We start from the raw sequence: 69359 nt of genomic DNA on the forward strand, positions 1-69359 counted from the left end.
CTCCATGCCAAAATTTTTGAGATTTGAAATATCTTATGAGAGTTGGTTTTTGGTGTTTGGTGTGTCAAATGCTAAAGGCATTTGACACACCTAATGGTAATGCTCTAACAAGTGTTTTATTGAGATTTTTTTTTCCTTTTTTTAATTTTTTTTTATTTAAGAAAAGTGCTATCATGGGATTGATATTGCCAAAATAGAGGGGTGATTTGTTAACGTTGTTCTAGTAATGTTGTTTGTATTTTTTAGAAATACATGTGAGTGAAAAAATGTGTAGAAATACGTGTAATGTTGTTTAAAAACTGAAAATTGTTGCTTAAAATGTCGTACCAGACGGCTCCAAAATTTGCTGCATACAATGCTAACAAGAACACGAGGTCAAAATGGTCGTTAAGAGAGAGAGAGAGAGAGAGAGAGAGAGAGAGAGAGAGAGAGAGAGAGAGAGAGAGAGAGAGAGAGAGAGAGAGAGAGAGAGAGAGAGAGAGAGAGATAAATAATTATCATTGATAGATAACTATCTATGCATACCCTAAATATATGGCTATTGGGCCTAACCTCTACTTGGGCTCACAATCTATTTGTTTTGTGGGCTTTTGGGTTTCCTACTGTGGGTGGTTCTATGCTTGGCAAACCCAAATGCACTCTTATCTCCCCAAGTCTTTCTCTCTTCCTCACATAATCGCTCCTTTGCTCTCTCTGAGTGTTTTCTCTCTTCTCTCAGTACTCTCTCCAGAATTACCAACCCCCTCTTTCTCATTGCATTCTCTTATTTATAGCCAAAGATCAGTAGAGACGTCATGATTAATCCTAATTATTAGTGGGAATGGGGGTCCAATTCTATAGTTTCTAAGTGGGCATTCCATAGATAGAAGCAATAGTGGCATTGGAACTGGTTCCCACTCCTATAGGTTGCTCGACGGAGACTTTAGCCAAAGCGACACTAGGCAGCCGAGATATGTACCCCCGAGTGACCGCATATTCCTCCAAGCTACATTTGGTCTAAAGAGGCCCACATTGGGCCTCAGAACGTGTTCGGGCCAATGCTATAGGTACACTAGGCGTTAGGCCAGTTACTAAGGCGTGAGGCTAGGGCCCATGGCCCAGCGAGCTTAAGGACCCAGCCTCATACGTGGGGGGCGAGGTTATGGGCCATATCACAGGGTAAAGGCCCAAGGCCCAAAGGGCTCGAGGTCCCAGCACCATACAATAGTCCCCCCATGATTTGTGTTTGGTACCCGAGAACGAATCATGGACGACAAATAGGGTGGACACTCTTCGGGAAGCTCAATAGTCAGTCACTGATTGGATGGGACGTTCATTAATGCGTTCTTGATAGGTGCGTCACATCAGACTGTCAGGTGTAATCGTCATTATGACCTGTTGGTTCGTGAACCGAGGCAGCGCGTGTGGCAATTACCAAAAGAATTCGAAAAGTTTTTCCCGCCTCCCACTTTCATTTAATGTTCTCAACCCCTTTGGGCCTTATAAATAGTTCCCATTGATTTCTTAGACTACTCTTTGCATCCTCTCTACCTTAAATTTCCTCTTTGCCGAGTATTACTCTTCCGTGCACATATCTTTTAGCTTAGATCATTACTTCCTAGAGCTTGCTGTAAGTTTTCTTTACACCTTCCTCTTCTTTCAATTTTCCTTCAATCTTAAAGTTTAGGAATGGGCTATTCTCATCTTCTTTCTTCTGAGGCAGCCTTGGCTAGCTTTAGAGTGGCCTATGGCGTTCCTAGGGATGTCGATATCGCCTATTGTCATGAGGGTGATATCGCTCTCCACAGGCGTTCTAACCCCAATGTGGCATTTTTTTCCTTTAATGTCTATTCTTGAGGGTGGGGTTAGATTCCCCATGGACCCTCTTATCATAGGTACCCTTAGGTTTTACGGTTTAAGTCCCAACCAACTCCTCCCAAATTTTTACTGAGTCGTGAGTTACATAAGTAGATTGAACCAAATATACGGGCTCCAATTAAACCATCATGACATTAATTTTATGTATAGCTTATGTGGTAATGTTAGGTCAGATTACTACCTATAAGTTAGGGATGTTTGGGTGTGGCTCATATCATGCCTCCCCGATTCCAATAGAAACTTCGCGGGAGAGTTTTTCCGAGTGAGCGGCAACTGGCTTGCCGATGAGCTCCCCTGTCTGCTGTCGCCGCGTGAAGTTGGTCAGTACTACGTACCTTTATCTGCTTCAATTTTGACGTGTTTAACTGTTTTGCTTATGTACTAATTGGTCTTCTTTTTGGTTTGTTGCAGAAGGGAAACGATTCAAGCCGGACATTAGGGTCATGCACGTGCAAGACCTCAACTTCGTGCTTAGGTTAGAAATATTTGTGCACACAGATGGGCAGCTCCGAGCATCACATTTGATACTCGGGTGTAACCCCGTGTACTCTACCTGGCAGTCGTTTGGCCAAGCGCTGGTGGTGGATAGCCCCCTCCTCTCGTACATCGATGTCCGGCACGCACACTTCTTCCCGCCCTCCTTGACAGTTGGTGAAGCTCGGAACCTCGGCCCTAGATATACCACTGCTGAGGATCTCGCACCCATGAGGGACAAGTTGGCTAAACGGGTGTCCCAAAGCCGGAGAGTTCATATTCCCGTTAAAGAACCAGCGGCGGCCAAGTCAGTCAACTCCTCAGAAGCTGAATCTGACCCTAGTGAGGATGAAATGGTGACAAGATGGGCGTTGACCATTGGCCGTTTCATGCCCGATGCCCGGCCAGCCTCACAGCAGTTAAAACCCTGTGGAACAGACCCAACTCCCCTTCCTTCTCCTCCTGGCCACTCTCAGAAGAGGCAGCGTTCCGCCGATCAACCACATGCAGGCCCCGGGGACGTGCCCTCAAGAACTCCCCCCTAAGCATCCATAATCGTCATCCAAGAGCCATCGGCCCAGGTCGGGACGAATGTGGCATCCTCTTCCCGATCTGAGGCAAACTGGCTACAACCTTTACACTCGGTGGCCAACCCCTTCTCGCATCCGCCAGTGTAAAGGTATGGGCTCAAGGCGAAGGAGGCCGGGTTGTTCAGAGTTTGGTGCACAACCTCCTCATGCCAAAGACATTCATGTTTTCGTGGATGCCACCGAGGAGTCACTGGCCAGGAGGTTGACATGGCACACAATGGCGGTAATTTCTTATCCTTTTCATACTTATCCCTTCTTATTTGTTTTAGTGAATGCGCGTTCCCTTCGTTTTCATACTAATCATTATTGCTTTATCAGGCTGCGCAACTGTCCCATGTCATTGACGGGAGGCTGAAGGAGCTCTCGGAGGATGCTGACCGGGAGAAGGCACTAAAGGAGGTCACTGCTGCTACCGCGAAGGAGAAGGTGAAGGCTGCCGAGGTCACGGAGAAGAAAGCTGTCGCGTCCGAGAAGGCCAGGGTGCTAGTGGAGAAGAGGTCCACGAAGCTAGAATTGAAACTGGGAGGGACCGAGCGTAAGTTAGCGGAGGCTGAGAGTCTAAACCTTACACAAGCCAATGAATTAGCTGACCTAAAGGCAGCTTTGGAGGCTTGTGAAAACAAATGGTACAACGAGGGTTTTGCCGACACAGAGAACTCCGTGGAGGCAGTCATTCGTGAAGCTCGTAAGCTCGGATTCGAGGAGGGGTGGTTGGCCGCCCTGCAAACCATGAGGGTCCCCAAAGACTCTCCTCTGAGAAACCCCATCCAGATTCCATTCCTAGACCCTTCTCCCATCGTACAAAACCTTCCGGATGTTGTTGATGAGGAAGATACTCCTAGCATAAGGGAGTTGGTGTGGGCGATTGACTCCCATGTGTTGTCAGTTAACCTGGAAGTCACCAGTAACCCCCGTGTCGGTGATCAGCTTGACGAAAACATTCTTCATCCACCTTCAACTTAGCTAACCGAGAATGTGGTAGAACAATCATCCAAGGAAGTCGCCGGACAACAACATATCGACCCTTAAGCTTAATTCCCATATTTACTTATTATTCTTTTTCTTTTTCCTTGCTTTTTCCTGGATTACCTACAGTCACCGGGTTGTGGTGATGAGACAATGGTTTGATGCATATATATATTTTTTGAATCCTATTTTCCTAGGGTTACCGGGCTATGGTGACTGAACAATTGCTTAATTTTGGTTTGTTTGCTCTCTGACTGATCATCTAGATACATTGACCAAACATTTACTATGATCTTTTCTATGAATAAATTGTTGCTACTAAGTTTCTCTGTCATGTTTTCTATTTGTTCTTGTTATTATTATCCTTTTGTACACATGCATACACTCTTTATTCCTCATGTCTGGGGGACTTAGTCATGGTCTGTTTCTGAACAATGATTAGGACCACTTCCTCTCTCACCTTTAGGACATGCCATACCTTTACATGGATAGTGACCGAGCTTGGCCTGAAAGTAGCCGTCTATGCCGAGGTGTTGGTTCCTCGGCAATAGGAACTGGATTTGCCTAGAGAAACTGGGGTTAGGTGATTACTTTTCCATCGATCCAGATCAAACCTAAGAGATTGGTTCCCGTGAATCAGATAACCCATAGTAGGTCCCTCTCCTATGCCTAATGACTGGAATAAAGCCAGTGGGATAGCCTATAGTGAGGTTTCTTCCTGTCCGGTGATTTAGATTGGACCGAGGATAAGCTTCAGTTGAAATTTAAGACCAGGTTCCCACCTGCCCGATGATGAAAATCGAACTGGGGACAGGTTTTTGTCCTTGATTGGAATTTGAGGTTTAGGTTTCCACCTGTCCGATGATGAAAATTGACCCAGGGACGGGTTTCTGTCCTTAATTGAAATTTGAGATTAGGTTTCCACTTGTCCAGTGATGAAAATTGAACCGGGGATAGGTTTCTGTCCTTAATTGAAATTTGAGATTAGGTTTCCACCTGTTCGGTGATGAAAATCGAACCGAGGACAGGTTTTTGTCCTTGATTGGAATTTAAGGTTTAGGTTTCCACCTATCCAGTGATGAAAATCGAACCAGGGACAGGTTTCTGTCCTTAATTGAAATTTGAGTTTAGGTTTCACCTGCCCGGTGATGAAAATCGAATTGGGGACAGGTTTCTGTCCTTAATTGAAATTTGAGATTAGGTTCCCACCTGTCCGGTGATCAAAATCAAACCGGGAATAGGTTTCTGTCATTAATTGAAATTTGATAGTTCTTCGCGCATTTGTCAATCGTGGCTAATGAATTAATAATGATGGAATTATAAGTACGAATATACCTGCATGAATAGACATCACTGCTGTATTAATTAATAATATGTACATAATGTATTACATTTAATCCGTACCCTCGTGTATTGGTGGTCAGTGGTAGAATTTCTTCAGATAGTGGGCATTTCATGGCCGGGGAAATGGTCTTTCATCCAAATCCTCTAAATAATATGCCCTTGCACTGCCAATGGCAGTAACTCTATATGGTCTCTCCCAGGTTGGTGCTAACTTCCCCGCGTTGACATCCCATGTATTTCCCACTACCTTCTGGAGTACCAGATCTCCCGCTCCAAACTCTCTCTTTCTCACGTCCCTATTGTATCTCCAGGCAAGGTTTTGCTGATATTCTGCCAATCGTATAGCTGCTGATTCCCGGCGTTCTTCCAATAGGTTTAACTGTTTCAGCATTAACTTTGAATTCTCGGTGGGACTGAATCCGAAAACCCGGGCACTGCACAAGTTCACTTCTGCTGGAATGACTGCTTCCGCTTCATATGTTAGGGAGAACGAAGTTTCTCCCATGGACCTTCTCGGGGTGGTTCGGTACACCCATAGAACACTGGGCAATTCCTCTGCCCACCTGCCCTTAGCACCTTCTAGTCTCCTCTTCAACCCATTCACAATAGCCTTGTTGGTGGGCTACGCTTGGTCGTTGCTCTGTGGATATGCAGGGGTGGAGTTTCGATTTATGATGCCAAGGCTGCTACAAAACTCACGGAAAGCATTGCTGTCAAATTGTAATCTGTTATCTGACACTAGGGACTCCAGTACCCCAAACCTCATCATTATATTCCTCCATACAAACTTCTTAATGTCCACGTCCCGGATGTTCGCCAACGCCTCTGCCTCTGCCCATTTTGTGAAGTAATCCACGGCCACTAGGACAAACCTCCAACTTCTGGTCGCCCGGGGAAATGGACTAATGATATCTAGCCCCTATTGTGCAAAGGGCCAGGGGCTACTAATGGGATTCAAGTTCCCTGCTGGTTGGTGGATCACAAGGGCGTGCCTTTGACATTGTTCATATTTCCATGCATACTCGTTAGCATCCTTTTGCATTCATAGCTACCAAAATCCTTGGGTCATTGCTCAGTGAGCTAACGATCGTCCCCCTACGTGACTGCCGCACAGTTCGTCATGTAGCTCTGCAAGGAGTTCCTCGATCTTACTGGGGTGCAAGCATTGTAAGTAAGGCCCTTCAAAAGATCTTCGATACAGCTTGTAGTCGACAGACAACAAATATCGAGCAGCTGTCCAGCGTACTTTCTCCGCTTCCTTCTCATCAACTGGCACACGATCCTCGGCTAAGAAGTTGATGATCGGATCCATCCAAAATGGCTCAACCGTTGCCACTAGTGAGACTCCTACTCCTATACTGATACTCGGCTCTGCTACCAGCTCCACTTTTATTAATTGAGGAATTCTCTTTGTTGATGATGACGCCAATGTGGCCAAGGAGTCAGCGTGCCGGTTCTACCCCCTTACCACCTAAACCACTTTGATGCTCGAAAAGCGGTCCATTATTTGCTTTACCAACTGTAAGTATTCCATCATCCAAGGATCCTTGGCCTCAAAGCTTTCTTGTACTTGATTGACCACTAACCAAGAATCTGAATAGACCACTGCCTCCTTTGCACCCAGATCTGATACAACTCTCAACCTGGCCAGCAAGGCCTCATACTCGACTTCGTTGTTGGAGGCCCTAAAGCCTAACCTAAAGGAATGTTCCAATTTTACTCCTTCAAGGGTGATGACTACGATCCCAACCCCGGCTCTTAATGCGTTGGAAGCACCGCCCACAAATACCCTCAACGGGACTACTTTTATAGGGCAAACCATCTCCTTTCCCCCTCTCGGGGAGAACTTTGCAACAAAATCAGCGAGGATCTGACCCTTCACCGAGCTCCTTGGCCTATACCTAATATCAAAAGAACCTAGCCGAGTTCCCCACTTAGCTATTCTTCCCATGAAATCCGATCTCTTCAATAGTGACTGCAAAGGATACTTGGTTAATACATAAACGGTGTGAGCTTGAAAGTAATGGGGTAGCTTCCGCGTGGCGTGCAGTAGTGCCAACACCAACTTTTCCAAGGGCAAGTACCTTGTCTCAGCATCAACTAGAGTTTTACTAATGTAATACATTGGCTATTGCACCCCTTGGTCCCTCAGAAGCATGGCATTCATGGCATGCTTTGATACTGAGAGATACATGAATAAATCCTCCCTGGGTTTTGGGGCTGTCAGCATTGGTGCCTACACCAAATATTCTTTCAACTCCTGAAAAGCCTTTTCACACTCCTCACTCCACTGGAACCCCTTCCACTTTTTCAAAAGCTGGTAAAATGGTCGGCAGTAATCGGCGAACTTTGAAATAAACCGATTAAGAGCGGCTAGCATGCCGGTTAGCACTTGGACTTCCTTAGGATTGCTCGGCGGTTTCAAGCGTTTCACTGCTTCGATCTGGTTGAGATTGACTTCTATTCCCCGGTTAGTGATTAGATACCCTAGGAACTTGCCAGCCCCCACTCCGAAAGCACACTTTTCGGCATTGAGGCACAGCCTATACTGCCGAAGTACTTCGAACACCCCTTTGAGATCATCGATGTGTTGTGCTTCCTGTTTGCTCTTTATAACCATATCATCAGTGTACACCTCAACTGTACGCCCTATCTTGTTTCTAAACATTCTCATCATCATGCGTTGATATGTAGCCCTTGCGTTCTTTAACCCAAGCGGCATTACGATGTAGTGATAGTTGGCATCAAAGGTTATAAATGCTGTCTTCTCTTGGTCCTTGGCAGCTAAGGTGATTTGATGATAACGCTGAAAAGCGTCGAGAAAGCTCATCCTCGGGTGCCCATATGTGGCATCTACCAGCTGATCAATCTTTAGCGTAGGAAACGGGTCCTTCGGACATGCACGGTTCAAGTTGGTAGAGTTGACATAGACCCTTCATTTGCCATTCTTTTTTTTTACCACTACAGTATTTGCAAGCCACCTCGGGAAAATTATCTCCTTTATAGCTTCGGCTTCCTTCAGTTTCTTAACCTTTTGCCTGACGGCTTCAACGTGCTCTTTAGCTAATCTAACTTTTGCTTTTTGGAAGGGTACAACGAATCCATATTAAGCTTATGAACTCTAAACTCAGGCTCCACCCTGGGCACCTCATACGGGTTTTAAGCAAACACATTTATATTCTGTACAAGAAACAGCAGCATCTCTACCCTCTCTTCCTTGGCTACACTTGACCCTATCAAAAAATTCCTGTCATCATCCGATAATATCCTTACTTTCACTAAATCCTTGGCACAGCTAGCCCCTACCTCCTCTTAGGGCTCCTGTAATTGCTACAAGGGAGTCTCCTTAGTTAACTCCTTTGGCTTAGCTCCCTAGTCAACCGTGGCTACCAAGCACTGCCTGGCCACTTGCTGATTACCTCTTACCACGACAATACCTTGCTCGGTGCGGAACTTGACCTTCACATGCAGGGTGGATGGTACCACCCCTATTGCGTGAATCCATGGCCTTCCAAGAATCGTCGTGTACGGAGAAAACGAGGCGACCACTATGAATGTTACCGTCATCTCCTTACACTCTATGTTCATGGGAAGCGAAATCTACCCTTTTGAGATCACCATTTGGCCATCAAACCCCATCAAGGGCGTGCCATACCTGGATATGTCTTCCTTCTTCAAACTAAGCCCCCTATACAAGTCGGGATACATCACTTTGGCGCCACTCCCCTGATCTACCAGTACCCTCTTTACTATGAAACTATTTATCCGGGCCGTTACTATCAAAGCATCATCGTGCGGTTGAATTGTGCCTTCTAGATCATTATCGTTAAAAGGGATGGGCTCCCGAGTATACTTCAACTTCTTCTTGGAGGGTTGCTTGCCTATGCCACTCCCTCTCGGTGCTATGGTTAGTACAACCCTTCTCCTTGACTCTTGGGTGCCTCTTAGAGCTACATGGATGACTTCTATTACTCCCAATGGGGGTGGGAAAGGATTCCCTCGTGGCCGTGCACCTTGCCCGACTTCTTGATTCTTCGGATCCGTCACAAATTCCTTTAGGTACCCCACCTTTGCCAACTACTCCTTACACTGCTCAATTGTGTGCCCCCTATCTTTATGGTAAGTGCAATACAAGTTTTGGTTTCTCCTGGACGGGTCTCCTCCTATCTTGTTCGGCCACCGAAAATATGGTTCATTCTTGATTCGATCCACAATCCTGTGTAACGGTTCCTTGAAGGCCACATTCACCTCTCCCATCTGTGGCCCCGACTCTTGAATCCTCAAATCCTTCCGGGGCCTGGATTGGAAGCCGATATGCCGATGATGATTTATGATCGGGGCCTTGCCCTTATTCTGTAACCGATCATCTTTCAACCATTTATATTCCTCGATACGCCTCATCAATTGCCTATATCCTCGGGAGGCCTCCTCATCAACGATTCCCGTAGTCTGGAATCCTCAGACAACCCCATCCGAAAAGTGCTCGCCGTGATCTTTTCATTATCTCCACCAATCTCGTTGTACAATTCCCAGTATTGGCTAGCATAGCTGCGAAGGGTTTCCCCAGCCCCCATTTTCATTGAAAGCAACGCGTCCATGGGCTGTGGAGCTTAGCTACAAGTCATGAACCGTACACCAAACTCTTGAATCAATTTGGAAAAACTGTGAATCTAGCCTTTCCTTAACTCATTAAACCATCTTAAAGTAGTGGGGCCGAGGCTCGAGGGAAACACTTTACACATTAGTGCATCGTTATGAGTGTGCAACGACATCATTTGAATATAATGGCTTATGTGTTCTACCAGGTCCGTCTTTCCATCGTAAGAATTGAACGGTGGTCGTGTAAATCTGCTCGGCATGGATGCCTTCTTAATGTCCCTCGAGAATAGTGATTGGGCAGCTCGGCGTAATGCACGGCTTATAGCGTCCATGGCTGCATTTCGAGGTAGTCTCTCCTTTGGGAAATCAAGTCCCGGTCTGCATATTCCCGTGAGTGGTCCCAGTGCTGATGAGACCCAGATTGATGAAACCCTGCTCCATGGTGATCCCCAACACTAGCCGACCTTTCCCTTTGCTCCCCGTGGTCCCTTCTCTGACACCTGCCTCTAGCTTGCAACTCCAAATCCCTGACCAACCTTCGGAGGTGCTCTAGTTCCTTATCCCTTTGCTCAAGCTCTTCATCTCTTCTGTCAAAACGGTTACGCCCCGAAGCGCTGAACATTGTCCGGTACGTTTGAAATGACCCTTCTCCGAGGCCGGACTGCCCTTCCTTCTCATGCTCTCTATCTTCGCGCCTTTTCTACCTCCTTTCCCGCCACGTAGATCCCCACGAAGACCTCCTAGAGCCATTTTTAGCATAACTCCCTGGTTGACCCTCAGACATTTTCCCCGTTTTGATGGAACCATAACTACGTAGGAGATTCCCACAAACGGCACCAATTGTGCGTACCCAAAATATATGGCTATTGGGCCTAACCTGGGATCACAATCTATTTGTTTTGTGGGCTTTTGGGTTTCCTACTGTGGGTGGTTTTATGCTCGGCAGACCCAAATGCACTTTTATCTCCCCAAGTCTTTCTCTCTTCCTCGCAGAATCACTTATTTGCTCTCTCTGAGTGTTTTCTCTCTTCTCTCAGTACTCTTTCCAGAATTACCAACCCCCTCTTTCTCATTGCATTCTCTTATTTATAGCCAAAGATCAGTGGAGAGGTCATGATTAATCTTGATTATTAGTGGGAATGAGGGTCCAATTCTATAGTTTCTAAGTGGGCGTTCCATAGATAGAAGCAATAGTGGCATTGGAATTGGTTCCCATTCCTATAGGTTGCTCGGTGGAGACTTTAGCCAAAGTGACACCGTGTAGCCGAGATACCTACCCCCAAGCAACCGCATATTCCTCTAAGCTGCATCTTATCTAAAGAGGCTCACATTGGGCCTCAGAACGTGTCTGGGCCAATGCTATAGGTATGTTGGGCGTTAGGCCAGTTGCTGAGGCGTGAGGCTAGGGCCCATGGCCCAAAGGGCTTAGGGACCCAGCCCCGTCCGTGGGGGGCGAGGTTATGGGCCATATCATAGGGTAGAGGCCCAAGGCCCAAAAAGCTCAGGGTCCCGGCACCATACACTATCACTGATAGATTGTTCACCAAAATGCTTAAATCTCACATGATCATACTTTTTTTTTTTAAAGAAAGAAATCTCATGATCATACTTAAACTTAAACGGATTGATAGAGATATATTAGCCCATTAGCATAAGCCTAAGTTTAATTATACTTTGTGTGTAAGCCAAGTCTTCAACTTGTACTAGAAATCTATTAGTCTTGGGTTTAGTCTACTATATATACCCATGTTATGGTTCATTGTAACACAAGTTTTTGTACTATACTCTTATATAATAAAAATATAGTCCTTAAGGTTTCCTCTGTGGATGTAGGCCGTAAGGCTGAACTACGTAACCCTCGTGTGTTTAGTGTTCTTATTTTATGCTTCCGTCTTCTATATCCATTCAAGCGTATTGAACATGGAATATATCATAACTAATATTTGACATTAACTAAAATTGCCCAAAATGAAGTAATTGCACCGCACCGCACCACATGTGGTGGTGTGAAAACTGCACTGCACCTGTAATATATATTTTATGAGGTAATACTATTATAAAATATGAGCATTTTCATACCTAAAATTTTGTTGGGCTACTTCTAATCAACCTAAATAAAAGAAAAATTAGCCAAACATTTAAAAAATTGGCCCAACACAAAAGAAGAACTAGGTTTGGGCTAGGTCAATCTAGCCCAAAATTTTGAAAAATGTCCCAACCCAAAACCGACCAAACTACATCGTAATACACTGCACTGCATAGGTTATCACAAAATTGAAGAGCACTGTAGTTATAGTTTTGGCTAAACTACAAGCACAATGATAAAAATGAAGCAAAACCACATTAAATTGTACCATGAACACCTGTACTAACATCACTTCAATTAGCTATAATTTTTAGTGTGTATAGAAAACTTTTACATGTTGGCAGTGGCAGAGTCAGGATTTAATCTTATAAGACAAAAATTTATAAATAAAGGCACACATGCATGCACTTGCACATCAGCAAGGCTGACTTACAATTTTTTTAAAAAATTTAAAATATGTATTTCTTGTTTTTTGAGATGCAAATTTATTAATTAAGTTTTTGCATTCAAGTTCACTTAACATGATTTATAATAGAAAATATTTACAAATAAATGAAACATGATTTATAATAGAAAAATATAATTTAACTAAAATAAAAGTTAATGTATAGAACAATAGAACTATCAAAAACAATATTTTAATTTTACTAATTGATTTAATCACCTTATACTCTAAACAATTATATATTTTGTTCTAAATTAATACATTTATTAATCATACAAGTCAATAAATTAAATACTAATACTAAATAATTATTCTAAATTCATATTTTCAATATAGTAACTTTAACACAAATATTTAAATTTGATTAAAAAATATATTATATATAAGAAAAGTAGGATAGCTTCTTAAAACATATAAAAAAAATACAAAATAAATAACAAAGAACCTATTCTATCTTGTTTAAAAAAAAAAAAAAAAAAAAGCAGTAGGAATGGGAATTTAGAAAAGTAATATTAGAGACACACTCATTGCCACATTTAAATCCACACATTTCTTGTGTGCCAAGTCTTAATTGGATTTTAGGCACTTGTATGTGGGTCCACCACATGTACTTGAAGATAATGAAATCCAATCAAGACTTGACACATGCAGGATGTGAATTTGGGTGTGAGAATGATAGAGTTTGGCTATTGTGTTGTTATCGGTTAAAGTATTGAGTTGGAAGCTAGAGTTTGGCTGCTGCATTGATGGGTGGAACTTGTGACAGTTGTATTGTTGATTGGTTAGTTAGTTAGTTAGTTAGAAATGACTAAAACTGTTTGTGTAACAGAATGTACCAATTGTGCTCCTATAAGTAAGTGATAAGGATTGTAACTAGGATATAGATGAAATAACACGATACTTCTACTTTGTTTCTCTAATTCTCTTCTTTCTCTATCTCTATCTCTAATCTTCTCTAGGAGGCCTAGTTCCCTCAAAGAACTACTATAGCTAATCTAGTGTCTTGATAGAACTATTGGGTTCTTATTAGAGATTGAGTGTGCCTCTAGCATTATTCATTGAGAAAAGTAAAAAAAAAAATTTAAATTACAAAAAAAAAAATTGTATAACAAAATAACATAGGAAATGGGTGGTGTGGATTGATGATTTGATGTGATAAGATTTAAAAAAGAAAAAAAAGATATGTAGTGTGACTATTAGGTCTATAAAACTTTTATATATACAAGCCTTATCACATGTGCTTCACATGTGCGATGATTTTTTTTTTTTGGTTTAGTGTTATAATTTTACATTTATCTCAATTTGAACACATTTGCTCACTCAGAAGTGTCAAGAGGCTAGATTAAATAAATGAACAAATTAAGATGAGAGAAATCTGTAACATAAGAGATTTAAAGATGTAGTGACCACCTTTATGAAGGCGGTGGAGCAATTAGAGAAAGAGAGATAAAGAGAAAGACAAATGGAAAGATAAAGCAATATAATGAAATTTATTAAAAACAAATGGCATGTTCGTACCTTCTTAATTGAGTTTTGAGTGATTGTCTTTGAAATTATTGGGAATGTGAGAATAGATGTGCATGATTTGATTTATTTTTTTAGAATTTTAAGAAGAAATAGAAAACATGATAAAGATGGTGAGACATGTAGAATGAAGTAATTGCTTGTTATTGGAAGTATAAACTTAGTGGGAACGTGGGGGTAGATATCTTTAGGAGAACAAAGGAAAAAAAAAATGTACATGATTTAAACAAAAAAATATCTGTTTATTGGTAAAGTGCTTTTTTAAATTGATCTAAAATTTAGAAATTTAGAAATTTTTAATTTTATATGTCTAATTCTATTATATGAACTTTCTAAATAGGTGAATTTAAAAGTATTTTAGGTATTAAAAACTAGGAATCCAAATAAGGGAAGCCCCTTAAATAGTAGTGTTTATATATATAAAGGTACATATAAGCAGATGTAAACATGTAGATGTGAAGAAAAAAAGATGGTACTAATAAGATAAAAAGTGAAAATAAAGAGATAAGGTTAAGTGTGTTGATCTGTAAAAATGATGTGTTAAATGCATTCTATTGGTCAATAGAAGGGGCCTTATCTTTATTTTTTGTAAAACATCCTTAAATAAAAATTAAAATAGATAAATTAATATTATATTAATCAACAGAGAGGGTCTTCTTTTATCTTGGGCCTTAGCCATTGCCTAACTTGCCTATACGGTTGAGCTGGCCTTGCAGATTAGCATTTGATACAATTTTTTTATTTTTTATTTATTTTATAGATATGATAATATTTTAACAAATTTGGACAATAAAAATTCATTAATATAAGTACAAATCGATATTTTAAAACAAGAAAATCCATAGAAAAATAACATATTTGTTATCCAATTTATATTTGTTAGGGGTTTGTTTATGCATGAATAATTTTTTTTTTTAATTCAAAATTCTATTTACGATTCACATGAAAATATTTATAGCAACTAGACAAAACCTTAAACTTGATATTTTTTTAACTTATTATCCTTATATTTTATTACTTTATACACGAATTTTCTTAAAGAATAATTAATTATTGCATTAGGAATTTGAGCTTAACTCATGCTTTTTTATAATTTTTTTAAAGCCTTTTATTTTACTTTTATAGGCTTTGACATTTTAATTGGCATTGATAAAAGAAATAATAAAAGAAAGAATACTAAGAAAATAATAGGGAAAATCTCAAATTTTGAATGGGAAGAGGGAGGACAAAACAAATTAATTATGAAACATTGATCTTAATTATTTTTAGGCAGCCAAGGGCGCAATCCCCCCAACCCCCACGGCCCGCTTGACTTCGCCTATGTTGCCAAGGTAAGCAGCCTCAACATATTGCATATATGGACAACCATGAGCAGTTGCCAGCATGCTATGCTTGCACTAAGCAACCTTGACTTGCAACATGTGTGACTCAATCGTATTCATAACCACATTAGATCTTCAAAGTGAACAACTTTTGATTGATGGAATAATGTAGGAAGGAGAAGTTAATTGATTTTGAAGGTTGGATATTGAGATTCAAATCCTGAATCTAGGGATGGCAGTGGGGCGGGGTGGGGCGGGGTTGAAGGATTGGGTTTTTGCCCTTGTCTCACATAGTTTTGTCTTGCCCCATCATCACTCCCCTGCACGACAGGAAAAATTTTCTTGCCCCATTCCCGCCCCTTGGGGCCCCTTGAAACCCCACCCCAACTTGTAAAACTCTACTTCTTGTTAATTTGCCTACAACTATTACAATTTTTTTTAATAAAACTTATTTCATTAATAAAAATATACTTGAAATTACAAATAAATTTATCTAATTAAAATTGATACCTTATTTCCAATCTTGCTAAAGAGAAAAAAGAGGCAGAGAGTTACGTTGGACAGAATAAAATAAATTGATAATATGTTTGTTTAAATAGTTGAGTTTTAGGGTATGAAAAATTTACAATTTAACCTTTATTAACTTGGGCGGGTGGGGATGGAGCAGGGTTTAAAAAGTTTAAATCCATTCCTGCCCTGCCCCGTCTCGTCCTATGGTGCGGGACTAAAATCTCGCCACCTTTGCAGGGTGGGAAAAACCTGCATGGGACGAAGCGGAAAGGTGCAGATCAAGCGAGGCAGGATAAAATTGTCATCATGGGCCGCATCCATTGATTATAGGTGGAATGCTCTATTTTCATGGAAAAGTCATAAATTTCTATATAAGGCAATAGCACCTAGGAAAAATGAAATCCAAGGCAAAGAAAGCAAGTCAAACCGTTACCATATGTATCTTTTCTTGACAAAAAAACGTCCATTCCCATATCTAGACTATTATGCCTTTTTCCATAGAGTAGTTATAAGTTCTAATTTTGCTGTCCAAATTCCAAAAGGCAACAAAACCCAAAGAACAAAGATAATTTCCCTTAAGACATCATAACTAGCATTCCAAAAACAGAAAAATAAAGAAACCACCTTTTAAAGTCAAAGATTAAAACAGCAAAAAGAAAAAAAAAATAGTAATTACAGGAAAATCACCTTATAAATGTTAGTAAATGTTTGTAGAAGTGGGACATTAAAAGCGGTAGTCCAACCCTTTTTTTACTGCTGGTAGAAATTGTAGATAGCGAAATTATCTGCTCCACCTGAAATCTCTCTTTCTACTCACAATACAATACACAAACACAAGTAGTAAATACTAAATACACAAACAAAAGGTCTCTCTTATTTTCTCTTTCTTCGAAACAGGAATAAGAGAGAGAGAGAGAGTTTAGACAAGAAAAGGGACCGAGATCTAAAACCCATTGTTGTTTTTGCCAAAACTCTGAACTGGGTCTGTCTGTCTGGGGGCCCTTTGACTGAAAAAAAAAGGGTCTTGTTCTTCTTCACAAATCTCTCTCTTCTTTCTGTTTCAGGTAAATTTTTCATCTTTTTATTTTGTTCTATCTAGACCTCTTACCGTTTTCAATTTGGGTTTCTTTTATTTTTGGGTGGATCCGTATTGATCTTGATAATTTAATTGCATTTAGATCATTTTTGTTGTTGATTTTGCTTAATTTCATTCGTGGGTCTGCATGCGTGTTTCGTTTTGTGCAAGGACTTGATCTAAAAGCCCACTTGTTTTTATTTCTTTTTTGTTGCTGTCAATGTCTGAAATGGGGATGGGTGCTTTTAGATTTTGTTGTTACTTAATTATGTCATTAATGAATAATTTGGTAATTGATTGATTGGGAATGTATCAAATGCATGTGTGTATTATGTTTCACTTTTGGCGCTCTTCTCTTTGGATAGTTATTGAAGATTTTGGTTGCACATGCACTGTATAAAGGTGCTGGCTTTGGATCTGTTTTTGGTTCAAAGATCTCTGTTGAAAATTTGAAAATTGCAGATCTATGTTGTTGTTGTATTATTATGATTGCCTCAAATGGGATTTATTTTAGGCATATGATGGTTGACCCTTTTGATCAATTCAACAAAAAACCTGCAAAATATGTAAATTTGGATTGCTCTGATTTTTTTTAGAGAATGGGTTTTCCTATCTTTGTTCACAGGGTTTGTTTTTGCTTTTTACATCAGGTTTTTTGGTGTTTTGAGCCTTTTTTTTTTGGTGGTGAACCATGGCTGTTGAGGTTGTGGGGTTTGAGATGATCCAAGCACCAGTGGAGATTGTAGCTGAAGAAGACACAGTCGCTACTGTTTTGCATGGGAAGGAAAATGGAATGCTGGATCAAGGGCCAGGGCTTGAGGAGCCCATAAAATTTGGTTCACATGGAGATGAACCAGTTAAAGTAGAAGGAAATGATGTCTCAGACGCCAACTTCCCTAAGGATGCAGTTGATGAGTGGCCTGCACCTAAGCAGATCCATTCATTTTATTTTGTTAGGTACCGTCCATTCGATGACCCGAAAATAAAAGCCAAAATTGATCAGGCTGATAAAGAGATTCACAGGAAAAATCAAGCCCGATTTCAGATCACTGAAGCACTAAAGGCAAAAAGGGTACGCTAAAGTTCTCCATAAAGATGGTTTGATATTCCAGTCTTATTAGTAAATTTGAGCAGTAGATATATTCTGTTAGTATTAGATTTCATTTCTTGAGGCACTAATTCTGGTTAGAGTAGCTTTCTTCAAATTGCTCTTCTTATTGTAGGTTAGGGTAGAGCCCCTAATTGAGGCCCTAAAAAAAGACACATCCCTGCTACAAAGAAGAAGATATTTAATTCTTTCTCCAAACTTGTTAACTAATTCATATAGATCTCTCTCTCTCTCTCCCCCCCAAAAAAATGTCATGTGTGTGAAAGAATAGGAATTACATGATCACATACATAATCACAAGTTGAAATAGTCTCTGGTTGGAATATCTTTGTTCAAATGGTCTACTTAGTCCTTAACAAAATCAAATGCTCTGCTTAGACCTCTACAAAATCAAATGCCAGTTTTTACATTAGGGTAGAGCCCCGTAGTTGAGTTCTACAAAAGATACATCCCTGCTACAAGAGAAAATATTTCATTCTATCTCCAAACTTGTTAACTAATTCATATAGATATAATTTTTTATTATTCAAAACTGTCATGTATGTGAAAGAATAGGAATTACATGATCACATACATAATCAAAAGTCGAAATAGTCTGGAAGACCACTTGAAAACCTGTTAAAGGTTTCCCTTTCACAAAGAAAATACATTTGTATCTGAATGGATTTTATTAATATGTTAGGAGTAGTGGAGTGTCAATTAGATTTTAAGGAAAAAACTGATAGGAAAGAGTTATTAAGTTCTATCATTAGTGGGTCCTCATAAGTGGATTTTTATAGCGGTTGTAGCTATTATAGTATATCAACTTTGAAATATGCATTGAATGAGTAGGCATGGTAGTAGATCTTAGCTATTTACCCACAGGTTGTGGCTATAAAAATGGATGTGATCAAAGAAAGATTACATTCTATAATAGTTATTTAATTATCAATGTTAAACCACCTGATAGCTTTTTTACTTATCAAAAAAAAAAAAAAAAAAAAAAAACCCACCTAATAGCTTTTTACTTTTGACAAATACAATGTTGGATTGTCTTCTTATACCCTCCATGCTTGCAAAATATCAAAATGATTAATAAATATTTTACTTATAAAATATAAATTGTTTAAATTTCATGTTTTTGTTTTTTTGGGTTTTGTTTTGTTTTGTATTTTAAATGTAGATAGAAATGTGAATTTATGGATGAATAGCATAAAATGTCCAATTGCTATGAAATTTGGTGTGTGTTAAGATAAATAGAATTTGTAATCCAAAAAAGTTACTAAGCAATGATTTTACTTAGATAAAAAAAGTTACTAAGTGGTGGTGTAACATTAACAAAGAGTTACATCAGCTTTAACTTGAACCTTATGTCTACTTTTGATATATAAGTTGGTATTTTTCGCTATTATAAGTCATGACATATTGATATAAGCCTGGAAGCCCATACTACCTCAAATATTTCCAGCATAACCCATGACAAGCTTGAAATTTGAGAAAAAATAAACAGGAGAAACTTAGCTTTATCCTCACAGCTTTGGACCAAATTAGACAAAAACACTTTAAAAGAAGTTTCCATTTCAGTTTAGTACCCTTATTGAATGTTGTTCTTTTGCTAATTTCTGTTTTAGTTATGAAACAAAAGAAAGATGAGCATATTTATGGTTCGAGAATTTAATGGTGATTCAGAGCGCTGGGAGTTGAACATTCCTAGAATAAGCAGGAGATATATTTGAGAGTGATTTGAGGAAATAATATTCTTCAAGTTTCCATTTCAAGTATTTATTTGCTTGGCTGAGTTATGACCTTTTAAAAGTAATTCTGTGACAAATTTGCTTTTGGCAAACAGGGAGCATTTAAATTGTAAGAAGTTGCTCCTGTGTCTCTTTAACAAAAGAGATAATTTAAATTTAAAAGAAGTAGCTCTAGTTATAGGTGGTTGGACCACTTACTGCTTTTGTACAAATGAAATTATCTTTTCCAGTTCAATTTAATCAAAACAATTATCCTTGCATAATAATGTGTCATATTAAGTAGTTTTTATTTTACTTGACATAATGCATACGAATTTTAAGTTTCACCAAATGCAGTTAGAGAAAACTCCTCCAGACATTTGATCTCACTGTTTTATTTCGTCTTTTCTGCAGTCGGATCGAGCAGAGTTGATTTCTCAGGTTAGAGCTCTGAAAGATGACAACAGGCAGTTCAAATCGATATTGGATGAGAAAAGAAAGGAGATGGAGCCTCTGCAACATGCTCTTGGCAAGCTGCGCAATGCAAACAGTGCCGGTCGGGGTAGTGGTTTATGTTCATCTGAGGAAGAGCTTAACAATCTAGTATATTTCTTTCTCCACATGCTTTATATGATGTTGAATTCATCAGCTTGTTTTGGACTGTAGTTATCCTCTATGCTTTTAGTTATCTTACTCCTTGATTGTGTATTTGGGGGTACAGATCCAGAGTTTGCAGTACTACATACAACATGAGAGCATTCCATTGTCTGAGGAAAAGAAGATCCTTAAAGAAATCAAACAGCTTGAAGGGACAAGGGAAAAAGTAATTGCTAATGCTGCTATGAGAACAAAGATTCAGGATTCACTGGGTCAGAGAGAAGCTATTCAAGACCAGGTTAAGGTAATGCAGTTCTAGTTTTTTCTTTTGATAAGTTCAATGAAGTTCTATTTTGTACTATATGTTTCAGAGCTTGTCATCCCACTGACATTTCCATAACAGTTCACGGGTTTTTTTTATTTTTTATTTTTTACTTTGTAATATATATTATTTGAATTGTATGTTTTGGAGCTTGTCATTTTTCATTGCTATGCATGGATTTTCTTGATTATTTAATTTAAACTTCATTTGCAAAATTATGTCATTGTAGCTCATAGGTGGTGATTTGGATGGAGTAAGGAAGGAGAAACAAGTAATTCAGGCCAAAATTAAACAACTTGATGATGCACTAAAGGCAATAGACGATGAGATTAATTCTTTATCAGAAGAGCTGAAAGCTGTCATCCAGAAGAGAGACAAAGCATATGAAAGTATTCAGCAACTCAGAAAACAGCGTGATGAGGGGGTAAGTTTTACTTTGTTGCAAAATTTATAGATCCTTTTCTTCTATATGTGTGTATGTGTATGTGTATGTGGTGGGCCATGATAAATTATGTGATGCTCGATTGTTATGATCGATGTTCTGCAGTTGATTTAGTTTGAAATGTTGTCATTAGTGAGAAGTCTTTGTACTTTGTAGAACATATGAGTTGGAGGTGCTGTGGAAGCACTTTACAATGATAGTTGCATCACATGAAGTATTGTCCTTTTGGTTTTTAGGGGTGTTTGTAACAATATTATACCCTTATTGTACAAGTAAACAGAACGATTTCCCATCATCTATATTCCTTGACATCACCTCAATGTTCCCTGCTTGGAAAGGTTTCATTGATTTGTATCACCTAGTAATGGTGGTCCTCCATTATAGACAACCTGCTACTATTCCTTCTGCTTATTTATAATTATTTTTGGTGGTGGAGGTGGGGTGAGAATATGATTTTTATCAAAGACTCAGTTGCTGCTTTTACCAAGAAACACAACCTTTTGGGCTCTGTAGATTAAATGGGGGGATTGTTTACTAAAACATTTCCTATTGAAGCTTATCCTCTCCTCTAACCTGACCCTGCATTTTCTTTAAATTTACCATTACATTGGGGGGGGGGGGGGGGGGGATTACTATGTTCTTTGATGGTAATTGTTGAAAAGAAGCTGCAAGGAAATTTACTATTAAATTAAGAGAGAGGTGGGGTGGGGGGGGGGGGGGGGAGGGGGGATTACAATATTCTTTGATGGTAATTGTTGAAAAGAAGCTGCAAGGAAGTTGTGACCATGAAAGGTTCAGAGGGCTGTGAAAAAATAATTGGAAAGTATCAGTGGTGGAGATGCTACTAAATCTCATAATTTTAGTGCAGAGCTATGGACTCTGGGGAAGGAAATGGATGTCCACATGAGTGCTGGTTGCTTTTCCTTCTACATTTTTCTTTGGGATGAATAATTATGTCTTTTCCATGCCTAGCTATCAGTTCAAAATACAGCTAGTTAGTTTGCGATTTTTTACCATTCTTTTCAACAAGTTTGTCAGAATCCCAGTCAGTAACTACTCTTTGATTTTATTATGGGCTTGATTCTATTGGTTCATATGTTAGGTATTCAATTCTTACTGACTTCTCTTTTTGATTGAAAGTTTTTAACAGTTATATGACAGCTTCCTGTGGTATCTCAATGGGATTATGTTTTACATAGCGAAGTGGTTTTAATTTATAGGGTTTGAGGGATGCCTTAGGGGTTCCAATACCTCTTGTGTTGCCTGGGCAGTGGGCACTGGGGTCATACCTCACCAACTCCCCTTGCCTTATTCGTCTCACCAAAAAAAAAAGGATTTAGTTTATGGCTAGCCAAAAAAAAAGGGTAAATTACACTACCCTCCTTAGAGGTTTATCAAAATGACACATGTTTCAAGAAATGACACTCCCCTCTTCCTCCCATGAGGTATCGAGGTTTGCATAAATGCAACAGTTAAGTCCATGCTCTCTCAAAATGTGATTAAACTAATGGGATATTCCTTAAAAAAAAAAGATTCTTACTAAAACTATGGGAGAAATGACACTCCCCTCCCTTGAGGTTTGTGGATGCATAACACTCCTCCCCTAAGGTGATTTGGAAAATGATCCTTCGTTTTCTTATGTGGGTCATATGGAGGGAAAGGAATACACGTACCTTTGAAGGGATTGGAAGATCGATTCATGAATTGAAGCTTCTATCTTTCAGACTTTGTGTGATTGGGAAAATGTTTTGGCTGTTTTTACTTTCATTTCTTTACTTATGATGATTTTTGTACTTTTATTGTTACTTAGTTTTAGTTTTTTCTTTGCAAACTGCCTGGGTTCTTTATTTCCTTTGTATTTTCTTACATCTTTTTTCAATCAAGTTTATTACTTATATAAAAAAAAAAAAAGATATATATATATATATATATATATATATATATATATATATAAATTACTAGGAATCTTAATCCTTTATGTTTGATGTGGGCTCTATGGAGACTATATTGAGGGAGAGAAATTGGTGTACTTTTGAAGATGTGGAGTCCACGTCAACTTAATGCAAGCATACTTTATTAGTTCTCTTTATGAATGGTCTTTTGTATCGGGTCTCACAGATAGTAACTCTATTCATTTCTTCACAGACTCGATCTGTATGTAGATATTTTTCCATTTGTAATTTTTTAAGCTACTTCGTGTCTATTTTCACAAGGTAGTCTTGCCTCTATAAAATTATTTTTAGCTATATAAAAAAATGGAAGATTTTGTTTGTGAGAACTTAACTGTTGTATTTGTACAACCTCAAGAGGGGAAGTGTCTTTTCATAATTTTTTTTTTTGGGGGTGGGGGTGTCATTTCGTAAAACTTCAAGGGTGCTTGGTGTTATTTACCTAAAAGAAGAGGTTTTAGTTTACCTTTTCCCTGTGACCATCTTCATATATTTTGCTGGAGGTTATTTTTGGGTGAATGAAGAGACAAGTGGAGGCTTTTTTCTTTGGTGGCTTGTTCTATAACATTATTTCTGTATAAGTATTTCAAAGTTGCATAAGAAAAATTCAATGGCTCAAACACTGATAAGCCAAGCCTCCTTTTCTCCTTACTATTAGTTGTTGTCTTTTAAGAATGCAGAATTATAGTCATTAGCTTTCAAGCTTGCTTGATTATGTTTATATCAAGTTAGGTATGTAATTTGGTCAGTATTTAGCTTCAATGGTAATGTTATCTTGTTTTCAGAACGCCTACTTTTACAAAAGCCGTGCGGTCTTGAACAAAGCACGAGAGCTTGCTGCTATCAAAGATATTCCGGCTCTGGGGGAACTTTCTCATTCAGAGGTTTGTTCAATTAGTACTGTTTGTCCTATGTCAAGGACCTCACCTGAAATCAATTTTTCCTTGCACTTTGATCTCTTACTTTGATATATTCTTGGTTAGGTTGAAAACTTTATGGCCCTCTGGAGCAGTGACAAGGCTCTTAGGGATGACTATGAGAAAAGAATTCTGCCATCATTAGATAGTCGACAATTGAGTAGGGATGGACGGATGAGGAACCCAGATGAGAAGCCATTGGTAGTAGTGGAAGAACCTACATTATCAGAAACAGAGAAAGTGGCAAAACCCAGTGTGAAACAAGTAAAGGAAGATTCAAAACCTCCTGTACAGGGTACTTTGCCTGCCCAAAAGGCTCAGAAGGAAGCCAAAACTAAAGCAGAAGATTCGAAATCCACCTTGGAGCATATTGAAGTAGAAGACAAGGAGATCTTTGGGTTAGAAAAGCCGCAAAAGGACTCTCCTGCGAAGGACAATGAAGTTGATGAAACAAAGCTGAAGGAGATGAAAAGAGAAGAGGAAATTGCAAAAGCTAAAGAGGCCATGGAAAGGAAGAAGAAGAAGCAAGAGAAAGCTGCAGCAAAAGCAGCTATAAGAGATCAAAAGGAAGCTGAAAAGAAGCTAAAGGAAATTATTAATTTCTATAATTTCATCATTACTGTTTGCTATTTTCTGTTTAGTGTAGAGCTCGAAAGTGACATTTTTTCCATTTAATCTATCTCAGGAGCGTGAAAAGAAAGCAAAGAAGAAGGCCTCCGCATCTGCACCTGGTTCCGATCCTGAAGAACCAGCAGAAGCAGGGTCAGAGGATGCAGAACCAGAGAAGATTGATGAAAATGTTGAAACCTCAGTTCCAGCAAAGGAGAAGGTTCAAATGGAGAAGGTTAATAAGGTGAAGAGTATCAGAAACAGGAATAGATCAAAAGGCCCAGATTCATTTCCAAAAGTTCTCCTGAAACGGAAAAAGTCGACTAATTACTGGTTATGGGCTGCTCCTGCTGCTGTGTTGGTTCTGCTGTTACTAGTTCTTGGATACACCTATCTTCTCTAAAAAGTGAGTTAGAACTAAATAGAAAGAGTTATGAACCAGTTTTCCTGCTTCAGGGTGTGAGTGGCTAGGTTTGTAGTACTTAAAATTAAGTTATTTCTGTTCGTTACATCCCCTAAAAGGATGGACTCAAAATCATAATGTTGTTGGTAGCTCAGTCAGAGGGAAGAAGCTACATATATTTTTAGTTTGGACTGGATATATTTGCAAATTTTGACTTTTTAAAAAAAAAAAAATTCATAAATGTTATCTGTATCCATAAACTTGCTGATCAATTTTGTTGAGACAGGTGAAAATTTGATTAGATGATGAATTATGGATTAGATGCAGTGAAATCATAATAAGTTAGTATTATTTGGATGGTCTGTTTGAGTTTGATAACAGGGGTAATCTTGATACAAGAACAAGAGTGCATATGCCTTTACCAAAGTTTTTAGTGTTCTTGCTTGTCATACACTCATGGGATAAGGGATGGGATCTGCATGTCTGTTTGCCTTAAAAATTGGGTTCTGGACATGGGATTCGGATTTGAACATCGTCATTTTTTGTTAGAAGCAGGCTTGGACTTATTGTACGTTTTTACCAAACAATTTTGTGTGGTTCAGACATCCACACTTGCACTTGACAACTTACGAGTATCCGGTGTCTGGACTTGGGACCCAGTTCTTTATCAGATGAAATGGTTAGGTTGGGCATTCATAGGTGATCCCAGCATTTTGGAACTATTATTTGACAAACTTGTTTATTGGACGACATTTCTTTGGAAATCTAATGCCTCATTCTATTTTATCCAACATCAAGAAACTGATGTTTTATTTGTAAAATGGTCAACTCCTCACCATAGGGGGTGGGGGTCAAGTGGTATTGGGTGTACTTCTAAGTGGTTTGGGGCTTTGAGGTCTTAAATTTGAATCTCACAATGGAAAGTGCATGGGAAAAATTTCATGCCCTTGAGCCAATGTGCTAAGCATTACTAGGGTAGTAACTTTAACCCAGGAAAAAGTACATCCTAGATGATAATGTCAAAGGCTTGCAATTTCTGGCTAGGGTGACAGACCTTGACAAATCTAGGTACTATGTAAAGCAGAGGTTTTTTATTTTTTATTTTTATTATTTTTTATTTTTTAAGAATAATTTTTAATATAAACAACTACAACAACAACAAAGGCGAAGTCCCAAATATTTTGGGATTTGCCGATGGATTATCCACAGATTAGTTAGGGTTTGCCACTTGTATTTTTTTCTGTCATTTTATTCTATTCTATTCAAAATCTTACCCTCTGTTACTTCCATAATTGACATGTCATTTTTTACTACTTTTAGACAATTTTTGGTATTCCCTTACGTTTCTTTGCTCCCTCAAATTGAAAGAATTATTTTTAATATAGCTTTATATATTTTCCAAAAACAAGAAGATTATGGAAGTAACTTTTCATGCTTGGAAAGTTAATATTGCAAGTGAAGGCCGAGTAAATGCTTTGGAACAAATCCAAATTCCAACTTTTATAATTAACTTTCTGCCAGTACTAGAAAGGGCCCTTTTATATATATATATATATATATATATATATATATATATATTTACTCAATGTACTAGAAAGAATAGATGTAGTGATGAATAAAATATTGAGTATTTTGAGTATTGAGGTATTTTGGCCTTCTTTTTCTATTCTCATTTCATTTCTCTTTGGTATTTTGTCACTATTTTTTCACAAAGGACTAACTGAGTGTATTTTAAAAAAAAATTGAATTTGAAAAGGAACTTTTTAAATTCAAGAGCTAAAATAGATATTGAACCAAAATCTAGGGACTGAATGTATATTTTTGCGTTTTATGTTTTTCTTCTTGTTCTTGGACATGGCAATTAAGGTTTTAGAAGCAAGTTTGAGAGGCTTTGGAAGAGTGAAACTTTGGAGGAAAAAAAAAAGGTATCAAAACTCTTTGTTTGTTACCCTCAGCATTTTTTTTTTTTGTCTGGAAGGTCCTGCAATAGTATACATAGCCGCATTCGTGCCTTCAAATGAGCTTTTCTCATACAAGGTGTTGAATTCATAGTCTAGATATATTTATCAATCCATATGCTACCTATCTGTTACAGGATTTTGATGTATTATTGTACTCATCTTTTATGTGACATGGTAGTGCACTGAAATCGAAACATTTGCTTTACTTGTTTACAACATGGGTGAATATTGCAGGTTTATGGTAGACTTTCATAGAAGAAAAAAGTACTTTCACGAGTCGAATGGAATGCTCTCGTGCACGCTCTCCTGAAGAAGAAAATGAATTAGTCCGAAGCACAAAGAAGGTTAAGGATTCACACAATGGCACTACTGAAGACAGCCTTGGTCAGCGTGAAGGACCTTTCCACGCTAATAAGATCTCATTTAAGGACAAACTTGTGGGAGAAATACTGGGGGCCTATTCCCAATCTCTTGCTTTCTCGGATCAAACGAAGGCAGAATCTGAGTTGGATGAAGAGACTGAGGACATTAGGGAAGGTCTTGCTGTGATTAGTCTCACAAAAGAGACCAAACAGCGCATTCAAGCTCCATGGGCAAAAGCACTTATTGTGAAAGTTTTTGGAAAGACAGCGGGATATAATTTCTTACATGAGAAGCTTTTGAGTCTTTGGAAACCATCGGGGAGGTTTGACATGGTGGACCTGGGTAAAGACTTTTATTTGCTAAGATTTGTGGTCAGGGACGATCTAGAGATGGTGCTTATGAAAGGACCTTGGTTTATCGGTGAGCACTTTCTATCTATTCGTCGTTGGGAAGTGAATTTCAAACTGTCAGAAGTTCAGGTATCCTCGATGGTAGTATGGGTAAGACTAAATGAATTGTCCATCGAGTATTATGATGGGGAGGTCCTCCGGCATATTGGTAAAGCTTTGGGAAAGGTTCTCAGGGTGGACATGCACACTGCGACAGAAGCAAGGGGTCGATATGCACGCTTGTGTGTTTAAGTGGATGTTAGCAAACCTTTGTCCACCATGATCAAGATCGGGCAGCATAGTCAAGCTGTTGTTTATGAAGGAGTTAATAAGCTCTGTTTTTCCTGTGGACAGCTAGGGCACCGGTGAGAGGTCTGTTAGTAAACCATCAAACCGCCACAATCTCCTCCGAAAGATTCTGTTGTGGTAAACGACAAAGAAAAAGCGGATCCAGGACCACTAGCTACTGAGGAAATAGCTGGAGCTCAGTCTGAGGCTCGAGACACTCCGGAGGGGGATCAGTCTGAGGAAGCCTATGGACCCTAGATGGTGGTTACACAAAAAAAGAAAGACAACAGAGGGGCAGTGAAAAGTAGTGTAAGCAGTTTACCTGGTGTGGAAGACGACCAACAAAAGTGTTCTGTGCCGTTGGTCAAGACTGGATTTGAAAGGGAAAGAGAAAGGCCCAAGCCAAGATAAGGTTAAGTCCTTCAAGCCCAACACGCTCACTAAATCTTCCTTCCTCTATTTCAGGTGGGCTTGCATGCATGGGCTCAGGTCAGGTCTTTTCTGAAGGTGCTAACCGAGATAACAGTGGAGTAATCAAAGCAAAGCCCAAATCAAACTCAGTTAAGGGCAAAAAAGAAGTTGCTCGTGCTAGGCATCCCCAACATTCTCCAATCTCTGCCGCAAATCTGAGAGATAACGTGCTCACTCCATCTGTTTGGTTCGCAAGTATCTCAGCACTCAAAACTGAGGTGAATGGAGAATTCATATTCGGGGTTAACTCCAACAACAACGTGGGCGATCTTTGTGTAAGGGAGGATCATGGAAATGCTGAGAAAAATAGCAGAAGAAATTCGGGCTCATCCAACATGCACATCAAGTTCAACAATGGGGTTACTCCCTCTGACAGACACAACTTAGGGACAGAGGAGAGACCTGAGGTGGGAATTTCACTCAGACATGCCGGGAGTGGAGAAAACAAAAAAATTGGTCTTGAATATTCTGCCAAAAAATTCTGTGACTTCGATTCTTTGCAGAGTGAATCCGGAGGAAAGATTGACAGTGAGGAGGATGATGGAACCCATCACAGAGTTCAATCTACTCTCAATTGCTGCTAAGAAGATGTTGGGAATGCTGGGGCAAGGACAGATGATGGAAGTGGTGCGAATGATCGGATGGAATTTGATGGAGGAGGCGATATTTCTCCTTCCATTTGATGTATGTTCGCCTCCCAATCATTGTTTAATCATGAATATTATTGCTTGGAATTGTCGAGGAGCTTTGAAGCCCTCCTTTCAGAATCATGTTAGGGACTTGGTGCAAAACCATGATCCAGTTGTGATGATCATTATGGAGACCCAGATTGGGGGTGATCAAGCCAGAGGCATCACTGACAAGCTTCCATTTGACGAGGCAATTCATACAGAGACTATAGGATTCGCGGGGGGGTCTTTGGCTCCTTTGGAATTCGGAAAGAGTTCAGGTGACTCAGCTGGCCATATCAGAGCAAGAAATCCATGTTTTGGTGAAGGACCCCTGTCAAATTTTGAATTCATTTGCTTTGTTGTATATGCTAGCCCTAGATTTCATGAAAGATGCATTTTATGAAATAATTTAAAAAATGTTGCTAACCTGCATGACATGCCTTGGATTATTGCTGGGGATTTTAATAAGGTTTTTACTGAAGGGGATAAGTTTGGGGGTAGAAGTGTTTGCTCAAATAAGTCTTTGCTTTTTAAAGAAGTGCTTGACTGTTGTAATATGATTGATATGGGGTTTGTGGGACCCCGGTTTACTTGGACAAATAAACGGAATGTCAATGCTCTTGTCCAAGAAAGAATTGACCACTTCTTTGCCAACCCTAAGTGGTATGTTGCTCACCCGGATGCTAGAGTAACTCACCTTACTAGATGTGTGTTTGACCATTGCCTGGTTCTCCTTGAGTCAAACCCAAGTACTGGTGTGTTTCTCCCTAGGCCGTTCAAGTTTCATAGTGTTTGGCTTTCAGATTTATCTTTCCCAAGAATTGTTATGGATGCTTGGGGGCAATCTCGTCTGCTTTGTCCACCCCTCTCGGCCTTCTAAGTGGCAAGCTGTTTTGACTAAGGAAGAGAGGTCCAATTTGGGTGCTATGGTCACGGATGTGGAGATTAAGGATGGGCTTTGGGCTTTGAAGGCTTTCAAAGCACCAGGTCTAGATGGACTTCATGCAGGATTTTTCCAAAGATTCTGGCTTATTGTGGGGAATTCGGTGAAAGCAGAAGTGAAAAAAGCTTTCATAAAGTGTAAAATCCCGGATTACCTCAACCGCACCAATATTGTGTTGATCCCCAAGATAACGGGTCCGGAGAAATTGGGAAATTACTGCCCAATTAGTTTGTGCAACACAGTGTACAAGATGGTCACCAAGATTATTGTTGCTAGGATCCGGCCTTACCTTGATAAACTTGTTTTCCCTCTTCAGTCAGCTTTTGTCCTGGGAAGGAGAAGTGTGGACAATGCCATTGTGGTCCAAGAACTCATCCATACTATTAGTAGCAAGAAATGTAAGGTGGGTTACATGGCCATCAAAGTGGATTTGGAGAAGGCATACGACAAGGTTGAATGGAGTTTTATTCGGGAAGTGCTAATCAATGCAAACCTTCCCCAAAATTTGGTTAGCCTTATAATGAGTTGTGTATCGTCGATGTCTACTTCCATTCTTTTTAATGGAGGGAATATGGAGCCTATTCTTCCCTCATGATGAATTAAGCAAGGCGATCCACTATCTCCCTATTTATTCATCCTTTGTATAGAAGCCCTTGGCCATCTTATTGAGGAGAAATGCGAGGAAAAGTTCTGGACCCCCGTCAAAAGTTCCATAAGTGGGGTTGCTTTTTTGCATTTTTTCTTCGCGGATGATTTGGTGCTCTTTGCTAAGGTGAATCATGTCAATTGCTCGACCATTAGGGATGTGTTGGATGATTTTTGTGCTAGATCTGGGCAATCCATAAGTGATAGCAAATCAAGGGTGTTCTTCTCCCCAAATGTTGATGTTGATACTAGAGAATCCTTATGTGATATATTAGGATTTCATTCCACCCCCAACCTTGGTAAGTACCTCGGATTTTCCATAAAGCATCGTGGAACGAACAATGAAGATCTTAGCTTTGTGCTGGATAGGGTTAAGAATAAATTTGTTGGTTGGAAAGCCAATCTTCTTTCTTTGGTTGGTAGAGCTGTTTTGATTCAAACATCTACTTCTACCATTCTAGCGTACGTTATGCAGTGCATGGCTCTTTCGAACAAGTTGCTTGACAACATTGATAGGGTCAATCGAAATTTCTTGTGGGGGTCGACGAAAGATGCCAAAAAAACTCATTGGGTGGGATGGCATAAAGTGACCAAATCTAAGGAGGAAGGGGGTTTAGGAATTCAATCAGCTAAGGGAAGGAACCAAGCTTTGTCGGCCAAGCTAAATTGGAGATTCCATGTGGAAAAGGATGCTTTGTGGGTTAAAGTTCTTAACAAAAAATATTGTTCTAACTGTAGGCTTAAGGCCAAGAATGGTGATAGACTCCCTTGTTCTAGGGCTTGGAAGGCTATGAAAATAGGGGGTGAAGTATTCAAGAAGGGGAGTAGGTGGATTCCGGGGAGAAATAGCACTTTGAGTGTTTGGCATGACAATTGGGTCCCCAATGGTTCTTTAAGATCAATTATTCATGGCCCTCTCACTGTTGAAGATGAATCTCTTCGGGTTAAGGATGTTTTTGGTCCGCATGGGTGGGATTGGTCTAGGATTTCCCTTGTGTTACCAAGTCAGGTTCTTATGGATATCAACTCCATTCCATGTTCTATTAGAGCTAACCAAGAAGGAGACAGGTTGTTTTGGGTAGGAGCGAAGAAAGGGGATTTTGATTTGAATTATGCTTACTCTATAGCCTCGGGTAGTGTGGTGGACGGGAGTTCTTTTCTTGGTAGTTGGGTGTGGAAATTAGACACTTTGCCTAGAATAAAGATGTTTATTTGGCAGTATTTGCATGATAGTATCGGAGTGGGAGAGTGCCTTGTTAGAAGGTGTATAAAGGACTCGACTACCTGCCTTTTGTGCCAAAGGGAACCTGAATCCATTCTGCATAGATTGAAGGATTGTGAGGTAGCTAAACTTACTTGGGGGCAATGGGGAATTCACGAATACAACAACTTCTATGAGGGCAACCTGAGTTCTTGGCTTGAGAAAAACTGTAAGTTTATTGGGAATAGAGTGGGCAGCCAAACCAACCCCCTTGGAGTATGGTCTTTCCCTTTCCTATTTGGCTTATGTAGAAACATAGAAATGGTGTGGTTTTTAAGAACCAACATGTTCAGTCTTCTGTCCATAAGGATGCGTTGTTTCAAGCTGTAGAGTTTCAGCATTGTGGGCTGTCTCCGAAAGTTGCAAGTAGCAGAAAGGTGGTTCGTGTCAGATGGGAGAAGCCCCAAGTTGGATGATACTGTCTTAATACTGATGGTACTGCAGTAGCTAGTTCGGGCAGAGCTGGTTGTGGTGGTCTGGTCAGGAATGAGTAAGGAGTGGCTTAGGGGTTTCTCTAGGAGGCTTGGGTGTTTGAATAGTTTTGTTGCAGAGTTGTGGGGCCTTAGAGATGGTCTTATGGTTTGTAAAAACATGCAGCTGAATGCAGTTAACGTTCAAATTGATGCCATGGCTGTTGTTCAACTCCTTACCAGGTCAACAAACAATAATCTCTCTGTTTTGCCTCTTATTGATGATTGCAAGAAGTTAATTTCCCAAATCCCCCATGTCCAGATCATGCATTGTTATCGTGAAGCTAATTCGTGTGCTGACTGTTTGGCTAGTATAGGGACTGTTCAAGAGAGATCTTTTATTTTGTATCAAGATCCGCCTGTGGATCTTTTGGAGCTGTTAAGCTCGGACAGAGATGGCTTGTATGTTAACAGGACCATCTTTGATTCTTCTTTTCCTGCTTAGTTTTGTTTGTTTAATGAATTTCCTTTCTACCAAAAAAAAAAAAAAAGAATATTGTAGGTTTGACAAATATGTCATTATTAAGTCCTGTAATTCTTAAAATTTTGAAAAAGGGTGGGGGTAGGAGGAGTTGGTATTGTTTGAGGTGTTCAATTGTGCTTTAATAAATTTAGACAAACAATAGGCAACTTCATCATTCTCTTATGAAGAGCTTCTGTTGCATTTTTTTTTTTTTTTGGTTTTGTTTTTGTTTTTGTTTTTGGGGTGTTATTAGTTATGATTGTCTCTACATTAGAACCTTTCATTCCTTTACTATCATTTTTTAATAATTGATGAGGATTGGTCAATTACTTAAGTTCATGTATTCTGGTGATGTGCAAAAATCGTCAGTGAGTCGTAGGCTCCAAGTCACTTCAATGGATACCTGTAAGAACAAAGGACCAAACAGAAGGCACTGGTGTGGTACTGGCCAAAAACCCTCCGAAGGTCAAATTAGCGAATGAGAAATCTCTATGAACTCTTTAGTGAGAGAGCTAGGGATTTTCTGCGTACCTGTGAAAGGTGGAGGTTTGGTTCTTACATAGTTGCGAGTGGTGAATCGAAATCCCTTCAAAGTAGGGATTTTTCCTTGTTGGGAGGGCTTGGCACTTAAGGTTTCCAAGATTTTAGGGTGTCTTTCCATATGAGAGAGATACAAGCGAGTAATGGGTTTTATTTTGTGTGTCATGCAAGGTATTTCCATATATAGGTATTCGTGGGGACCAAGACAGGCCACTCGGCCTCTCCTCCCCGTCAGGCCCTTAACCCGTCCGATGGTTTCCCATTGGCTTACAGAGGTGCCCATTGAGTTTCATTATAGGGCCGTCATGTTTGGTGTCGTTGGCCTAAGTCTTCCGTTGGTTTTCGTGAAGCTGACGGATACGTGGGTGCTGTTGACCTTTTTGTGTGATGCTCTGGGGTATTAAATTTATGGCTAAGATATCCCTATCATATTCTTCTATAACTTGATCCAAATTAATTTATTCACAAAAAAGAAAAAAAGCAAGAAGAATTTTTTATATTAATTTCATTATATTAGGGAATTCTTCCTTGCTAGTAAAACTTTGAATTTGACCTCAATTTTATAAATTTAATGCTCCCAATCTGCATATGAAATTGTTATTTTTAAATTTTAATTATTCAATGTAGCTTTTGATATTTTTAGTTTTATCTTGATTTATAACTTTTATTTGTTATTGTGATTTGGTTTGGGTTTTATGTTCTTGTAGTCTGTCAATACTGCTGGGTTTGCCTAGTGCATTGATATTTTTTTGGCTTGTGCAATACCAGTACTTCTCTGGAGCTGGTTGGAAGTCTTTGACAGAGAAGCAAAAACAAATTTGTGTCTATCTCTCTATTATGCAGCAAATTGGATACAGGAACTGGTAAAGTCATTAAGTTTATAAATTTTGCCTTTAAGTTTGGAAGGATAGATTATTCACATTGTAGTTTGATACACACTTACACTCCTGCTGCCACATGAAGCTCAATGCCTTCTGTACACAAGTAGAGGGAAGAGTTGCATGTACAAGTCAAGCTACAAAAGAGGATACTGTTTTCAAGCTATTGAAGCATTTGGGGAACCTTGTGTATGTGACTATGTTCTCGTGCTCTTGACAATGTTTACTCTAAGGGTCAGTTTTATTATTGATGAGTTGCAAATGTGGAGTAAATTCTCTGAGTAGTGCTTAACTGAAATTTTGGATTGGCTCGGCCAGGCCTAAATAGCCAATGGTTCTAGCTTTAATGGCACTTCTCCCCTAGTAATTTTTTTCCTTTTTGAAGCCTCCATGTGTGATTTTTAGCATGCCAATTTTTTTCCACTGCCGGTATGATTTAGAAACTAATATAATACAACCAAATACCAACAGTTCATGTGAGTTAACTCTTAAAAAAAGAAAAAGAAAATACACAATCCACATGCAGCTAAAAAGGAACAAACGCAATACTTTCCATGACATTATTTCATTTTCAGTTATTAAAGTCAAATAAATATAATAAAAAATCTAAATTGAGTTTGAAAAATATATATTTTTCGGCACTTTTCAAAGGAGCATGAAATGAAGAAAAACTTTTTCCAAAATTACAGAGGTTTCATTCATATATTTGCAAATAAATAAATAAACATAACCCATGCAAGGCAATGACCTTTTTTTTTTTTTTTTTTTTTTTTTTTTTTGAGAAAGATGAAAGGCAGACCTGTAACTAGTTAATACAGTAAAGTTGAATTCGTGAATTGAATAGATATATGCCTTTTTTTTTTTCTTTAACTGTCACGTGATTGCACCTGTTAGCTACTATAGTATAAAATAAAAGACATTAACTTTTTGTTAACTTTTCTAAAACTACCACATAATTTTTTGAAATTTTCCATTTTTTATGTCACTATTTTAATATTTATATTTTAATTTGGTTTTTAGAGCACCATTTTTAATTTAGTTTTTAGAGTTGCATATTTAAACTTCTTAGGAGTTAGAAATGTAACTTAACACAGTAACACTAAACAAATTTTAATTAAATTTGATTTTATCTTTTCTAAATAATTCTAATTAAATTAGGTAAATTATTTTATACCATTTTTTATTTTGATTTTATTTATTTATTAGTAATCATACATAAATATATTTTGTGAGACTTTTCTATTTATTTGAAAAACAAAAATTGAAGGCCTGTTTCGTAAGAGAATTTAAATATGTCTTTTTGTTTTGTAAATCATAAAATAGTGGGCCTTACACTTGAATCTATTATTTGGTTGATGTTCTCTAAATATCGTTTTTAGAAGATTATATCCTATTTTCCTTGTTCATAAAATGGTTGAGAGGATGATTTCAAGATACAGAAAATAATTTTAATGGCAGTTGTAAATAAATTGAAAATAATGGATCTCACAGATTTATCCAAACTCTTGTATCTCATAAATCAAGGTGCTTATATCTTTATCACAAAAAAAAAAAAAAAAAAAAAAAATATCACCATTGAATTTTTTTTTTTAAGAAGAAAAAACTAAGCTTTCATTAATAAAAATCAGATGCAAGTAAATTATTAAGTTGTGGTGGAATATCCTCCATCCACATTACCAAACCGCTAACATGTCTTGCATGTCTAGCAAAGTTAAACACATACATATACCAAACACAAAATTTTATTTTTTCACATTTGAAAATATGTTATTAGAAACATAGTACCAAACACATTCTTTTGTATTATGAGTACTTTAAACATGTATTTTTACAACGCTTTTTAAACCACAGTTTTCACATCATTTTGAACAACAACACTTGAGCACCACTACCAAACAGACCCTAATTCCTTAAATAAAGTTGCATCAAAATTAATTTTGTGGGAGGAAGCCAAAGGTGGAGACCAAGTAAGTAGAAACCTAAACGTGAGAGGATCTAGTAGCTTGAGAAGTAGCAGGTTGAACTCATGAGTAGAAATCCTGCAGAGCTTGGTTGGCTTGAAAGAGAACCCGATCCAAGGGAAGAGGATTTGTAACTGGTCTAGCTTGATTTTTGTGAAACCAAATGGTCCAAAAAATCACAGAGAAAGCTTATCATTAAAAAAAAAAAAAAAAAAAAAAAAAAAAACATAAGCTCTATTCCTATATTATTATCAATAATATATATTGGTAATTTTTTATAATAAAAAAAATCAAAAATAGAAATGGTCTCTAAAAAAAAAAAAAGGTTAAAAATGGAAGCTAAACACGTATAATGTAAAAAATATTATTTGAATACTAGTTTCAATTTCAATTTTTTGAAAATTGTTTTCATATTGTTTTGAAAATAAAAACAAAAATCCTCCTACCAAACAGGTGCTTATCCTTTCGCCATGAGTCCATGACTGATTTTTACTCAACGAATCTTAACATATAAATGGGCACTCAGATCTTATCAGTAAAATGGAGAATATGGTAACTATTTAAATAATAATAATGAAGAAGAAGTTTCAACTAGGACTGAGACTTTTCAAAACTAATCAATTTAGTTCCTAAAGTCAATTTGGTCCTTAAAACCGAATTTTTCAAAACTAATTAACTTGATTCCTAAAGCCAATTTAGTCCCTAAAACCATTGAGAAAAAATAATTAACTATTTAGGGACTAAGTTAGTTTTAAGGATCAAATTGACTAATTTTGAAAAGTCTTGGATTTAGTTGGCATTAGTCCAAATCTCAAGGGATATTAGTAGGATTTACCCAAATAATAATAATAATAATATGCAAATAAATGATAAGAAAAATTATTTTTAAAAAATAAGGTAAAATAGAAACGCTAAAACGTGGAGCTCAAGTCATTTTTTAAATCCCTCCTATCTAGTTGCCTAAAAAACACAAAATTGAGAAAAGCCCTCCAAATTCACAACATTTCGGATTCAAGGCAGGAGCTAGTCCCCATTAGAAATTAGCCACTGCAAATTGAAAGGAAAACAAAGAGAAAGAAAGAAAGAAAGCCATGTTGCGTTGCGTCAAATACCCCATAAGAAACCAGAGAAACCCAATTATTCATGAAGTTTTTTCCTCCATTGGAATTAGAATTAAAACCCTACAGCTTTTAAACCCTTCAAAAACCCTAACAACTTTATCAAACCCAAATGTTCTCACCTCGTCAAACCCTGATGTTGTTCAAAATGATGATCAAATGGGTCTTCTTGGTCCCACAGAGCTCTACAATCAAACCCCAAGTGCAACAATCTTAAACCCTACTAAAACCCTAAAAACTTCATCAAACCCTGATGTGAAGTGATGATCAAATGGGTCTTCTTGGTCCCCCAGAGCTCTATAACCAAACCCCCCAACCAGAACCTAAGACTGGTGACCCATTCATGGACCTCATGGTTGCCGATTACAACAAAGCCAATCACCAAACACCCCCAAGGGGCTACACCGAGAACCTCTCACCCACCTTCCTCTCCTCTGGCAATCCTTGCCTCGATTTTTTCTTCCATGTCGTGCCCGATACGCCACCTGAGACCTTGAAACAGAGACTTGAACTGGCCTGGGCACACAATCCCCTCACCACCCTTAAGCTCATCTGTAATCTCCGAGGAGTACGTGGCAGCGGCAAGTCTGACAAAGAAGGTTTCTACACAGCAGCGCTTTTTCTCCACATGAACCACCCTAAAACCCTAGTCCACAACCTGGAGTCTTTTGCTAATTTCGGCTACTTCAAAGACTTGGCAGAGATTCTTTACCGACTTCTACAAGGCCCTGATATTCGTAAGAAGCAAAAACACGAGCATGATTGTAACAAAAAATACAATGTGAAGCCAAATTTTGTCGCCAAGGAAATTACGCAGGGGCTGAGGGAAAGGAAGCGCTTGGCTATGGCTAACAAAGCCCTTGAGAGATATAATCGTGACATGGATTTTCGTTCATTGCACAACAGCGTATCAGACTTGTTTGCCAAGTATTTAAAGGCTGACATGGAGTTCCTAAACTCAGGGCAGTTGAACAAGATCAGTCTTGCAGCCAAGTGGTGCCCTTCAATTGATTGCTCGTTCGACAGGTCTCTTTTGCTTTGTGAGAGTATTGCAAGGAGGGTTTTCCCCGTGGAGTCGTACTCGGAATACCAAGGCGTTGTAGAGGCACATTATGCATATAGGGTGCGTGACAGGTTAAGGAAGGAAGTTTTGGTACCACTTAGGAAGGTGTTGGAGTTGCCTGAGTTGTACATGAGTGACAAACGTTGGAATGAGCTTCCATACAATAGAGTTGCTTCGGTGGCCATGAGGCTTTACATGAAAAGATTCTTTAAGCATGATGAAGAGCGATTTAAGAAGTATTTAGAAGATGTTAAATGTAGGAAATCAACAATCTCTGCGGGGGCATTGCTTCCCCATGAGATCATTGAGTCTGCGATAGAGGGAACAGAAGCTGAGGCTGAAGTTGCAGACCTTCAATGGAAGAGGATGGTGGAGGATTTGTCAAAGGAAGGCAAGTTGAGGAACTGCCTCGCCGTTTGTGATGTCTCTGGGAGCATGTGGGGCACCCCTTTCAACGTGTCTGTTGCATTGGGGTTGTTGGTTTCGGAACTGAGTGAAAAGCCGTGGAAAGGCAAGGTTATTACGTTTAGCGAGAAACCTCAGCTTCATATAATTAAAGGCGATGATCTTAAATCGAAGATGAGGTTTTCGCAGCAGGTAAAATTTATGAACACCGATTTTCAGAAGGTGTTTGATCATATATTGCAAGTGGCTGTGGATGGGAACTTGAAGGAGGACCAGATGATTAAGAGGGTGTTTGTGTTTAGTGACATGGAGTTTGATGAAGCTTCGAAGAATGATTGGGAGACCGACTATGAAGTGATACAAAGGAAGTTTAGGGAGAAAGGATATGGATCTGTGGTGCCTGAAATTGTGTTTTGGAATCTGAGGGACTCTCAGTCCACGCCGGTTGTTTCCATGCAGAAGGGGGTGGCAATGGTGAGCGGGTTTTCAAAGAATATGATGAAGTTTTTCTTGAATAATGATGGGGAAATCTTGAACACTGAGTTTATAATGGAAATGGCCATCTCTGGTGAGGAGTATCAGAAACTTGCTGTGGTGGATTGATTATCTTTGCATAGTATTGAGTAAGTTTTATTTTTGAGGTTAAACTTAATTAGAGTTTCTTAGCTACTCTACATTAGATTCTCAATTAAATTTAAATATATATAATTGTATAAAATTTAATTTTCTATGGAAAAGATAATGCTATTTCAACTTTATTGTTCAATGTAACTATGTGCTTATATTTAATTGGAAGAGTTAAGGAATTGCACATAATTAAAGAACTATACCAAAATTGTGTCCTTTGTGGTTTTCTTGACTCGAGCAATGCTTTGGTATTTTTGTCTCTTTTTGCGCTTTGTCCCAGAACCTTAAAAAAATAAAAAAACAAAATAAAAAAAAACTGTGCATTTATGTTATTGGGTTGATTATCAAAACAAAAGAAACAAAACTGAAAATTTAGGATATATAATATACGTGAGACCAGAAAAATTTGGGTTCATCCTTCTCTTTGGATAATTGAAGATTATGTTGACATATGCAGGAAGTAAGGTAGTAAAACATAAATTTTTGTGAGAATGAGAAGAGAAAGCCACAGAAAGAATAAATTTTTTTTGCTGCAGAATTGTTATTGATAAGGAGCGATCGATTACAAATCTGTTTTCTATTTCTTTGATGCAGAGCTGCTGCTCCTGCACAACACCAGAGATTTATGTTTTGCTACAAAGCATAGAAATTTCTGTTCCACACACACTTGCAGCAGATCATACTTGATGAGAGTATTCTACAGATAATAAATGATATTTATGTTTTGCTAAAGAGTTACGAGCCAGTTTTTCTGCTTCAGTGTATGAGTGGACAGGCTTTTAGTACTAAAATAAGTTATTCCTTTTTCGTTACATCCTTTGAAGGAATGAACTCAAAATCATGATGTTGTTGGTAGCTTAGTTAGAGGGAAGAAGCTACATACATTTAGTTGGACTGGATATATTTTCTAATTTTGATTTTTTTTGTTAGTGTATAGCTTAGACTAGTTTAGCCCATTGGGCTTAGCCCAGTATACTGTACTTGTAGTTTACTCCTTTTACTTGTACTGCACACATATCTAGCCTATATAAGGCTCTCTATTGTACATTGTTTCATACACATCAATATACAGACTATTCAGTCTTTTTCACACTTTATATTCTTAACATGGTATCAGAGCCAATCCTCTGACTTCCTGGTTCCTGTGGACATCTCCGGCGTTCTTCCGCTGCCCTCGCCTTCATCCAGTAGCCACTGTCAGAAGCGAGTCACCGCCGTCACGCCCACAGTCCCAGCAAATCTCGGATCTCATTGTTCTGCTCATCCAACTGTCAAAGCAAAGGCATTGAGTGACAGAACAGACAATCCCGAGCAAAACCCAACCAAGAACGGCCAGAAAACACTTCACACGCGCCCCCACGCGCCGCCTGAAGTTTCTGCCTCACGAGCACGCGCCGTCACGCGCCGTCACGCGCCGCCACGCGCCTCCATGCGCCGTCCTTCTCACTCACGCTCCCCCACGCGCCAGATCAGACTTCATCCACGCGCCCCACGCGCCTACACGCGCCCCACGCGCCAGATCCGTTTCGCGAACTGCCACGTCAGCCCTAGTGTGACGTCACCCTGCCACGTCAGCCGTTGACTGGACCAGACTTGACCGTTGACTTTGACTTTGACCGTTGACCAAGTCAAAATTTTTCAACAGGACCTGTCTTGCTCAGTTTTTCGCGTAGATTCTGATTTTGGACTCCGTTTCTGCATTTGAGGTATCTAAATATCACTTTTTGATCATTTTCTTCATTATGGCTCAACAAAGTGAACGAGATATCATACGTCCTATCACCATTATGTTGGATGGTCCTACTAGCTATCATGCATGGTCTCAGAATATGACTATCTTTCTCAAGGGTCGTAAACTGTGGAGATATGTGACTGGTTCAATTCCTAAGCCAGTACCAAACCCTAAGTCCAAAGCCACAGCTGCTGAAGAGTCTTCCAAGACTGCTGTTACAACAGATGATTATGAAGAACGTCTAGAAGAATGGGAGAGTATTCAGAGTAAGATTTTATCATGGTTTATCAATACCTCTATTCCCTCCATTCATAATCTTCTTCCTCGTCTTGAAACTGCTGAGGCTGCTTGGAAATTTTTGGCCGATCGTTATAACTGCACTAATGATTCAAGTTTGGAGTTTCACATTGAATCAAAACTTTATCAAATGCGCCAAGAGACAGGTCAGTCTATTTCTGATTTTTATTCTCAGACTTCTACTATGTGGGAACAACTCTCTGCTGCAGATCCTCCACTGGTGTGTTCTAAGGACATTGAGCTCTTTGTCAAATATCGGGATCGCCGTAGATTTATGCACTTCATGATGGGTTTACGTGAGGATTTTGAGCCTACTAGGGCTTCTCTACTTAGCCGGTCTCCTACTCCTTCTCTTGATGCTGCAGTAAAGGAGCTCATTTCTGAGGAGAATCGTCGGCCCACTTATCACATGACATCATCTGATCATGTCTTGGCTACACCCTCACCACAGCCTCCCATTGTTGCATTCACTGCTCCTCCGCGAGTAAACTCCGGGCGTCCCACCTCTCAATCTTCCAAAGGTGCTCACTGCAAGTTTTGCCGTGCCAAAGGCCATGACATCTCTGTTTGTCGTAAGCTACAGAAATTTGTGCAAGAGCAGAATAAAGCTTCTCTTCCTCAGGCAGCTGCTGTATGTCCTTCAGATCCATCGGTTCCTACAAGTCCATCTTTGGCTTCCTCACTTACTACGGCTGATATTGAGGCAGTTGTTCAACAGGTTTTATCCCGCACTTCCACTGCCCTTTCTGTCACCTCAGGTAAACAACCTTGGTTTTTTGATACTGCATGTTGTAACCATATGACTCCTGATGAATCCCAATTTTCTGATAAGGCACCCTTAGAACATCCAATCACCATTTACACTGCTGATGGAACTCCTATGCCTGTTAGTCATAAAGGAACAATCTCTTCTCCTTGTTTATCCCTTAGTGACACTTTTCATATTCCAAAGTTATCCCTCAATTTGCTTTCTGTTGGTCAACTTTGCGAATTAGGCGTAGATCTTCTATTTACTAATCATGGTGTGGATGTGCAGGATCCCCGGACGGGTCAAATGCTTGGGACAGGCCGTAAGGTTGGTCGCATGTTTGAGGTTCATGACTTGAAGATTCCTTCACAAGTTGTTTCTGCAGCTGCTACCACTGCCACCTCCTCACCTGATCTATGGCATGCTCGTCTTGGTCATCCATCCTTATCTCGTCTTCAATTGTTAGCTTCTCAAGGTCATTTAGGTTCAGTTCAGTTTTCAAAATTTGATTGTACTTCCTGTCATTTTGGTAAACAAACAAAATTGCCATTTAATAAAAGTGACTCCTTTTCTTCTGCTCCTTTTGATCTTATACATTCTGATATTTGGAGTCCTGCACCTGTTCCCACTGAGGGGGAATCTAAATATTTTGTCATATTTGTGGATGATTTTTCTCGGTATACTTGGATTTATCTGCTTCACCATAGGTCTGAACTTGTGTCTATTTACCAAACATTTCATAAAATGATTGAAACACAGTTCAATCGCACCGTTAAAGTCTTTCGATCAGATAATGCTCAAGAATATAATGATAAATCTTTCCTATCCTTTTTAGACAGACATGGTACTCTTCCTCAGCGGTCTTGTCCTTACACCTCTCAACAAAATGGTCGTGCAGAACGAAAACATCGTCACATTCTTGATGTTGTCCGCACCCTTCTCATTTCTGCCTCTCTTCCTGAGCGATTTTGGGGTGAGGCCGCACTCACTGCTGTGCACACTATTAATCGTATTCCTTCACCAACTACACACAACAAATCACCATTTGAGCTTCTCTATGGTCAAACTCCTGACTACTCCTCTCTTCGGGTTTTTGGTTGTGCTTGCTTTGTCTCTCTTCCTCCTCATGAACGAACAAAGCTCCAACCTCGTCCTCGTCTCTGTTGTTTCCTTGGTTATGGTGTGTCTCAAAAAGGGTTTCGCTGCTATGATCCCATTTCTCATCGCCTTCGTGTCTCCCGTCATGTTGAGTTTTGGGAACATCGTCCTTTCACGAGTCTTCAGCAGTTTCCTACATCTTCTTCCTCAGAGTCTCCCATTTTTACTGATCTTTTCCTCCCTCTCTATCCTGAACTTGTGGAGGATTCTTCAGCATCGACTGCCTCTCCAGACGACTCATCTCCGGTTCTGTCTCCGGCATATGACCCGCCTGTCTTGGATCCTGTGGCACCACCCTCTCCTGAGTCTCCTATTGGTCCTGAACTTCGTCGTTCCACTCGGGTAAGCATTCCTCCCCCTTATCTCACTGATTATCTGAAAGTTCAAAAACGTGTACAAAAACACTTTTGAACGTTTAGACCCCCAAAAACCAATTTAATCAACACAAGCAATATGTTAAACAACTAGTGTGCGGAAACTTAACATATGCTATAACATGGAATTGATTAAACAACTATCTAAGCCACAACAAAATAAACCACAGCAGATAATGTAAAGGCAGAGATAGAGGGGAAGGAAGATGCAAACACAGCGATAACACCAGATATGTTATCGAAGAGGAAACCGAAGACCTCGGCGAAAAACCTCTCCGCCGCCCTCCAAGCGGTAATCAATCCACTAGAAAATACAGTTGGGATACAAGGACAGCAATAGACCCTCCAAGCCTAATCTACCCAATGCACCTAAGCCCTCCAAGCTTCTTGCTCCAACGAGGTTGCGCCGAACCTTTTTCTTTTCTAGCTTTCCGGATTCCGCTACTACACCGTAGCATCAACCAATGAATATTGGCTCCTTCCTAACTGCTTCCCAGAACTCCAAACGTCTGTCTCACAGAGATGATAATGGTGAGAACCAGGTTTGGTATAATGGCCTCTCAAGGATTTGACAATGGAGAGGAAGAGAGTGAGGGATTTTGATGAGACTCTAAGGTAGAGATTGTGGGTGAAACAATCTGGTTTTTCTTTAGGGTTTCTCTCTCAAAATTCTCTCTGGAAGCTCTCTTTCAAACGTGGGTTAAAAGGGTATTTATACTGGAGAGGAGTGGAATGCGAAACGTCAGGTTTTTTCCAAAACAGGGGTGGCTCGCGGCTTGACCTCGCGGCTTGACTAAGTCGCGAGTTCCAGTCGCGAGTTAACCGTATGGCCAGTTGTCCTGTTTTGTCCTGTAGTGCTCCAGCTAGCATGACTGTTCATCTTCCAGCATGCTTGGCACGTGTGCATCTTCTGGCGGGTTGAAGCCGCGAGACCAGTCGCGAGTCCCAGCCGCGACACTCTGTTTTCTTGCACACTCTTGAGCAATCTTCACACTATCTCACTCACTACCCTTACAACAATCCCACCTAAATACAGGGTTACTAAATGCTGAATTACAAGCAAATTTGGCACGGAATAAAGCCAATTAGATGGTTGAATAATTTCAACCTTACAATCTCCCCCTTTGGCTATTCCGTGACAAAACCCTAAAACAGACTCTAGACTTAACATGTGAGTTGGGAACAGTTGATCAAAACTCACTCACACCTAATTCTAGAAGCTGTGAAGCACTTGAATCATATGAACATAAACTCCTGAAACACAACAATACACCATGATCATTGTAAGCAGAAAATTATAAATGCATATGAAACAGGCAATATGAGATCAAGCAGAAGATGGAGTTAATAAACAAACCATGGCTTGATCAACCAGGTGAACACCACAAGGTAGTGATCACAGTGTTCATTCACACTTGGAATGAACACAAGGACATACAAGTTAACAAGCACAAGGCAAGACACTTGTATGTACAACACTCAACCAATGCATAGCACACAAGGCATATGCATCTAGGAACAATCCTACAAGGGCACAAGAGTGACAGTACATAAACCACAATGCAGAACATTTGGATTTAAAATACTGATTTCACATAGCATAAAGGCTGCACTTAAGCATGGTACATACCACAAGGCCTACAAACTTATGCATAAAACATAAACCCTCAAAGCTTACAAAAGCATATGGGTACAAACACAACAAGAACCTGAATAACAACATCAAACATATATAAAAGTTTATCCAAGAGTATATGAAGAAAGTTAGAAACAGTTATACACCAAAACCCAGTGTATTAAAAACATAAAAACCATAAAAACACTAATTACTCCCCCTCAACAAATTACTCCCCCTCAAGAGCTGCTTTTCTGCTTCAATTATCAATGAACTTTCTCCCCCTTTTTGACATGGAATGGCCAAAGGGTCACTGGTCATGCTGAGTTGTGAAGCTGTCAAGTGTAGCAGCCAAGACATCAATCTGGTCTTGCATGGCTCTCATTCTGTCAGAATGCTCAGTCTGGACTGCCCTGATCCCATCAAGCCTTTCCAGAATGATCTGGAAAGCATCTGGAGGTGCATCTGCAGAAGTTGAAACTCTGGACCTCTTGCCACTCCTCCTTGGTGTTGAGGTGGATGCATGCCCTGCTGCCTCTGCATCAGTCTCCATTGGGACTTCCTCTCCTTCATCACCTTCATCTTCTTCTCCGGGGAGCCTAACACTGATCCTTTTGCAGGTAAGTTTGTTGATTGCAGAGGGTGTGGACATGTGACTGATGTCTTGAGGAATTTGAACACCCTTCCTTCGAAATATCCTCATTAGAAGACTGGGAAAGATCAGTTTTGGTCTAGATGTTGTTCTTGTCTCATCCACAATGATGTCAAAGATGTGGGAACTTATATCTATGAAGTTCTTCTCTTTGAGATCCATCAGAAAAATTGCTCTAGCACAATTGATTGTGGTCAACTTCCTAATAGGATAAAGGTTAAACATCATGATTATGGTTAGAACCCTCATGTCCACTGGAAAGGCAGTGGTATTCAAACACTTCCCTTCTCTCTGCCCACCTATTCTCTGTTGAACTGTTTCAATAGAGACACTCCTATCCTTGAAATTGACAAACTCCTCATCATCCAAACCCTCAAGCCCTAGTACATCATCTATGACATGTGCATCCAAGATGAATTCTTTCCCTCTAACCCAGCAATTTAACTCATTCTCCTTTATCACAGCATTTGAATAAAATTCTCTAATCAGGGGTTCACACACCAAAGGGAAATCACTTAAAAGTTTGTCCCATCCTCTTCCTTCAAAACAACTGGGAATAAAAGTTTGCCTTAAATCATCCAAATCCACAAATCTCTCTTGAATGATTCCTGCATTCAAGAAGTTATCCTTGTATCTCTCAAAATGGTGAACTGACCTAAACAATCTAGGATCCATCTTAAGTCTTTTGTCAGCCTTCTTCGCAGTAGATTTCTTCTTCTGAGGTGAAGGAGCCATCTGTGAACAATCAGAAAAGGCCACAACAACATATAACAATATATGCGCATAACCAGTCAGTACCATGTAGTTAACAGAGAGAGATATCAATCAACCAAGTGAACTTCAAACACTTAAACAGCAAGCAATTTAGTTCAAACATATGGAAAAACCAAGCCTAGGATAGGAAACACATGAACAACATGGTGTAGCTATCCTGAAAGCAGATGAAGGACATTGAGGCAGATTTTATGAAAAAAATTATATGACAAACAACCAATATGTTGAACCTATCAGAGTCTTCCCACAGATTATCAATCTAAGACATGCACATCTTGTAAAGGAGAAATCACAACCTCAACCAGAACCAATAGTAACATCTCAACAGCTCAACGTTCAGAATGAAATGAAAGGAATATTTAGCTAAGCACAAGAGCAATAGGACAATGACTATCATTAACACAACCTATAACAACAGAATCCACAAGCTAAGCAAGAACAAAGAGCAGAGACCGAACCATAAACCCATTTCAAAAACACAATCAAATGCGAAAAATCAAGGGTAAAAGTACAAAATCAAGTAGAAAAGAGTGAAAATCAGAAAACCCATACCTGGAACTCGACGATTTTGGGCTGTAAGGATGCAACACAAGAGATTTGAAAAGGGAGCACGGAGTGTTTGGGAGGGAGAGTGTTTAGAGAGAAGATGAACAGTCACAAAAATTCGAGGGAAAAACTGAAAAAGTTTAAAAACTGCTCCTGTTTCTGCAAAACACGCGATTTTCGCGACTGGTTTAAGTCGCCACACAGTCGCCAGATCAAGCCGCCAAAACAGTCAAGAGGAAAATTTTGAAAAATTTTTTCTAAGTGTTTTTCGCGACTGGAAGGTCTACCCGCGAGAGAGTCGCGAGCTGAGCCGCGAAAATCTCTGAGTGAATCTCGCGACTGGACCTTCCACTCGCGAACAAGTCGCCAAAACTGACCAGCGAAGATGCGACTGAGGATCGCGACTTGACACACCCGCGACTGAGCCGCCAAAACAGGGCAAAACTGTATTTTTGAAATTTTTCAGATTTTTCAGCAAAACACTTTCCAAAAACACCTAAAACACTCAAAAATCTTTCTGTGCCTGAATTAACAAAGATTGAGCATGTGAAAACACATTTTATCAAGTACAATCACACAAATGAATATGGCATTTATCAAACATAAACTTGTGTGTTGTGTGTGGATATCAACAATGAAATAGTCCTTTGTCTAATGTGAAGCTTCAATGATCAATTCAACCAAGGCATACACAATTAGCACTAGATCATGTGACCAATCTCAATTATAGAAATATGAATATATGACTTCCCACACAACTAGATAACATAACTTGGAGCCTTTCATTTGACTCCACTTTCAGCCATAACATTTGATCTTTTGAGGCAATCATCTCTCATTGTGAGAGGGATAAACAATACTTTTCTTTGAAGAACAGGCCTTTGGCCTTTTTGAAAAAGAATTTTACTTTTGATATGAGGTCGCTTACCCTTTTTCCTAGTCAAATACTAGAATGTGCGACAGGCTTTTGCAGCTCTGATACCAATCCCACCTAAACACAGGGTTACTAAATGCTGAATTACAAGCAAATTTGGCACGGAATAAAGCCAATTAGATGGTTGAATAATTTCAACCTTACATTATCATTGCTCTTTTGCTCTTGCCACTCTCTATGAACCTCACACCTATCGTGAGGCTCATACTGACCCTCTTTGGCAGCAAGCTATGAATGAAGAACTAGATGCCCTTCATAAGAATCACACGTGGGATATGGTTGATTTGCCTCCTGGTCAGTCTGTAGTAGGTTGTAGGTGGGTTTACAAGATCAAGACCAAGGCTGATGGATCTGTTGAACGATACAAGGCTCGCCTAGTTGCCAAGGGCTTTACTCAGGAGTATGGTATTGACTATGAGGAAACATTTGCTCCTGTTGCTCGTCTTACATCTGTTAGATGTCTCATTGCTGTGGCTGCTGTTCGCCATTGGCCTCTTTATCAAATGGATGTGAAGAATGCTTTCCTCAATGGAGACCTCCATGAAGAAGTGTACATGCAACCACCCCCTGGCTATCCACACTCAGGCAATCAAGTTTGCCGCCTTCGCCGTGCTTTTTATGGCCTCAAGCAGGCTCCTCGAGCTTGGTTTGAAAAATTTAGCTCAGTTGTTGCTCAGCAGGGTTTCACTTCAAGTCCTCATGACACTGCTCTCTTTGTTCGAAGATCCTCTGCTGGTATCACTCTTATTCTTCTTTATGTTGATGATATGATTATTACTGGAGATGATTCTGCAGGTATCCGCTCTCTTCAGAACTTTCTTAGTCAGCATTTTGAGATAAAAGATTTGGGCACTCTCAGCTATTTTCTTGGGCTTGAGGTTACCTCATCCTCTGATGGATACTATCTTTCCCAGGCTAAATATGCTTCTGATCTTCTCTCTAAAGCCGGTGTCACTGATAACAAGACTGTTTCCACTCCTTTGGAATATAATGCAAAGCTCACACCCTTGGACGGTGAACCTATATCCGATGCTACTCGCTATCGTCAGTTGGTTGGCAGTTTGATCTATCTCACTGTTACTCGTCCAGATATTTCACATGCTGTGGGTATGGTTAGTAAGTTCATGGATGCACCTCGTTCTGTCCACTATGCTGCTGTTCTTCGGATTCTCCGATATGTCAAAGGCACACTTTATCATGGTCTGCATTACTCCTCTCGATCTTCTCTCGAGCTTCATGCTTATTCAGATGCTGACTGGGCAGGTGATCCGACTGATCGATGCTCTATCACAGGTTTCTGTTTCCTGTTAGGTACTTCTCTGGTCTCGTGGCGCAGCAAGAAGCAGGATGTGGTTTCCCGTTCTAGTACTGAGGCTGAGTATCGTGCCCTTGCCGACACCACTTGTGAGCTTGTTTGGCTTCGTTGGCTCTTGGCTGACATGGATGCTCCACAGCCCACTGCCACTCCTCTTTATTGTGACAATCGTAGTGCTATCTACATTGCTCATAATGATGTCTTCCATGAACGCACTAAGCATATTGAGATCGACTGCCACATCACTCGCCAGCATCTTAAGAAAGGAAATCTCCAGTTATTCTCCATCTCCTCTGCTGACCAGCCTGCTGATATCTTTACCAAGACTCACCCGCCTGGTCGTCTTCGAGATCTTATATCCAAACTCCAGTTGGCTTCCTCCTTGCCACCTCGAGTTTGAGGGGGGATGTTAGTGTATAGCTTAGACTAGTTTAGCCCATTGGGCTTAGCCCAGTATACTGTACTTGTAGTTTACTCCTTTTACTTGTACTGCACACATATCTAGCCTATATAAGGCTCTCTATTGTACATTGTTTCATACACATCAATATACAGACTATTCAGTCTTTTTCACACTTTATATTCTTAACATTTTTAATGGAATTTTATAATACATGTCATCGGAATCATATACTTGCTAATCAATTTTATTGAGACAGGTAAAATATTGATTAGATGATGAGTTACTGGATTAGATGTGGTGAAATCATAATCAGTGTGTATTTGAGTTTGATAACGATGATAAGCCTGATACAGGAGTGTATGTGTATATGCCTCTACTAAGGTGCTCGGTGCTTTGTTTATACACACGGGGTGAAGGAATTAAAGTAGCCGTTCTGCGTCATTAAAACTTAGGTGTTGGACAGATTATCAAATAAAAACTTGGGTGCTGGACAAGGAATTAAAAGAAGACATGAATCACTTTCGTGAGGATACTTATTGTGTTTGATTTGACATTGGTGTTGTTCACTTGTACACAACCTATGAGTATGGGTGGGACAATTGTACGTGCTTGACAGTTTCAGTTGTGTTTAGAGGGCCTAAACTCAGTTCTTCTGAGTTGAGTTGGTTTGGACATTGCATTATTACGTTGATTCTGCACACAGCCAACTCAATGTATTTTGGGATGTAAGACGAAAATTTTGAAAGCGACCTTTTATTTTTTAAATAATTATATAATATTTATTGAACTTATGATATTTTTTTTTATTATTATAATATTTTTTTTTTTGAGATATAAAATTAATAATTAAGTTTTTGATGTGATAAATGATAAAGAGATCTTTTAGATTTTACTGTTAACAGATGGGATTCCTATCCAGAATAGAACCAGAAGCAATATCCGATTTTGCATGGAGACCATGCAAAAGGGAGAAACTTAAAACGGTCATTTAAAAAAAAAAAAAAATTCTTTGGGACAATTCTATTGCATACGGGTGCATTTACACATTACCAACATATAACTGAAAACATAATTTTACATCACAATTTCAAGCATTAAAATATGACTTAAAATCACTATTTTAATTGTTTTGGACAGAGCGTAAATGCACATAATGTGTGCAACAAACATTATCCTTTTGCTTTAGGGCTCGTTTGGATTGAGAGAGGAAGGAGGAAAAGTGGATGAGAGTAGAGTAGAATTTTCCTTTTGCTTTAGTTGAAAATAGATTAATTTTGAATTAAATCTACTCTACTTCTCCTCCCTTCCCTTCAATCTAAACGAACTATTGGTCCAGTACCTAACAAGTAAAAGACTGAGAAGTCTTTAACCAAAAAAAGAAAAAAGAAAAAAAGATTGAGAGGTCAAAGACTAAATAAAAAGTACTGAATAGACTAGGAGTATTGATTGAGTGGATGACATTACTTTCTCGGCTCCTAAAAGACTATGCATTTAGCTATATAAGAGTATTAGTAGTAGTGAAGCTAAATAGCTATATAACTATTTTAGCATCACAAAAACACAAAAATACATGTTACAATAGTGGAGCCATAGTTAAAAAATTTTAGCTTCTTGCTACAATGCATAGCTATTTATGGCTGTGCACTGTAGCAAGAAGCAAAAAAAAAAAAAAAAAAAAAGATTATTAAACTTCTCTCTTTTCTCTCATTAAAAAAATATTTTCTCTTTTTCTTTCTTTCTCTCTCTCTCTCTAGAATCCCTTATCTCCTCACTGCTTCGTTGGCCAACTCGCCGATGATGGTGCTCATAAAATCCATATAAAAACCCACCGAATCAAACACCCAGCCACCAAAAAAACACAAGATCGGACCACTGCCACTGAAACAACACTGATCCACCAAACCCACACCACAAAATACAAAACACAAACCCATAGAGATAGAGTAGAGAGAAAGATCAAAGTAATGCTGGTCCAAATTCCATACAACCACCACAAAACACAAACCCACATCACAAATCACAAATCCATGGCAGATTGGTTAAAGTAGAGAGAAAGATCACAAACCCATGGCACAACCCACAAACCCGCGCCAGCAAGGAAGGTGAGAGCTTCAGCGAGTTCGTCTTTGGCCACGGCACAACCCACAAACCTGCGCTAGCACAACCCACAACCCACAGGATCCTTGAGAGCTTCAACGATTTTGTCTCCAATGCCGGTGAGGAAGGTTTCGAAATGGTGATGGGTGGGAAGGAGAGAGCAGCGACGAGTTAGAGAGAAGTGAGAGTGGAGAGTGGAGAGGAGAGAAATGAGAAGTTTTTTTTTTTTTTTTTTTATTTTTTATTTTTTTTACAGTGGAGAGTGAGGCACAGCACGCACAAAGATAGAGAGAAAGAAATAATTTTTTTTTTTTGAGAAAGAGAAAGAAAGAAATTAATAAAATAATGTAGTAGATTTATTATTTTATTGTGATGTTTATATTATTTTATTGTGTTGAAAGCTAAAATAGTTCCATTATTGCTAGATGTTTTGTAAAGTGAATAAGTAAAATAGATAAAGTAACTTTTTGTGGTGCCAAATAGCTAAATTTTTAGCTCCATTGCTATGGATGCTCTAAAAAATAAATTAAAAAAAATAAAGATGGTGAAGAATGAAATAAACGTTACTCTTTCATTCACCCAACAAGAGCAACAGTAAAAGGGTGAATCTTTGCAATGGTAGAAACAACCAAAAAAAACAAAAAAAAAATAAAAAAAAATAAAATAAAAAAATGAAAGAAAGGGAGAGTAAATAATAATCAACCTGAGATGAAGATGAAAGATGAAAGGAGAGCAATCAACATACCACCGATTGATGAGCAATTACAAAGAAAGCTAAACAAAGAATCAAGATGGAGAGCAGCAAGGTGAACATAGAGCATATGGATTTTGATTCCTTCAAGAATCAATATGGAAATATGTTTTTTAGTTTTTTCCTTTTATTTCAATAGATACTCTCTCTCTCTCTCTCTCTCTCTCTCTCTCTCTCTCTCTCTCTCTCTCTCTCTCTCTCTCTCTCTCTCTCTCTCTGAAATTTAGGATTAGGTATTGAACTTTGGATTTCATTAATGAGCTTGTCTATAAAATTCTTTATTCTATTTTTAATTTTGATATACTCTTCTTCACATTCTATGCTTGGGAGAGTGGAAATTTTTACAATTTCAACCCACGGCAGATAGATTGAAAATTTTGAAAATTTACAACAATGCACAACATTCAAAGATAGATTTTTTTCTTTTTTTTGGGAAAAAATTTTGATTAATATTTTTGTGACAATGCATATTTCTAGGGTCCTTCATTTTTTTTTTCTAGGTGAGAGGACCTTAATTATATTCTCTTGATTAATTGATCCCTGCTTCCATTTGGGGGCCTTAATTAAGCCCTAGGCAATTGTCTAAGTTGCCTAGTGGGTTGAGTCGGATTGCTGCTGTGGGTAAGCAGTGAAGTAACCCACTTGGGAAGTAGGTGGTAATATAATGGGTTGGATTGGAATCATTACACCTCTAGGTTTTTTTTTTTTCTTTTTTTTTTTTGGGTGTGAGTGGTTTGGGTTGGGTTCGGTTTGGAAACCTAGAAAATTTGATTCAAACACATTTATAATGCTTTGTCAAGAGAGGCACAACAATTTTACTTTGTTTTGCTACTACAACATCATTAAGCTTCTTCTTTAAAAAAAAAAAAAAATAATGAGGCTAAGCATTGGCTGCTTAAAAATAACCAAGAATACCCTAGAGGACTAGTGAATTTCACTACAACAAAATGTTTATTACAACAAAAAAAATCGTTGCAATAACATTGAAGTCGTTGCAATAACATTGAAGTCATTGCAATAGTTTATGTGAAGTGTTGCAATAAAATTTGAGGTAATAAGTTTGTGCTACAAAAAAATTTTGTTGTAATAAATCTTAAATATTTTAATGAAAATTTTGATGTAATAATATATTTGCTATTGTAATAAACAATTTATTACTTCGAATATCTTGTAGCAATAGGCTATTATTTCATAAATTTTATTACAATAGATTGTAAAGAATTGACAAAAATAATTTGGGTTCAAATTATTGCAACGGTATATTTATTGTAATAGTTAAATTTTTCATATTTTTTCTTACAATAGATTGTAAAACAATTGGAATTAGATCATTGTAATAATATATTCATTGCAGTTTCATATTTGTCATTGCAATAAATTGTAAAATAATTGATACAGGAGTGTGGAATGCGAAACACTGAATAACTGTCAAACGGTGCATTTAGTAAGGCGACTCAACAAAAACAAACGCAACACAACACTATTAAAAAGAGCCATAGCTCGTTTTATTATAGGTTAGAAAAGGTCAGTTTGATTTGAAGCTTCCACTTCAAAATTCTTCTTGAAATTGGCCTAGAATAGCACTTCAAAACAGAAAGACATCAAAAAAAGAAGTTGTAAGATAACCAATACGAGTGTTTGATATGTTTCCAAAGCCTGAGTCTCTTTATTAGCATGTCAAATGCAAGCATCTAAAACAACTCATTCTTGCTAGTAGATTTATAAACCTTACACTGTCACAATTACTCTGATATTCTAAAAAGGTAAATTTGGATGTTTTCCACATCATGCTTCTTAAAATCACTTTGATTTCTATTGGCGAAAAATTTTCCCCAGTTGTATTCCCTGTATTTGGAAGGGTTCTGCTCGTTTACTAGCTCCTCGAGAGGTTTCACCGTGGTATAGTGGGCTGGGAGGAAGAATAATGGAATAGAAAGCCTTGCCTTAGTAGAATTCACCACCACCCTGTGCTCCACACTGTCATATTTGTCATTGCTCCAAACCTATACGAACATCCCCTTATGTTACTTTCATTACAAATCAGAGTATTATTCAATAAATGAACATAATCTATATATATATATATATAAAGAACTGAAACATAGTATTTATTGATACAAAACTTCTATTGTAACTCGCCAAAAGCCTTGTAGCTGAATTGGCACATTCCCCTGTACAAAGAGTTTGGGGGGTTAGAGGGGAAAGAGTTCGAGCTGCGGGGTTAATAGCATGTTGTAATTATCTCTAAAAAAAAACTTCTATTGCGTCTTCTTAAATTTTACAGTTTCAATTTGTTCAACTTTTCATCTACTTCCACCATTACTCTTCCATCTTAACTTAATACTCTCTCTCTCTCTCTCTCTCTCTCTCTCTCTCTCTCTCTCTCTCTCATTTTGTTCCTCTTTTGGTGGAATTTAATATTATTTAAACCACTTTTTTTTTTCCCACTGATGGTTCTTTCTGTTATTGATTATTTAATTGTCACATTACATTTGTTTATCTTTTTGGTAAATTTGTATCGATTTTTATGCATATTTAGTTATTTTGATATTCCAATTCCTGCTCACAAGTTCTTTTTCTATATTCCATTGGTTTGATTTGATTTGGATTAATAATAGTTGTTTTGCAAGTTATAATTTGATTTTTTTTTAGTGATCAATTTAGATAATTATGATACTTTACTAAGTTTTGCTCCTTTTTTTTTTTTAAATCCTTTTGGATGGACAAATTTATAATTTTTGTAGAGAATGTGCTCTTAATAGTTGTATTAGAAATGCTTTATAATGTCACTGATTCAGAGAAAATCAAAGGTTAGTCAAACAAAATAAAATTAGATGAGTGATATATTTTAGCTTTTGCAATTGTATTTTCATCTTATCATTATTATTTTATAACAATGCATTTATAGAAACTTAATTCTGAGATTTTGCTAATAATTGTTCATTAATTTGATAATCTTTGTGGGTGTATGAATTTGTAATTTCTAAAGAAAATAACCTCAATTGATTATCAACAATAAATTGTTTTCCTAATTAATCCAATTAATCATTGTTAAGTTATTAATATTTTAGATTCATTTTTCGGTGTTTTGGATTGTAGGGTAGAAAAAATAGGGTTGGAGAAAGTTTTTTAAAACTAAAAAAATAATTTTTGAATTTTATATACTTTTTAATGGTACACAAAATGTTATAAATAACTTTGATTAAAAAATGAATATTTTCTCTAACTTGCCTTTTGAATTCTTGAAAAAAAATAATTTGTTTTGTTTCCATTTTGGTGCGACAGAAATTTTATATATATATATATATATATATATATATTTCTTTATTTATTTATTATACATGTGTTATTGTTCCTATAATTAATGAAAATGTAATAATAAAATATATTACTCTTTATTAAATTAGTGTAAATTGCAAAAAAAATAAATTTAATGAGACCACCCTAAAAAAATTATGGCAAAACTTATATACAGTACATATGTGCTGTTCCTTAGATTCACTTCTTCAAATTCCGCTATATGGTTGTATTTAATTAAAAATATACTTTCATCTCATGTGAAATAAGTCATGTGACTGAATTTAAAGAAGAGAACTTAAGGAATAACACATAAGTACTGAACCTAAGTTTTATCCAAAACATTATCATATGCAACGTGCAGGTCTGCACTAGTAGTTAATAATTGATAACATTTGTTGAACTGCGAATGAATTGGGATTAGAAATTATTGGTAGGGGGTTGGTTCCTTTGTGCAAATCATTGGTATATGATCAATTCCAAGTTTTTTGAATTAATAGCTCATTAATTTGCACAAGGATCTCACGGTAATGGAATTACACCATTTTTTATTGGTAAACATAACTCACACACACCTAGATGGGGGAGGAGATTCATATGGTTGAAAGACCACTCTCTATGATAGATTCACACGACACCACCTTTTTTTTTTTTTTTTTTTTTTTGGGATAGTTCAAAAGTTTAATGGGAGAGGATGATTTGAAACTTAAATATTTTTTGTTAAAAATACTAGGAAGTACTAACTAATTGAACTATTAGGCTCTTGGCACACACCACCACGTATGATACATTATGTATATTCAATTTTGATAGAATGTTCAAAGTTCATGAATAGTACCTGAACAACATCACCCACATTAATGATATATGCATCTGTGATAGGCTTAACCGGAATCCACTCTCCATCTGATTTCCTCTTCACTTCAAGCCCTCCAACATCATCTTGTGCAAGGACAGTTAAGACGCCGCAATCTTTGTGGCGGCCAACACCAAGAGCTAGGTCGGGAGAAGGGCACAGAGGGTAGTAGTTGAACCGGAGAAAGCTGGTTTGGTGCTCAAAGTAGCCATTTAGCCGATCAGCTGGTAAGCCTAAACTCAGGGAAATAAGTTCCAATTACTTGAAAGCCAGCTTTTCTACTTCTCGGCCATACTCCTCACATATTTCCCTGGAAAATCAAGTACATCACACTTAAAAGCAATCCCCACAAAAAGGAATTTTAATCAACTACCAAGGCAGTATTAAGTGAACCATGACTAAAAATTTTAATACAAAAGAAAGTAGAAAAGACAATTCTTTATATGCAAATTGTTTTGTTTTGTTTTAAAAAAAAAAATTCCTAATCCCTGGATATAAGTAGTTAATCAAAATTTAGAAGGTTGCCAGCTTAGTGCCTAAAGGCCCTAAACAAACAAATTCTCCAGGATGATACAAGACAACATTTTGAAATGTCAATTGGAACTCTACACCAAAATAAGTTTATTACATCAAGTGCTAATACAACAAAATTAGTATAGTGGTATTAGACATAATATCACATCTAAAAATTAAAAGTCGTTGCAATAGTAACTTAAAAATAGTAAATTATTACATTAATAATAATTAGTTGTAATAATTTATAATTTTCAGTTACAATAGAGATTTTAATACTAAATTGAATTTAGAAATTTTTTTGCAATAACATAAATTGAAGAAATCAATTTTTTTTAATAACTTAAATTGAAAAAACCATTGTAATAACTTGATACCAATTATATACTTTGCGATATATTATAATAGATCGAAATTTCAAAGAGATGGCTTATTGCAACAAATTTAACATTGCAATTACTAAAATATCAATTATTTTATAATCTATTGCAATGACAAACATGAAACTGCAATGAATATATTATTACAATGATCTAATTCCAATTATTTTACAATCTATTGTAAGAAAAAATATGAAAATTTTAACTATTACAATAAATATACCGTTGCAATAATTTGAACCCAAATTATTTTTGTCAATTCTTTACAATCTATTGTAATAAAATTCATGAAATAATAGCATATTGCTACAAGATATTCGAAGTAATAAATTGTTTATTGCAATAGCAAATATATTATTACATCAAAATTTTCATTAAAATATTCAAGGTTTATTGCAACAAAATTTTTTTGTAGCACAAACTTATTACCTCAAATTTTATTGCAACACTTCGCATAAACTATTGCAATGACTTTGATGTTATTGCAATGATTTTTTTTGTTGTTGTAATAAACATTTTTTGTTGTAGTGGAAGTACTGACCAAACTCTACGTGGTTCAAGCAAGCTATACTTGGTGCGCAACCCTAATCCGTAGAATATCAAATCCTTGTGGTCATCACTCATAAGCATTGTTAGAGGTCTAAGATGGAGAAGATATGTCACACGTAGAATATATACATCTTTCCGCTCACACAATTATGGGGTTTGCATGGGTTTGGCATTTTGACATGTAGTATCGATCTCAATTTTAGGGGGTATTTGGTTTGTCATGAGGTTACATTACACCGTAATATTACGTTATTGTAATCTTACATTAATGTAATCTCAATATAATAATACAACATTACATTGTTTAGGAATGTGATGAAAAAAAGATGATATGATATATTTTATAATTTTAAATAATGGTAATGTTAAAAAATATAAAATAAACTAAAAATTTTAATGTCACATTATCGTAATGTGCATCATATTATGGGCACATCATAACAAACCAAACGCCCCTTAATGTAAAGAATTGCACAAACGAAACGCCCCTTAATATAAAGAATTGCATAATACCCACATAAATTACTTAATCTAAGATTTTGTCAAAATAAGCGATTATAAGGCTGATTTATTATAAGTCAAACTTTGAAATTATAATTCCACTAATCATTATTGACAAAATTTCAACCTGATGTGTCTGTCTCTTTCTAATTCTAAAAACAATGAGGTGGCAACTCATAAGAAGATTACCTCATTTAAGCCTTTTTTTTATTTGACAAGTGATACATACTTAAAAAAAAAAAAAAAAAAAAAAAAAAAAAAAAAAAAAAGAGGAAATCTATACACAAGCAGCATACATAGACTTCCTTTAAATAATTACAAGCTAAACATAAAAATTCATATTATTAACGAAGTCCATGTAAACAAATATCAAATATCAAATTTTGAACTACTCAAAATTTTTTTTTTTTTTTTTTTTAATTTTGGGTGGGGTTTAGAAAGCTGATATCAAAACTTCCTCTAAATAATTATAAACTAAAAACTTCCTTTAGAAACAGAAGCAGCAGCAAGTTAAACTCAGCTGTATTACTCAATTACAAAGATTTCTGCTATTAATCAATATTTCATAACAATTTCAAAATTTTAACTGTAAAGTAAAAACAACAAAAGCATAAACTACAACAAGCATTAAGCAAATGAATTCACCATCATTTGAGTTCATACAAAGTACTCAAATCAAAATCCACAACAAACCCATATCCAAAACACCCTTTTTTTTCTCACAGCTCAAACCCCCAAATTACCATTTCCAACAAAACATTACATCACAACAATAACAAAGTTTCAAAAATACCCAAAGCCCAGAACCCTAATCAGCAAAATGTTCCAAAATTTGAATCAAACTACTACATCACAAGCTTCCCGAAGCCGATCCGTAAAAACCACCACCCCCACCCAGATACACAACACAACAATAACAAGCAGAACAACAAAGCTCACAGATCTGAATATAATCAGAGCCTGGAAAAGGGTCAAAAAAATTAGAGAGTTGTTAATAAAGGAGATTTACCAGAAGCCGATTCAAAATCTTTCTCAGATTCTCGAGAAAAAAACACCCCTCCTCCCCTTCCCCCTTATTTGATTGGGTTCGGTGAGAGAGAGAAACCTAAGAGAGAGACAGAGACAGAGACAGAGGTGGATGACTGAAATACAGTTGATGCACAACTGTGTGTGGGTATGGAGAACTGGAGAAGCTTGACCAATGACCATCGTTGGGTTTAATGGGAGGGAGAGAGAAACGGAGAGGAGAGGGATAGAGAGTTAGAGAAGAGACGTTGAAACTAACGTTAGTTTAGCCTTCTACTCAGTTAAGTCTCCTGTTAGTGCTTTTAAATGACGTGGCAGATTTTAAGTCGTAGATTTATTTTAAATCAGTCTCAGCCCTTAACTGGATACTCTCCATTTCAAAGAGAAATGGAGAGGATCCGGATCCGAGGGGAAACACAGTACTCTTTTTAGAAACATGTAACAGTACCTCGATACTATTGTTGAGGTACTGTTTATCGCTACTCTTAGAAAATTGTTTTTTATTCGTTATCTTTCTTTCTCCAGGCCTAATTCCTTGTCTACCTGTCGGTCTGTCTATTTCTCTCAAAAACCAATCACGTAGTTAGTGATGGTTGATTTTCTTGGTGGTGTTGGTGCTCTAGTGGTTGTGTGAGGTGGTGGAGCTTCGATTGGTTTGTTCTGGTGGCGGTGTGAGGTGGTGTTGCTCGATTTGCTTCGTTTTGCTTGGTCGTCTGACTCTCTCTCTCTCTCTCTCTCTCTCTCTCTCTCTCTCTCTCTCTCTCTCTCTACGTAACCACCATCGGCGCCAACGGCTCGTGGATTGGAGATCAAATTGCGTTGAGATTGATTCGGTGCTTGATTTGCGGTGGCAAATCTAAGATTAGATTGTGTTTTGGCCCTTTTGGGTTGCATCTGGGTTGATGCTATGGGTGCTGCAATGGCAAATCGGTGGTTGATATAAGGGTTGGTAGATCGGTTTCTGTGGTTGCATGTGGGTTAAGGCTGTGATTTGTGGTTGTCTTGGTGGTTGATTGTGGGTTTGATTTTGTTATGGTTGATTGGTGGTTGATTTGTGATTGGCAGATTGTTTGGGTGGCGGTGCGAACAGAGAGCATGGGTGCTTGGTGGAGATGGTGCTGCGTTGAGAGGAAGAGAGAGACAGAGAGGTGAAGAAAAAAAAAATAAGTGCAGAATAGATAAAAATAAATATGTACGGCACCAAGGTCCCCAGACCCAATTGGGCCCTGGGTTCAGGCCCAATGGCACGGCCCCATTACTTTAAATTCTGCTTGAAACTACCTTCACAAACTACGAGTTTTGAGCCTCGACCCCTAATCGATGCTCGGCATAAATTTCCCGAACAAATAAGGAAGTCTTGTCCAGACGTACCATAGGATGCTCGGCAGTTCAGGAAACATCACTACCGAGCATATTAACCTGAGTTGGAACCAAGTTCCAAAGCCATAATCGCTGCATTCCACTCTCACCTAAACATCCACTTACAACAGATAATATTGAACCTTCAATTGCACTAACAATGGCAGTAATCATGATCTCCCCACTAACTTAGAGCTATAAATAGGAGAAGTTGGGGAAGAAATGGGGGTTCAGAAAAAAGAGGAAAAAACAGTTATTCAAGAAGGGAGAGAGGATATTACTTTGAGTCTCTGTGCCAAGAACGACCCAAAGTAGGAAATCCTAAAGCCCACCTTATAAATAAGTTGTGAGCCCAAGTGAGGTTAAGCCCAATAGTCTCATTTCCGGCGCGCACAAAATAAATAAATAATATTTTAAGGATAGAGTACGAGTCTAATGGAGGAAAATCCACGAATGAGTTTGTTAAAATTGCATTGTAGACTACATTTGGCTAAATTTGCAATGATACCGCTGGGAAGTAAGCACTACGATTGACACAATCTCAATCTGAATAATCTGAATTACAACACAATTAATCCAATGGTATGATAGAACTTATCATATGAAGTAAGTACTGCAATTAAGTAAAGTACTTTAAGTCCGGTTTCTTAGCTAAGTTTACCTTTTAAAATTCTAATGTAATTTTTGTTATGTACCCGCATGCCACCTCACTGAATTTTAAAAAGAAACGTCTAAGTACTTCAACTAAATTTTTCCCTTACAAATATGAAAAAAGAGAGAAAAAAAATTGATTACCAGACATAGAAACGAGATGCATTTGAGGGCAATGCGAGGCCAGACCTGACCCAATCTTACTCTGCCACAAACTAGAGACCGACGCTGAGAAATCGAAGGAAGATGAAACGAAGAACTCAAAACAAGTGAAGAACTCATCTTTCTTAAAAAAATAAAATGATAGTAGCGTAAAGGAACAAGAAAAGGAGAAGGAAAGAAATGAGAAAAAAAATAGAAGTGAAAGAAGATGAATTTAAAAACTAGGTTTTGAGCTAGTCGTGGAGGTATGGGATATCAAAAATTGACCGCATTGGATCAAGACAAGAAATCCAATCCCACCACACAACCAAAAAAAAAAAAAAAATCCTCAAATCTTCGTGGCTAGCGGTAACACCACGTGTCATATCCTCAATCAAGTGGGACCCAACCATCTCACACCACGTCATCACCACCAAAAACCTACCTCAAAGATATATCATCATCGTCATCTTCACACTCCACAACTTCACAGTACACACAGGAGCGTATGGGAATTAGATGTTGTTAACTTCTCTCTCTCCCCTGTAGGAGGTTCTCTCTCTCTCTCTCGTGTAAGGGAGTTGTGGTCTCTCTCAAGTAGGAGTGTTTTCTCCCATAGTTCTGTGCAACTGTGGGCTTTCTTTCTTTTCGAAGTGTTCATTTATTCTGTTAGTGTATGTTCAAGGTGTAACCTTTGTTGATGGAACAGGCTATTTTGGATGGGTTGCAGAGCTTAAAGCTTACCAAAGAGGAGGAAGAAGGTATTCAACTATCAACTCCTAGCAGAGCTGAGTGGCTGGAAGAGTGTCAACTTAGCTTGTTCGGGAAATTGCTGTCTAATCGGCAGCAAAATCAAAGGGCCTTAAAGAGTACTTTACGGTCGGCATGGAAGATGGGATCAGATCTTAGGATAGTAGAAGTTGGGAATGATATCCTCCATTTTAAGTTCAACTCTAAATACCAAATGGAATGGGTGGAGAAGAATGGACCGTGGAACTTTGATAACAATTTCCTATTGTTATGCCGGTGGAGAAAAGGATTAACAGCTGCAAACATTAGCTTCTCTCACTCACCGTTTTGGGTTCAAATTTGGGGTATACCATTTGAGCTTATGATAGAGGAAACGGGGAAAACTGTTGGGGATAAGATAGGCAAGCTTCTTGAAGTTGATAAGAGATCTTGGCAGTTAGATCAGGCGAAGTATATGAGGGTCAGAGTGGAAATACCTTGAAACAAGCCATTACAAAGAGGTGGATATTTGCTGAATGGAGAAGGAGAGAAGGTGTGGGTTACCTTCAAATATGAAAGGCTCCCAACGGTATGTTACAAGTGCAGAATATTGGGACATGACGATAGGCATTGCGAAGAGCTGGGACTGGAGCAAGTGACGGAGTACCAGTACGACGACTGGATAAGAGCTAACGGCAACTCTAGAGGTAGGCCGGAGAGGGTGAAATCAAGAAAAGAAATGCAACATCAGCCAGGTACTTTGGGACAGACGATGGAACAACCATCAATGGCGGAGAATGCCATGGTTGGCAGCGGTGGAGGAAGTGGGCAGAACGACGATGCCAGGGGTGTAGAGAAGCAGCTTGGACAGGGTGATGTAAGCAGTGATGCTCAGTCAGGAAGTCTGGCGGCTGGTCACTCAGGCAGATGGGACAACTCGACAGTAAGTCCTCTAACTGCTGATACGTCTGAGCTTACACGTGGTACAAGGAAATGTTTAAATTTTGAAATTAAAGGAAGTGAAGGTGTCGCGCCAGGCTGTGACCAACCAGATGTGGGCTTCCAAAATGGGCCCATTTTAGAGGAAATGGAGGTTACAAGCCCAATTAAGCCCGGTATAGATTTTTCAGAGTTTAAAAAGAATGGGTTTTTAGATGTGGGCTGTAAGGATAAAAATAAGGAACCCAAGACAATAGGTAGTTGGAAGAGACGTGCAAGGGAGAAAGGATTATTCAAAGAGGAAGCTATGTTGGGCCAGAAAAAAGCAGTGGGCTTAAGAGGGCCAGAGAGTTAGAAATTTTAGAAGCAGAGGAAAAAAGAAAACTGAAGAGAAAGCAAAAGGAAAACATTCAAGGAACGACAGTGGCTGCTGAGCAGCACCGCCGAGAGCCATGATGGCCTTAGGTTGGAACTGCCGGGGGCTTGGGAACTCCCAGTCAGTTGGAGCGCTACGCACCCTTGTGCGGCGGTGGGATCCCGAAGTGGTGTTCTTGTCGGAAACGAAAATGTCGATAGCTGGAATGAAAAAGATTAAGCTGAAGCTGGGTTTTGTTAATGGTCTGTATGTCCAAAGACAAGGGAGAGGAGGAGGTTTAGCGATGTTTTGGAGAAAGGAAGTTAATTTAGAGATTAGGAGCTATTCAAGGCACCACATTGATGCAGTGGTAACCGAAGAAGCGTCTGGATTCAGATGGAGGCTGACGGGCTTTTATGGGCATCCGGAGACACATCGGAGGAAAGAATCATGGAGGTACCTTAATACTCTTAATTGTCAATTTAATTTGCCTTGGTTATATTTTGGCGATTTTAATGAAATTACTTCAGTTGATGAAAAACTTGGGGGAGCTCTGAGAAACCAACATCAGATGAGTGCGTTCCAAAATATTATTCATAAGTGTGGGTTTAAAGATTTGGGATACTCGGGTTTTGAGTTTACTTGGTGCAATCAACAGGAAGGAAATGATAGAGTCTATTTGAGGCTGGACAGGACTCTGGCTACTCCAGAGTGGATAGAGCATTTTTCAAATATAAGAGCCCATCATTTAGAAGAAACCACGTCTGATCACTGCCCCCTATTACTTGCTGATTCTAACTCCTTTCAAAAGCGTGGTAAACGTAGATTTTTCTTTAAGGCAATATGGACAAGACGGGCTGACTGCAAGGAGCTGATTGAGGAAGTGTGGAATGCTAATAGTAATCTCCATGATCCGGGTAGTTTTAGTGCTGGGCTTAAAGTATGTGCGAACAGACTTGATAAGTGGGGAAAATCTGTTTTCAGGCAGATTCCGAAGAAGATTCAGGAGAAGAAAGAAAGGCTTGGTGAGCTATTACGAGATGACACAGCACTTCAAAATGGGGCTGAAATTAATAAGCTAAGAAAGGAGATTAATCTCTTGTTAGATGATGAGGAGGTCTGGGGGCAGCAGAGATCAAGAGTGCAATGGCTGGGTGAGGGCAATTGTAATACAAAATATTTTCATCATCGTGCCTTTGAGAGAAGAAGGAAGAATGCTATTGTTGGGCTGTGGAATGATGAAGGTGTTTGGTGTGATAGCAAGGAGGGTATAGTCAGGACTGTAACTGGTTATTTTGAAGATATTTATACCTCCACATACCCGTCCCGCTTGGAAGAGGTAACAAATTTAATTCAGGCCAAGGTGTCAGAGGAGATGAATGGTGATCTTACCAAGGATTTTACCGTAGAAGAAGTCAGAATAGCTCTTTGGCAAATGCATCCAACTAAAGCACCTGGGCCAGATGGTATGTCTGCTATCTTTTACCAAAATTTTTGGGACATTATAGGTTATGATGTTACTAATATGGTGTTAAATGTTCTAAATTCAAATGCTTCTTTATCTGATATTAATAGTGCTTATATAACATTGGTGCCAAAAGTTAAAATGCCCAACAGGATGAAGGATTTTCGCCCAATCAGTCTCAATAATGTAGCATATAAATTGATCTCCAAAGTGCTTACAAACTGCCTTAAGACTGTGCTGCCTCAAATAATTTCTGAAAATCAAAGCGCCTTTCTACCTGAGAGATTAATCACAGATAATGTGCTTATTACCTTTGAGTTAATGCACTATCTGGATCACAAAAAGAGTGGGAAGGATAGCCACATGGCAGTCAAGTTTGATATGAGCAAGGCTTAGGACAGGGTAGAGTGGAATTTCATTGAGGGGGTGATGAGGAGGTTGGGTTTCCATGAGAAATGGATTGGATGGGTGATGAAATGTATAACAACGGTCACGTACTCAGTGTTGATTAATGGGGAAGCTCATGGTCAACAAGGCAATCCATTATCATCTTATCTGTTCCTTCTCTGTATGAAAGCTTTTTCTGCCCTTATTTCTGATGCAAGTAGTAGGAATCTTCTTAATGGAGTGTCCATTTGTAGGGGCTGCCCTAGAGTCACGCATTTGTTCTTTGCGGATGACAGCCTTTTGTTCTGTAAGGTTGAAGAGGAGGAGGTCAGCAAGTTTGTTGAAATTCTGGAGCGGTTTGAGGCTGCGTCGGGGCAAAAAATCAATATGGATAAGTCTTCAGTGACCTTTAGCTAGAATACCCTAGTTGAAACAAAGGGAGAGGTCCTGGAAATTTTAGGACCAATGCAAGAACTAAGGCAAGGAAACTATCTTGGGCTCCCATCAGTCATAGGAAAGTCAAAGAACCAGGTTTTTGCAGAAATTAAGGAGAAGGTTGGAAAAAATCTCTCTGGGTGGAAAGAAAAAATGCTCTCTGTAGGGGGAAAGGAAATTCTGATTAAAGCAATCACGTAAGCAATCCCTACTTATACTATGAGTTGCTTCCAACTTCCGAAAGGACTCTGTGAAGACTTAGAAAGAATGGAGAGGAATTTTTGGTGGGGTCAGAGAGATCAAAAGGCAAAGATGGCTTGGGTCAACTGGAGGAAAATGTGCAAATCAAAATCGGATGGTGGGATGGGTTTTCGCAATCTACAAGCCTTCAACTTAGCAATGCTTGCGAAGTAGGCATGGCGTATTATGACGAACCCGAACTCATTGATTGCAAGAATTTACAAAGCCAAGTACTTCCCTTTTGGTGATTTCTTGGGTGCAAAGCTTGGAAGCAGCCCCTTTTACGCGTGGAGAAGCATTTATAATAGTTTGGAGGTTATTCGGAAGGGGGTAAGGTGGAAAGTTGGCAATGGGAAGATGATACATATTTGGGAAGACAAGTGGCTGCCTAATCCCACTACTTACAAAGTATGCTCCCCTCTACAAGATATTGGAGATTTTCCAATGGTGTCATCGCTAATCGATGAAGAAACAAGGCACTGGAAAGTGGAGATGGTTAAGAGGTTTTTTCTTCCTTTTGAGGCTGAAACCATCCTTAACATTCCCCTTAGCTATAATTTACCGGAAGATAGCATAATTTGGTTAGGAAACAAACGGGGAGTTTTCACTGTTAGGAATGCATATTATGTTGCGCTTCCTATTGTGGAAAATTCAGAGGAGGGTGAATGCTCAAGCGGTGACTCTAGGACTCACTTATGGAAAAAGGTTTGGCAACTCAAGTTCCCTGCCAAAGTTAGAATTTTTGCTTGGAAGACTTGTATGGATGGGCTGCCCACTAAGCTGAAATTGGCTAAGAGAGGTCTAAATGTGGGGGCTGAATGTCCTCTCTGTGAAAAGGCTGTTGAAAGCTCTAGCCATGCCTTAATTTATTATAATAAGCTTTGTGAGGTGTGGTGGAATTGGCAGGATTGTCCAATAAACTTGCTGGCTGTGAACAGATGCTTTGTGGATTTAGCAGTGGAAATATTAGATGCTGGCTCTCCAAATGAACTTGAGACTCTCTTTGTTATTGCGTGGGCTATTTGGTTTAACAGAAATCAAGTGGTTCATGAGTCTAAAAGCAGTCCCCACTCTCAAATCTGGAACCTGGCAAGGCGTACACAGGAGGATTACAAAAATGCAGTTCTGTTTTGTCGGGCTCAACAGCAACAAGCCCCAGATGTTGGTTGGGCAGCACCTCCTCCGGATGTATATAAGATAAATGTTGATGGTGCTACGGCTGGGATTGGATGTAGGTCCTCTGTGGGTGTAGTTATTCGAGATTGTAGGGGGATGGCTGTTGCTGCGGTTAGTAAGGTGCTGAATGGAAACTATGGGGCGGCTGTTACAGAAGCTTTTGCAGTAGAAGAAGGGATTCTGTTGGCTAGGGAGATGGAGCTTCAAAGAATTATTGTGGAATCTGACTCTTGTGAAGTGGTTGACACTATTAACGAGAGCAGTTGCAATGGTGAATTTGGGATGGTCATCCAAGGTTCTTTGGAGCTGCTGCGGTTTTTTCGAAGCTGGAAAATGCGACATCTGAAAAGGGACTACAACAGAGCTGCGCATGAGCTGGCTCAGTTAGCTAAATCTTCAGGCTCTTCTCAGCAGAGGAAAGGAATTGAGCCGCCTGTCATTCAGCATGTTTTACTGTTAGATAGAGCTAAGTGTTAACTTTGTTTATTGTTTTTAGCTCTTTCTTTTCTACTTGCTGTACTCTGTTGTTCTCCAATTTCAGTTTAATGAAAATTCAGTTTCAGTTTCAAAAAAAAAAACTTCACAGTACACACACTCCACAGTCACAATGAAACCCATAATCCCTCCGTCTGTCCCTCTTGCTCAATTTTCTAGTGTTGTGTGCAGCTGCGGACCATGAATCTTTTTTTCATTTATTTATGAAAGACATGCCTAATTCAATTCAGATGAAGACGCATTTTGAAAGCATGCCTCCCTATGCTCGGTCCATTAAATCTTTTAAAACAACAAAATCGTAAATGTGATGCCACATAAACACCAAATACTTTGCTATATTTGCAATAAAATTTATACGTAGCATTAGGTGTTTTTTTTTTTAGGTTCAATTCTAAGATGATGAGGTTTAATTTTGAAAAGGAATAAGCGAAAAACCATAAAATTCTAAATATAAATATAAAATCCAAAAGCCCAAATATACATCGGTCTTGTTAAGTTATGTTTTCCAATAACCTTTTATGTTGGCTTTATTCCATGAAAAAATTGTTATATTTTCATGAATTTATTTCCTTGTATTTTGTAAGATTTAATGTAATGGGTTTAGTCTCACAATGGTGAAGTTTTGCTCAAGATAGCAGCTCTGGCAACTAGCTGGCGACTGCATCAAGTTGCTATAGATCATGTGAGGAGCATATGCTAAGGTCTAAAATTCTATTATGCCAGGCGATTGGCAACTAGTCTGCAGGTAGGCCAACCTGCTTGTAACTTGTCGGGCACTCTGATAGCTGTACTTTTTTTGACCCTCCTAGCCTTCACTCACAATATATAACCCTCATTACTCACAAAATTATAAGGAGATGATCAGATATAAAACCTTAGAGAAATTGAGGGTTTCATAGATTAAAAGCACCTATAATTTAGAGAGAGCTACTAATTCTTAAGAGAGAAATTTTTGTAGTATTTTCTCCTCTCCTCTCCCATTATCATACCTTGAGAGAAGATTTTACCCAAACATATCAGATAATTAATTGCACTCGTTAGTAATATTGCAAACACAATAGTTTTAAAATAATTGAATTGACAAGCATATCACTTTTCTCC

The 69359-nt window shown here is 38.5% G+C and overlaps 4 protein-coding genes and 1 pseudogene across 4 annotated transcripts; 4 read left to right on the forward strand and 1 right to left on the reverse strand.

Annotated features, from left to right (window-relative positions):
* The first annotated feature begins 16565 nt into the window (after window positions 1-16565).
* Window positions 16566-25123, forward strand: LOC126695027 (proton pump-interactor 1). Its single transcript, XM_050391631.1, has 8 exons — window positions 16566-16781; window positions 17443-17864; window positions 20027-20215; window positions 20334-20513; window positions 20761-20955; window positions 23708-23806; window positions 23906-24425; window positions 24523-25123. Exons 2-8 carry the CDS (start codon window positions 17484-17486, stop codon window positions 24849-24851), a joined length of 1893 nt encoding a protein of 630 aa, XP_050247588.1. The 5' UTR covers window positions 16566-16781; window positions 17443-17483; the 3' UTR covers window positions 24852-25123.
* Window positions 25124-27093: 1970 nt separating this feature from the next.
* LOC126696058 (uncharacterized) lies at window positions 27094-27816 on the forward strand. The gene has a single exon (XM_050392842.1). The coding sequence runs from the start codon at window positions 27094-27096 to the stop codon at window positions 27814-27816; it is 723 nt and encodes a 240-aa protein (XP_050248799.1).
* Window positions 27817-28260: 444 nt separating this feature from the next.
* On the forward strand, window positions 28261-34557 carry LOC126695028 (uncharacterized). The gene is made up of 3 exons (XM_050391632.1): window positions 28261-29272; window positions 34085-34179; window positions 34280-34557. Exons 1-3 carry the CDS (start codon window positions 28750-28752, stop codon window positions 34409-34411), a joined length of 750 nt encoding a protein of 249 aa, XP_050247589.1. The 5' UTR covers window positions 28261-28749; the 3' UTR covers window positions 34412-34557.
* Window positions 34558-37544: 2987 nt separating this feature from the next.
* LOC126696059 (uncharacterized) lies at window positions 37545-39344 on the forward strand. Its single transcript, XM_050392843.1, has one exon. The coding sequence runs from the start codon at window positions 37545-37547 to the stop codon at window positions 39342-39344; it is 1800 nt and encodes a 599-aa protein (XP_050248800.1).
* A 15021-nt stretch (window positions 39345-54365) lies between these two features.
* LOC126696060 (protein DMR6-LIKE OXYGENASE 2-like) lies at window positions 54366-58440 on the reverse strand (annotated as a pseudogene).
* Window positions 58441-69359: the final 10919 nt, after the last annotated feature.

This window comes from Quercus robur, chromosome 8, assembly GCF_932294415.1.
Source record: "Quercus robur chromosome 8, dhQueRobu3.1, whole genome shotgun sequence".
In the NCBI taxonomy this organism is placed as follows: Eukaryota; Viridiplantae; Streptophyta; class Magnoliopsida; order Fagales; family Fagaceae; genus Quercus; species Quercus robur.

Coding starts and splice junctions, on each gene's coding strand:
- LOC126695027 (XM_050391631.1), top strand. CDS start 17,484: ATGGCTGTTGAGGTTGTGGGGTTTGAGATGATCCAAGCACCAGTGGAG. Junction 20,216..20,333: donor AGGAAGAGCTTAACAATCTA/GTATATTTCTTT, acceptor TTGGGGGTACAG/ATCCAGAGTTTGCAGTACTA. Junction 20,956..23,707: donor GAAAACAGCGTGATGAGGGG/GTAAGTTTTACT, acceptor TCTTGTTTTCAG/AACGCCTACTTTTACAAAAG.
- LOC126696058 (XM_050392842.1), top strand. CDS start 27,094: ATGGAATGCTCTCGTGCACGCTCTCCTGAAGAAGAAAATGAATTAGTC.
- LOC126695028 (XM_050391632.1), top strand. CDS start 28,750: ATGCCGGGAGTGGAGAAAACAAAAAAATTGGTCTTGAATATTCTGCCA. Junction 29,273..34,084: donor GGAATTCGGAAAGAGTTCAG/GTGACTCAGCTG, acceptor GTGCAATACCAG/TACTTCTCTGGAGCTGGTTG. Junction 34,180..34,279: donor CAAATTGGATACAGGAACTG/GTAAAGTCATTA, acceptor TGCCACATGAAG/CTCAATGCCTTCTGTACACA.
- LOC126696059 (XM_050392843.1), top strand. CDS start 37,545: ATGGGTCTTCTTGGTCCCCCAGAGCTCTATAACCAAACCCCCCAACCA.